This window comes from Scyliorhinus canicula, chromosome 8 (assembly GCF_902713615.1).
Source record: "Scyliorhinus canicula chromosome 8, sScyCan1.1, whole genome shotgun sequence".
Classification (NCBI taxonomy): Eukaryota; Metazoa; Chordata; class Chondrichthyes; order Carcharhiniformes; family Scyliorhinidae; genus Scyliorhinus; species Scyliorhinus canicula.
The window spans coordinates 119,736,221-119,808,309 of NC_052153.1; the positions used below are offsets into that span (position 1 = coordinate 119,736,221).

Consider the following 72,089-nt stretch of genomic DNA (forward strand, 5'->3'; position numbering starts at 1 on the left):
TCAAAATGCGAACTAACTTCAATCTTTCCTAGGCTTACTAAAATATTTGGGAAGGTTTGTCCCTAATCTGGCTACTATTCTGAAACCCTTACCAAATTTACAGTGTCAAAATAAAAAATGGCCATGGTTGGAGCAATGTGTGAGAGCATTCGTTCAAGCCAAAGAGGCGTTACTCAGATGGAACCTCCCAACTACCCTTACCAAGTAGTTCATTGATGAGCAGTTTGTGTGGAAATATTTTCTACTTTGAGCAAGTGGATGACACTCCTGTTATCATAGGACAAGTTAAGAAGAATACCAAAAATGATCCAGAGGTTATGGAAGTGGTGCTATGAGGAAAGACTTCAGGACCTCAAGTTAAAGCCAAATGCCACTCAAAAACCTGAATGATCCATACAGGTAGGCTTACTCCTGTGGGGAATGAGACAAATCATTCCATGATTACTAAGAACACGTGAATTAAATCAATTATACAAAGGCATCTATGGTATTGTAAGGATGAAGGAAATAGCCCTTGGGCGGGATTCTCCAATGGCTGATGCCTAAAATCACGAAACGCAATCGGGTGGAGAGTCGGTTCCGATGCCAAAATTATGGAGGGCGCCGATTTGAATTCTCTATCACCTCAACATGCGTACCAGAAAGCACATACAGTAAACACCATTTGCATATCATTAGCGGGCCTGACCCGATATTCTCTGGGGCCTCTGCGATTCTCCTCTTCCGATGGGCTGAGTTCCCAACAGCGCGTTTCACTTGTGCTTTTAAAAATCGTGTAACTGGCGTCATGGCTGATGAATGAGAGAGAGGAGGTAGGACTCAGGGAGCAGCAACTGTGCGCTGCCGGGCCGGACCCTGGCCAAGCTGGCTGGTGTGGGGGGAGCCTTGCAGGGCCAGGGGAGGGAGGGGTGACAGGGGAAACAGGCCTACCATTACCAGGACCACCATTACCGCGGCCATCTTGCTGTGCACCCAGAATCCACCCACCCTGGTTCCTGGTTCTGCAGAGTGACACTGGTCGTATGGATGCTCCCACACCTCCACCACTGCATCCCAGCCTTCACCACCCCCCCAACCACCCAGATGCCACCTACAAGTGGTCCACCCAGGGAAATACCCACAGTAGCCCCTATGGGGGCCACAGAGCGTACCGCTGGTGAGGGCAGTGCCAGCCAACAGTACCCCTGGCATCAGGGATGGGCATCAGGGCCGGAGGCCCCCACGGTCCTGGTCACAAACAGAACCACGGGTGTGGGGTTGGAGGTGGGGGGGGGGGGGGGGTGGGAGACAAGTGGGCAGAGCCTGCAGTGCCAACCGAGACCACCATGTAGCCCAGTGGACCTGGTTGGGCACGGGAATATGCACCATGCTAACATGTTGGCCTTTCACCCCCTGCAGTTCGTGGATATTGGAATTCAACAGCAATGGTGGCCTTACTGCCAATTGCCACAGCCCTGGAAGATGCCCTGTGGTTGTATGAACTGGGGTTGTTCAAGGAGGAGGAGGAAGTTAAAGCAGCAGAACGTGCAGCAGCAGAGTGTGCCATACAGGAACAGGTGGCAGCCGCCCAGGATGGAGAGCGAGCCGCCAACAGGCCGAAGGGGAGGAGGTGCCAAGGAGACGTTGTGTTGTACCGACACCACTTGTCATTCGAGGACCTGCTGTCAAAAACTCTGGCTAAGCAGAGAGACAGTGAGACATATCTGCCAGATTATGGCATACCTGGGATGGGGACGGCGGGGCGGGGGAGGGGGGGGGGGTGGGGGTGATTACGTACCAGGCCATGTCCTAAGTGAAAGGGCAAGTATGAGGCCCTCTCTAGCCCTCTGGGTTTTCCGGACCCTCGCCGCTGTCGCCTATCATTCTAGCTTCGGGCTGGTGCTCTGGTTCATCCCCAGGGTCCTGCTGGTTTGGCACTTCATCATCACCCTCGTCCTCCTCCAACTCGGACTGGGCACATGTTCCTCATTGCCCATCTCCAGCACATTGCCCCGCTGCTATGCCAGGTTGTGGAGGATACAGCAGGCCATCACAAAGCGAGTGACCCTCTTGGAGTGTACTGCAGGGCACCACTGGAGCAGTCGAGGCATCGGAGCTGCATTTTGAGCAGTTTGATACCCCACTCAATGACAGCACGGATGGCCACATGGGTGTCGTGGAACCGAGTCTCTGCTTTGGTCTCCGGTCTCCGTACCGGCTTCATTAGCCAGGTCCGCAGCATATACCCCTTATCCCCCAAGAGCCAGCCATCCTGGGGCGGTCCTTGAAGAGGCCATGGATGTCTGACTGTCCCAGGATGTAGCTGTTGTGCACACTCCCTGGGAAGCGGGCACACATGTGCATGGTTTTCATGTGGTGGTCACACTCGAGCTGTATGTTCAAAATTGGAATCCTTTCCTGTTAATGTAGGGCATTCCCAGATGGCCTGCTGAGCGCAATGTGTGAGGCCTATCAGCTCCTGGGCATCCCAGCGATGGTGGAGAATCCTGCTGCCTGGGCATCTTGTTGGACTTGGTCCATGTCAACATTTATATAGTTTTCGCCCCGGGCAAACAGAGCATCTGTGACCTATTGGAAGCACCTATTGGCTGTGGCCTGCGAGATGGCATACAGGTCCCCGTTTCAGCCCTGGAATAATCCCGAGGTGTAAAGGTTCAGGGCTGCAGAGACCTTGATGGCCACAGAGAGTGGAAGTCATCCTCTTCCATGTGGTGCCAAATCTGCAAAGACATGGTACAGATTCCGCACTGCCTCCTTGTTGAAATGGAGCCTCCTGCGGCATGCGCTGTCCATCATTTATTCAGAGGACCAGCAATACCTGTACAACTTGTACCATCGCGAGACTTCCCCTCTGGTTCTCACCCTGGCTTAATAGGCGGCCAGGTCCTCAGGGGGTGGCATGGGTCGCCCGGGACATGGGCCGCCACCTCAATCATCTGCTGACAGTGCTGCTGTCGCTGTCTCCGGCGTCTGGCCACCCGGACTACCAGCAGCACCACTATGACAAGTTCTGCAGGGTCCGAAATACTTCCATAGTGTTCAATATCTGTAAAGCATTATGAAATGAAATGAAAATCGCTTATTGTCACGAGTAGGCTTCAATGAAGTTACTGTGAAAAGCCCCTAGTCGCCACATTCCGACGCCTGTTCGGGGAGGCTGTTACGGGAATCGAACTGTGCTGCTGGCCTGCCTTGGTCTGCTTTAAAAGCCAGCGATTTAGCACAGTGCTAAACAGCCCCTGCTTAGGAGAGGGTGTCAGACTGACAAACAGCAGTGGCTCCCACCCCGGGACCCTCCATTGCCCTATTAATAACCCCCTCCCCCACACCCGGTATAACCTGCCCACACAGTCCCGGCCCCAATGGGTCCCCCTCAACAGACCCAAGATTTGGACCCCAGAAACTCGCATATAACTTCACCCAGACCGGGTGATGGTCCCCCCCCTATAGCACTCACCCACCCTCCGGCCATTGACATGTCCCCAGAGCTGTGTGCCACCCCCTGAATGTTCAGATGTTGGCTGCTGCATGTGTAGTATTGCCTCCCGCGGTGTTCAGGCATTGTCTCCAGGCATCAGGGTGTGAGTGGAATGCTAGGCAATGACTCCCACATGCTACATGGCCTGCTCACCCACGATTGCCAATTCAGCATTAACCCTCAGCCACATGGCAAGAGGCCTCATCAGTCGATGGGGGTTATGGGTGGTCGGTGGGCCAGACGGGCAGTGACAAGGGTTGCCCTCGGAACAGGTACATGCGATCCAGGGGTTGGCATGGCAGAGCCGCACGTGGTTGCCCCCCAAGCGGATCCCCTTCCCTTCTCCCTTGGCCATCCCCCCCAGCCGTGGGTTGTGTGGAAATAGGGCTTAAGTAGTGATAATTGGTTTATTGCTATCCTACAGCGAGATCCAGATTTCACCTGTAGAGCAGGCCAGTTGCATTGCAAACTGTTTGGTGCCTGGCACGGTTCTCATTTTCGGCCTCTCCCGCTACTCACCGGCCTCATTTTGCTCGCATGAGAGTGTAATGAGGCCGGAGAATCGCGTCCTAAGAGACTGCTCACATTTGGCATCATTGGCCGATTGCGAGGGCAAACGGGCAGTAACATAGCAGCCTGGAGTGTTAACATCTCCTGATTAAAGCTCTTTTTTTGTTTGAACCTCTGAGGCCTGCAGATTTAATGTTAAACCCACCGACAGCCAGCTGACAGAGGAGATTTTCACTGTGTTAGTCTGGGATAAATTTGAGACAATTTGCAGAGGCAAATGGCCTCTATCAAACTCACTGCACTTGCTAGTCCCCGGTACAGATTTAGCATTTATTTTTTGTGGTTTGGATGCCATCAGGCTGACATATCATTTTCACTTAGTGTTGATTTGGGTTTAATCCCACTGACACATTCTTGTCATTTTGACTGGGCTACATGTCCTGTGCGAAGTATAACGGCACCATCCATGTGGCACATTGCCTGGTAGGTACAGGTGAAAGGCTGTGCAGGTGATAAATAGATCACACTGTGGATTTTCAGGATTGCAGATGCTCTTGATTTGATTTTGTTTCAAATAAATTGTGGGTTGACTCCTGGGTGGGCTTTTGTTTGCGGCCCTGGAGAGTATTGTAAGTATTTCAATCCATTGCCATCACCTACCGTCACTTTGGTTTAAATTGCGTTATTCATGCCACCTCATAAGTCAAAATGCAGTATCAGATTTATCCAGTGTGTTGATTAATAACTGCTGTGGATGTGCTCCCAGGTGATCTGTTTCATAACCAAAGATGTGCGGGTTAGGTGGATTGGCCATGCTAAAATTGCCCGTAGTGTCCTAATAAAAGTAAGGTTAAGGGGGGGGGGTTGTTGGGTTGCGGGTATGGGGTGGATACGTGGGTTTGAGTAGGGTGATCATGGCTCGGCGCAACATTGAGGGCCGAAGGGCCTGTTCTGTGCTGTACTGTTCTATGTTCTATGTTCTATAACAATGTTCCCCTCTGTTGATAAATGTGCTGCTTTGTCTTTCTGCCTCATTTTAAAATCCTCCTCATTTGATTTTGGACAATAATCATTTGTTGTTTTTTTCCCAAATGTAATTCATAATGAAGGTGTTGTAAATTATCCATGTTGTGTATCAGGTGATACTTTCAGTATGGCCCTTGAACAGCAATGGCCTACCCTCTGCATCTTCGTATTTTCTGGCACGACAATAAATTTAATCAAGATGTTATTTATTCATTAGATGGTATTGATTCTGCCACGCTGTTCCGTTACAGCATGGCTGATGCAAACTGCTGAGGTAACATTCTCATTTGGAGCTTTTGCATGGTTTTGGATGAGTTACATCTTCATCCACAAAAAAGAAAAAGTGGTCTTCTGTCTCTGACGCTGGTGCAGCTGAGGCAGCAATGGGAATGACCAAACAGGAGTAGATTCACCACAATATTGTTTACCCTGAAAGATTCTGGTTATATTTTTCTGTACTACCTATGTGTTGCGAAGGTATGGAACAGATTTATTTTTGATAAAAGTTTTTATTGCTATTACATGATAACATGAGGTTTACATGGTTAAATATTATTTTAATAAATTTAGAGTACCCTATTATTTATTTTTCCAATTAAGGAGCAATTTAGCGTGGCCAATCCACCGAACTTGCACATCATAGAGTATTATAGAGTATCATAGAATTTACAGTGCAGAAGGAGGCCATTCGGCCCATCGAGTCTGCACCGGCTCTTGGAAAGAGCACCCTACCCAAGGTCAACACCTCCACCCTATCCCCATAATCCAGTAACTCCACCCAACACTAAGGGCAATTTTGGACACTAGGGGCAATTTATCATGGCCAATCCACCTAACCTGCACATCTTTGGACTGTGGGAGGAAACCGGAGCATCCGGACGAAACCCACGCACACACGGGGAGGATGTGCAGACTCCGCACAGACAGTGACCCAAGCCGGAATCGAACCTAGGACCCTGGAGTTGTGAAGCAATTGTGCTATCCACAATGCTACCGTGCTGCCCTATAGATGAGTGAAGTGGTGGGCCTGGGGGCTATGGTAGCGAATGGAACAGTGTGTAAGGCCAGTGTTTCATTTGTAAGGATGTGGCATTTGAAGATGAATTCAGTGATCCAGAGCACTCGAGTTAGGTTATTACATTTTTTTCTGTGCTGCATCCAAAGTTGGACTATTTACATTGGTACTGATGATTATCTGATCTCCAAGCCGAGTTATTGACTGTCTGTAAGGTCTCCTGAATCCATGTGGATAGGAGAACTCTTTCCTCCTATCCAGTAGCTCTACCAAGACCTTCAGTGTTTCATTAATGGGGCATGCTGTCTGCCATTTTCACTCCTCTTGCTGCTCCAGGGCTTTTCCAAAAACAGCTGCACTTACTGCAGCTGGAATCTACATTGTCATTAAAAGGTGCAGACTACCTTTGAATGGTGCTGACCTCACACAAAGTTGGGCTCCCTGCTGAAGTTGCAGCCATCCTGCATCATAAGTGGTTCGGGGCTGCTTATTTGAAGAAACAGGCAGCATAGAAACAACCAGGCACTGGTTAATCACACGTCATGATCAATGTGTTCTTTTTCAGGCTGTACCTAATTTTTCACCCTGTGTCTCCTCACCTAATTATACTGGGAGCTGACGGACTTCATTATTATTGATCTCTGTCTATGTTGGGTGGCTCACCGTGTGAATTTCATAGTGCAGATGATGCTGTTTTCACCTAACATTTATGCACTTTCCAGCAGTGAGTACATACTGATCAGATGTCACTTTATTTATTGGTCCGATAGTTCCCCCAGGTAAGATCAGGTAACACAGCACAGGCCAGGGATCAAATCCTATCTGCAATATTTTACTTCCTGTTTTGTGCCTCCACTTTTGCTGCAACCAACATCAGCTAACTCAGCGTGAAGCTGAGATCAAATCTGGGACGTTTCTGACCCGTATTCAACCACACATTGTTTGTCCTCACCGAGCCATCGGAGAAACATCATGGTATATATTTTTATAAGTGTCCATTTTTGTAATGATGCCTCCTGTTTCTGGCATCATTAAAGTCTTGTCGTGCTGATGTTCTTGACGTCAAAGCCTACAACAATACATAAAAACCCATGTAGACCTGCAGCTGACCATCACAAAACAGCAGAATTCTTCCTGCTGCATCAAAAGAAAACAAATCAGTTTCTTACACTAGCCTGACACCTTGTAGATTTAGATTTAATAGCAGCCATTCTACTTCAGAAGGAGCACTGTGGTAAGTTCTCCACATTTATCTCAACACTTTAGAGTTCCTTCCTGAACCATGAACAATATTGTAGATCGCATACCATTTACGCTGCTAGCCATTTTTCATGGCTCCATAATATTAAAATTCAATTCGATATTCATCTGCTACAACAAAGGCATTCCTAGTATAAAGATAATCTTTCAAAGTTTATGTTTGACTGCACACTCAAAATAAAGCCAAAGTAGTCTTTTATGTGCCTTTCTAAGTGGAAGTGGTCAAAGAAAAATTGAATGTATGCTTTGTGTGTCTGCAATTGGAACTAGAAACAATAATGCTGACATTCTGTAGGCAGTGAACGAGTCAATTGAAAGATTTTATCTCACAAATTTTGAGGCTTGAAATCACAATTATTATGGTAATAGCCCGATTGAGTTTTAATACCTTTATTGCAGTTTTATTTAAAAGCACAGATTAATAACAAGCAAGATCATTGCCTCCATGTGATTTCATTTCCCTCATTTATCTTTAACTTTGTATTATCTACCTATAATGAATTCTGAACTTTTATTTTAAACTCTTTTAAACTTACCTTTTTTAATTAAAAGCTATCTGTTTTCCTTCATCTCCTTCAATCCCTCACAGTTTTAGATTCAAGATAATTTTATGAAAATTCCATATCTGATGACCCAAAAGACCATGGGCAGGATTCTCTGTTTGGGAGACAAATGGCACGTTTCAGAGGACAGAAAACAAAGTCCGTTTTCGGGTGCGTTTGGCAGGGTATTTGTCGGTGGCTGCAGCACCGATATTCACCCTGTTATTCACCAGCACTTTGCCAGCTTTTTGGGACTTGGGGAGTTTTTCCCTGCCGAGGTCACATTATTGTGATTTCCAGCACTGGTGAGCTTCTCACAATGCCCTTTATGTGTCTCCTAGGACAAGGCACATAACCGGAGAGAGTGCCAGAAAATTGGAGGGGGCATCCAAGACCTTCGAGTCCAAACCCTCACAGAGCAGAGGGTTATGGAGCTAGAGGGCGGGACTGAGGAAAGGGCTGTCTCGAAAGAGGAAGTCAGCATGTGGTAACCAAGTGAGATCCCAATGCAAAATGATGTCCCTATAGCAATTGAGTCACACCTCTCCCACAGACCACTCATTCCTAGGATCTCACCATGTCTTTTATATTTTGTCTTGCAAGACCTCCTTCAGACGAAGCCGGGCCACTGCCCCACAGCCACATCCCCAGCACACCCCTGAGAACCAGTCCGGGGAAGACACCGACTTCTCCTCACTGCATTCACCTGCACCCTCCATCATCGCCGAGACTATCAACTCGGTGGGGCATTTTAGTGAAGAGGCTCGGGTGCGTGCTTCATACATGCTGCAGCGTATCAGGTGGAGGCAGGGACTTCCGAAGGAGTGGGTAGTTAGAGGGATGCCTGATTTACCAGCAAGGGCTGGTTTAGCTCACTGAGCTAAATCGCTGGCTTTTAAAACAGACCAAGCAGGCCAGCAGCACGGTTCGATTCCCATCCCAGCCTCCCCGGACAGGTGCCGGAATGTGGCGACTAGGGGCTTTTCACAGTAACTTCATTGAAGCCTACTCGTGACAATAAGCGATTTTCATTTAAGGAAACACCTTTGGTACACAGCTGTCACGCTTCTAGAAGGTATGATCCCACTTCTAGAAGGTATGATCCCACTTCAAGAAGGTCTGATCCCACTATCACTGGTAGAGATACAGACTCAGAGCCAAGATTTACAGGAGGGGGTGTCAGCGACTTTCGAGCACCCGCAGGTAAAGCTGGAGGAATCCAATCACCTTCATGCACAGGAAGAGTGCTGACAATGTTTGGTACCGAGGCCAAACAGAATGGGTGGCGGTGCAGTGGAAGGCTTGGAGCAGGACATCAGAGCCATAGAATCATAAAACCATAGAATTCTTACAGTGCAGAAGAGGCCATTCAGCCCATCGAGTCTGCACCGACCCTCTGAAAGAGCATCCTATCTAGACCCATGTCCCCATCCCATCCCCATAACCTCACCTAACCTGCACATTTTTGAACTATGAAAGGAAACCGGAGCACCCGGAGGAAGCCTACACAGACACAGGGTGAAAATGCAAACTCCACACAGACAGTCACCCAAGGTTGGAATCGAACCTAGGTCCCTGGTGCTGTGGGGCAGCAGTGCTAACCACTGTCCCACAGTGCTGCCCAATCGTGCCACCATGGGTCATGGCATCGAAGTCTTGGGGAAATCTGTGCGGTCAGTGGCTGAGTCACAGGACAGGGGAGCCCAGTCACAAGCAGACATGTACTGGGCCCGCATGAAGGTTACTGTTGTGCCCCAGAGCTTGGCCCAGTCACAAAGGACCATGGTGGAGGGCATCGAGAACATTGGTCGAGCACTGACTGACCTTGGTCAGTCACAGAGGGATATATCAGAGGCCCAGAGGGACATGGCACAGTCTCAGATCGACATTGTACATTGTAGGGAACATGACCGAGGCAGTGAGGGAATGTCTCACTCATTGAGGGACGTGTCCCCGTCTCAGTGTTCCATGCTTGAGAGCATTGCGACCATGGTTCAGGCATGAGCTGGACTCCAGGACTGTCAGCGCCAGGTGATGATGCATTCTCTGATCCTCTGGCCTCACCTCCATGCCATTGAGTAGCCCGGGGTCCATCAAGAGGAGGAAGTGAAGGTGCCCATACTGGTGCCTCCTGTAGGGTAGGTGCTGGAACACCTCAGTGCTTCTGAACCCCCCCACGCATAGGTCCGAAGGTGAGACTAGCAGCAGGCTGCCTCCATGTCTGATATGCAGTCTGAGTAGGAGCGGTAGAGCATGGATAATCAGAAAGTTAGATACCACTTATGTTGGCATGGGTGTAGCAGCTAGGTGAATGTTAGAGGCCAGGGCACAACAATGTACATAGTCACCATTAAACACTTTTCCACCAACATTGCACCCTGCCTCTATCCTCTGAAGGATGTTTGGGATGGGCTGGGCTGACTATAGAAGCTGTACTGGGTGGGGGTTGTGGGAGGTTGAGGGGGATGTTGATTTGTGGGTGAGGGCTTTTGGGGGCTCGAGGATGGAACAGGGCAGGGCCCCCATGACACCTGGATGTCCCACCTGGGGTCACCCTCAGCGAGTGGTGACAAGGTACGGGACCTGAAGTGTGAGGCCGACTTGCATGGCAGCTTACCTCAGAGTGAGCCCTAACCGCTCACCATCTCCTGAATTTTCCCCATCCCCACCATTTCCCCAAAGGACATATGGGCCCGTGAGATGGAGTGGCCAGCACATATGCAGGGATCAATGTGGAATCATAGAATTATAGAATTTACAATGGAGGCTGTCTTGTTATGCTCTTGGCGTAGCACACGCTGCTTCCTTGATGTGCATTCTGACAAAGGAAGGTTCAGACGTGGAGATAACTTCAACACGTTTATTAAACTATTAACAATTTTCCTACTCGGATTCGCCTCTCCTGTTAATCCTTCTATAGCTACTCAGACTGACGAACCAGTCTGCTACAATCCAGTTGATGGGTGTGATGTTGAATCAATCCTGTGTTTGTACTCACTGAGTGTCTCCACTGGAAAGAGGAAGATCATGTGTGCTGTGCCCTTTATATATGGGTTGGTGTAATGCCCCCCTGTGGTAGTGTCACCTCTGTGTGTATCGTGAATGCCCATTGGTCGTGCCCTATCTTACTGACCTATTGGTTGAGTGTCTGTGTGTGATGTCTCTGGTGCTCCCTCTAGTGTCTAGCTAGTATACATGTACTTACATTAACCCATTATGTGTCTACAGTGATGCATATCACCACATTCCCCCTTTTTTCGTGATACATATTTTCTGTACACTTAAAGAAAATTGAACAAAAAAAAAGGTCGATAAGCGATGTTCTGTACAAGTTATGAGAACAGTGATCACTAAACAATAAGTCCAAATCATATGTGTGAGTCCAAAACCCATCAATTATCATGGTCGAATGTCTTTCTTGTTGGGTTGGTGAGTTGGTGATTTTGACGGTGGCATGTCCTTGTGAACGCCAACAGTGACCCTGTGCATAAGGAACCAAGAAGTGGTCAAAGCACTTTTTTGTCTGATTTGGAGTCTTTTTTTCTTCCGATGCTTGTGATAGCGATGTTGGATGGCATCTGTCCTGAAAGCAAGGTTGACTGTTGGTAGTGCAGCACACATGAATTGGGAAGGTGCATTGTCCTGCCATGGGATGTACTGAGCCGAGCAGTAACAGTGTCCCTCATGGGCAGAGTCGTACCAGTCATAGTTCCATTGGTCCAGTCTTTGTCGTGCTTGCTGTCGACGATGTTGTCTTTGGTACGCATTGTGTCATTGTCTTTGATATGGTTTTCATAGGTTGTGATCTTGTGTTGGTCGATTTTGTTGCCGTGTTTGCTGCGCTTAAGGACCACACTCTGTGGATAAAACAAGTCCTTCACACAGTTACTTGTGTCAGTGTGCTTTGTGGCATCTGCTGTCACCCTGAGCGTGCCGTCACTGAGTTCGTGGCGCTCCCCATCTGGAGTCATGTCCGGCTTACTTGAATCAGCTTTGGCATTTGGTTGCTCCCCATCTGGAGTCTGGTCTGTTTCACCTGAGTCAGTGTTGGTTTGTCGATTCTCCCCCTCTGGAGTCATTTCAGGTTCACTTGAGTCAGCTGAGGCCTCTTGATGCTCCATGTCTGGAATCAAAACATTCAGGAATGCATTTGCTTGTGGAGAGGCTCGAGCGAATGAGGTTTGAAGTAACGTGGTGTCACCGGAGTCACCAGTAGTCTCACTGTGATTGTCGAGTGCTTCTGTACACACTAGCTGAGGTCTATCACATTGCACATCTTGCATGGGAAGTGGGATGCTGTCGTCACTTGTCTCACATACAGTGGATAGATCCTCAGTAGCTTCTTGTTGTTCACTTGGGCTGGGTAGACTGCCAGAGTCTTCTTCTTGTTTATGCAAGGACTGCGGTGTGGAGTCTTGCGATTCTTCTATCGTGGAGTTTGTCCACGAGCTCGCTGTTGAGTATTTCATCGCTTCCTGTGTAGAGGCTGGGACCCTTTGTGGTTTGTGGACCACTCTCTGTGTGGCAGCAGGCCGCTCTCTGTGGGCTTGTACCGCTCTCTGCCTCTTGGTGTCAGGCCACAGCATAATCCTGCACTCACGAGTCGTGATGTCGTATATGCCGGGCTGAAGATCCTCAAATCCGAAGAACGGGGTCTTGAATGCACAACACGTCTAGTTGTGGTTCGGATTTGGTACCGGGGTAGCTATCTCCCAAGGTGAAAGCTTTGTCTGAGTCGTTGTCTTCTTGGACCATATCATCATGTTTTGTGTCGGAGCTTGCATTGGGCTCGCGATGTCCAAAGAAGAATTCAAGGTCTGAGTCATAGTCTTCAAGGACTGCATCACCTCTTTGGGTGGTGCTAACTGCTTGTTGCAGGGTTCTACGGAGGTTACTTTCAGCTACTGGTCAAATGTCAGGCATTGTGCTGTCATTCCAGGTGAAAGAATCTTGTTTTACGGCTTTAAGATGTTTTTTCATGTTTTGGGACATTTCCCCTTTAAGTTGTCGTGGTCCGGGGCCTCTGACGTCACGAAGCATGTGACGTCGGTCGCAGGAAGCGATTGTGCATGCGCATATCGCTGATCCTTTACGGGGGCCTTTTTCGCAATTGCGCATACGCAGCTTCATGCGCATGCGCAAACGGATCTTCCCGTTCTGTGAGCTTCTCACGCAACTGCACATGTACAGTACCTTTACTAAGATAGCCGCTGATCAGCATTGTCGTTCTCTGCTCCGGGATCTCGGCCTCGTGGTAAGTACTGGCGCCTCTCTTACCGTTTTCTGCTGGTTTTCCTCGCAGTATTTACTGAATTTGACCAGGACTGCCTGGAAGTCGCTCCTGTTTTGCCCTTTGGAGAACTTGAATGTTTTAAAGATTTCTTCTGCATTGGCACCGGCGATGGTGAGCAGAAGCTCTGTCTTTTCGGCATCGGCCACATCTTGTAGGTCAGCTGCTACCAGAAAGATCGCAAACCTTTGCCTGAATGCACGCCAGTTTTGAGGAGATTGCCGTGGCACTTGAGCCACTGTGGAACCGGAATCTCGATCATCTTGCCTTGCTGTTGTTGCTGGTTGTCACTGTTTGCTGAGTTGTAACTACATGGATTGAAACAGTCACTCACTGGTACCATGTCTTGTTATGCTCTTGGCGTAGCATAAGCTGCTTCCTTGATGTACACTCTGACAAAGGAAGGTTCAGACATGGCGATAACATCAACACGTTTATTAAACTATTAACAAGTCTCTGACTCAGATTCGCCTCTACTGTTAATCCTTCTATAGCTACTCAGACTGATGAACCAGTCTGCTACAATCCATGTGGTGGGTGTGATGTCGAATCAACCCTGTGTCTGTACTCACTGAGTGTCTCCACTGGAAAGAGGAAGATCATGTGTGCTGTGTCCTTTATATATGGGTTGGTATAATGCCCCCCTGTGGTAGTGTCACCTCTGTGTGTATAGTGAATGCCCATTGGTCGTATCCTATCTTACTGACCTATTGGTTGAGTGTCTGTGTGTCATGTCTCTGGTGCTCCCTCTAGTGTCTAGTGTGTTTACGTGTACTTACATTAACCCCTTGTGTGTCGACAGTGATGCATCTCACCACAGAGACCATTCGGCCCATCAAGTCTGAAGTGGAGTAGTTATCCGATGAGATAAAAGCAAAAGTCAAGGTGGAGGAAGATAAACCAGATGAAGAAATGGAGGAGCCAAAATTAATTCCAGAGTTCTGGTTGACAGTTTTCAAAAATATGGATTTGCTCAGTGACATAGTACAGGAGCATGATGAGCCTGTCTTAAAGCATTTACAATATTTACAGGTGCAATTTTCAGGTGCTGGACTGCCAATGAGTTTTACTCGAGTTGATGTTTGAGCCAAATGAGTATTTCACAAATGAAGAAGTGACAAAAATATACCAGATGGAGTCGCAGCCTGATGAGTCATCCTTTTTCTTCTTTGATGAACCAGAAATGATAGGATGCACAGGATGCACGGGTATAGGGTGGATACGTGGGTTTGAGTAGGGTGATCATTGCTCGGCACAACATCGAAGGCCGAAGGGCCTGTTCTGTGCTGTACTGTTCTATGTTCTATGTTCTATGTCAGATCGACTGAAAGAAAGGAAAAAATATCGCAATGAAGACCATTAAAATGAAGCAGGCGCATAAGGGTCGGCGTACTGGTAAAAAAGATACGAAAACTGTACTAAATGACTCTTCAATTCATTTTAGTCCTCCTGCAGTTTCAGAGGATGGGAAACTGGATGAAGGTTCTCCTGCAAGACTCACTGCTGACTTTGAAATTGGTCACTTCTTGCATGAACACGTAATTCCACGAGCAGTGTAATACTTCACAGGAGAAGTTATTGCAGATGATGATGATGATTACGATGATGATGATTATGATGAGGAAAGTGAAGAGTCAGATGATGAGCTGAAAGAGGAAGACTATGAAAATTTATTTAGTTTATTTGACAACAGTGAAGAGGTGATACCAAGAAGCATCCAATCTATGAAAGAGCATGATGAGTGTGAAAGCTCTAAGAAGAAATGTGCAGATGTTGAAAGTGCGATTGCAACAGCAGACAAATTCACTGAGAGCAAATCAACTGCAAGCAGCCAACTGGTGACTGAAGGAATAATCCCCATTTTGGAGAAACTGGCTCCAGAGAAGTACGATGATTTATCCAATCAAAGTTCCTGCAGTGGATTCACAAGTACTCAAGGCCAGTCCATCAAAACACTTGTAAAAGCAACTACTACAGCAAAAGATCCAGAAGGAGCCATTGCAGCTAAGGATCCAGAAACAGCTAATACCTTGGCCGAGACCAGTAGCAAGAATGATGCTCTAGGTGCATGGGCAGGTGTGAGTGTGAACCGCATCAACTTCACAGACAATGACACTAAAGCTAAGAAGAAAAGGAGAATGAAAGAGCTGATTATAAAGAAGAGAAGGAAGGGTAAGAGTAGAGTTGAGGACACAGTTGGTTGTCTGGGTAGCAGCCGTGACAGTGAAGCCTCAAGCATAGGCAATAAGGCTAACATACAAGAACGCACACAGAGTAGGGAACATCACTTCAAAAGGCTGAAAGAGTTGGTGACTCAAAGACCAGCCCGAAAACTGGTCTTTTGAAACATGAAACAAGGTCGCCTATTTGGTCAAGCTTCAGGAGACCAACAAGAAGATGTTGTTAACCTGAAAGACTGAACGTGTAATGAACTGTGTACATGGGACACGTTTGAAATTGTTATATATATCATGTTTTGTAAAGCACAGTTAGATTTGTATATGTGTCATGTTTGAAATTATTATGCATATCATATTTTGTAAAGCAGTTATATTTGTTAAACATTCACATTTCCAAAGGAAGAGGGATGTGGCGATGCACATATGCATAGCAATGTATATAGTTGGCTGTACGACCTTCGACTTGCAGGTGGGGATGGTGATCCACCATGTGACTCCACAGATCGGCAGTTGGTAGTAAGTCATACTAGAGAACAGTTGCATTAAAAGTCGCTCCAGGAGAATTCACTCATTCTTTACTGTTTGTATCATAGATCGTTAGTTATCTTTCCATGTGTTCAGTTTGTTAATAAACTATCTTACTAGTCAAAGAACTAGATATTCTGTGTGTATCATTACCACGGCCACAACACAGAACATAACACTGAGGAGTGCCAACACCTGGTGTGCCACTGATTGAACTTGGCCACATCCATCCGTTGATGGGCCAGCTGAACTCTGAGGGTTTCAAGAGAGGCGGCAGTGGGCTCACAGATAACCAGAGGCTCTCTGAACATTTACACAACTGTCAGCAACCAAGGGCCTGTAAGAATCACCAAAGGAGTGCATTTAAAACACATACTGCAGCAATGGTGGTCTGAGCCAGGTCATCCTGATCCCGAGAGGGACAACCTGATTCCAAAGACCTGGCACCAAGTTGGTCCCCCATAGTCCCCTGAACCTTGGTCCCAGGCAGGCCCAGCAAGATTGACAATTTTGGAGAGTTTTTAAAAGTTTTCTCAGCAGCCATGATGTCCGGGCCCCATTTCTAATTACTTGCAACAATTTGCGGCTCTATAATTCAGCATAAAAGACGCGGAGCAGCGCGGAAGGGGGGAGCACACCTGTCTAACCCACTAATGATATTTAAATCCATGTGATGGTGTTGCATGGGCCCACCGGTGGGGGCGTAAACTTTGATTTCGCCGCCCGTGAGGGACCGAAACATGGTGTCGGAATCGGCGCTGGGCGTTGTGGTGGTATGAATGTGAGCACTGCCATTGGTGCAGAGCATTGGTTTCCCATTGGCTCTGGCTGGTCATGTGCCTCTCGTCCGATTGGCTGGGGCTAGTCATGTGACTGCTCACCAATTGGTCGGGAGGCAATAAGTGCCCAGAGTTCCCGAGGTCGGCCTGTCTCTGTAGTCGATCACCGGGCTAACTACTAACTGATTAAAGCCACAGTTTGGATCTTCATTGTGTCTCGAGTCCAATTGATGGTACATCAATTTAATCAGCTAGAATTTTGGAATGGAGCTACGCATCAAGCCTGACTGCCTCCGCACCAGCCCGCATGCTTCAAATGCGTCTGCAATCTTTAAACACTGGCAGGCGTGTTTTAACAGTTACCTGACAACTGCAGCCAGCAAGCCCACGAAGGAGGAGAAACTCCACATCCTCCACTCATGCGTGGGCACAGCGATCTACTCTATGATAGAGGACGAAAACGATTATGATGCAGCCATGGAGATTCTCAAAAGACATTTTCTCCGGCCGGTCAACAAAGTATACGCACGGCATCTCCTGACGACTAAACAACAGTTCCCTGGTGAGTCACTCGACAAGTTTTACCAGGCCCTCACAGCTCTAGGGAGAATGTACGTCTGTGCGCCCCGCGGAGTCTGCACATCCACCCCGTGTGTGCGTGGGTTTCCTCCGGGTGCTCCGGTTTCCTCCCACAGTCCAAAGATGTGCAGGTTAGGTGGATTGGCCATGATAAATTGCCCTTAGTGTCCAAAATTGCCCTTAGTGTTGGGTGGGGTTGCTGGGTTATGGGGAAAGGGTGGAGGTGTTAACCTTGGGTAGGGTGCTCTTTCCAAGAGACGGTGCATAATCAATGGGCCGAATGGCCTCCTTCTGCACTGTACATTCAATGGTTCTATGGTTCTATGGTCTCCAAGTTTCGGTGACTGAGCACATGGAACTTTTAATTAGAGACGCTTACGTTGCTGGCATGCAATCCCCCTCTATCCACCAATGATTGCTGGAGAAGAACGCCCTCAGCCTAGCTGAGGCACGGACCCTTGCAACCTCCCTGGGGGTCACTGACCTGAATGCCCGCACATACGCCTCCGGCCGCGCAGCAACCCCCTGGACTTCATGGCATGCGCCACCCCGTCCTCCGTGGATCCTGACCCCCTGCCCCCCAGGCCTGCGCTGCGGGTCGCTCTGACAAACGAGCGGGGCCCCGCTGCTATTTTTGTGGCGTCTCGAAGCACCCCCGCCCGCGCTGCCCGGCCCGCTCCGCTCTGTGTATGAGCTGCGGGAAGAAGGGCCACTACGCGGCGGTCTGCCAGACCAAGTCGGTCGCTGCTGTTCCGCACAGCGACCGTGGATCGCCCCCCCCCGGGCCCCCCTAGGGCACAGCACCGTGCACCGACCTCTCCGGCCCACCTCCCGGCCCCCGCAACTGCCCCATGGTCCTCCCGACCCTCGCTCCCGGCTGCCCTGACCGGCCCACACACGCCGCTGACACTGCCCCCAGCCGCCACGAGGTTCTCACAGGCGCCGCAATCTTGGGCCCCGGACGCCATGTGCGGGCCATGGGTGCCACCACCTTGGGGCCCCGGCTCCACGTGCGGGTCCTGTGCGCCGCCATCTTGGGGCCCCGGCTCCACGTGTGGGTCCAGGGCGCCGCCATATTGGGACCCCGATTCCACGTGCGGGTCCTGGGCGCCGCCATCTTGGGCCAACACGGAAGGCCCTGCCAGCGATTACTCTACCACCGAGGATGACCTGGAACTCTCGCCTCGACTTGCTTCCATCATACTCGACCAGTCACGACCACGCACGCCCGCCAAGGCTACGACAACGATCCAGCTCAACGGACACAAAACGAGATGCCTGCTGGACTCCGGGAGCACGGAAAGTTTCGTCCACCCCGACACGGTAAGACGCTGCGTGCTCCCCATCCATCCAGTTAAGCATAAGATTGAATTGGCCTTGGGTTCGCACTCCGTCCAAATCACCGGGTGCTGCATAGCGGACCTCACGGTCCAGGGGAGGATTTTCAAAAACTTCAAACTCCTCATTCTCCCTCGTCTATGCGCTCCGGCACTCTTGGGCCTAGATTTCCCCAACCTGCAGAGCTTGACCTTCCAATTCGGCGGCCCTATTCCCCCCCTTACTGTTTGCAGCTTCGCGTCCCTCAAAGTGGACCCCCCTTCCTTGTTTGCTAATCTCACCCCAGATTGTAAACCTGTCGCCACTCGGAGCAGACGATACAGTGCCCAGGACCGGACCTTCATCGGGTCCAAGGTCCAGAGGCTCCTTAAGGAAGGAGTTATCGAGGCCAGCAACAGTCCCTGGCGAGCCCAAGTGCTGGTAGTTCGGACTGGGGAGAAAAACCGGATGGTCATTGATGACAGTCAGACCATCAACAGGTTTACGCAGCTGGGCGCGTATCCTCTCCCCCGTATTTCCGACCTGGTTAACAGGATCGCTAAATACAAAGTCTTCTCCACGGTGGACCTTAAGTCCGCCTACCACCAGCTCCCCATCCGCGCGAGTGACCGAAAGTACATCGCGTTTGAGGCAGATGGGCGCCTCTACCACTTCCTCAGGGTTCCATTCGGTGTCACAAATGGAGTCTCGGTCTTCCAACGGGAGATGGACCGAATGGTCGACAAGCACGGTTTACGGGCCACCTTCCCGTATCTCGATAACGTCACCATCTGCGGCCATGACCAGCAGGACCACGACATCAACCTCCAAAAATTCCTCCGAACCGCAAAATTCCTTAATTTAACTTACAATAAGGATAAGTGTGTGTTTAGCACCGACCGTCTAGCCATCCTCGGCTACATAGTGCGTAACAGAGTGATAGGCCCCGATCCCGAACGCATGCGCCCCCTGATGGAACTTCCCCTCCCCAATTCCCTCAAATCCCTCAAACGCTGCCTTGGCTTCTTCTCATATTACGCCCAGTGGGTCCCCAATTACGCCGATAAAGCCCGCCCCCTCATCCAGTCCACCTCCTTTCGCCTGTCAATGGAGGCCCGCCAGGCCTTTAGCCGCATCAAAGCGGATATCGCAAAGGCCACGATGCATGCTATCGACGAGTCCCTCCCATTCCAGGTCAAGAGCGACGCGTCTGACGTAGCTCTGGCGGCCACCCTCAACCAAGCGGGCAGACCCGTGGCCTTCTTCTCACGAACCCTCCACGCTTCCGAAATCCGCTATTCCTCGGTGGAAAAGTAGGCACAGGTCATAGTCGAAGCTGTGCGATATTGGAGGCACTATCTGGCCGGCAGGAGGTTTACCTTCCTCACAGACCAACGGTCAGTAGCTTTCATGTTCGATAATGCACAGAGGGGCAAGATCAGGAACGTCAAGATCTTGCGGTGGCGGATCGAGTTGTCCACATACAACTACGATACCTTGTATCGTCCTGAGAAGCTCAATGAGCCTCCTGATGCCCTATCCCGTGGTCCCTGCGCCAGTGCGCAGATTGACCGCCTCCGCTCCCTCCACACGGACCTCTGCCATCCAGGGGTCAGCCGTTTTTACCATTTTATTAAGACCCGCAACCTGCCCTACTCCATTGAGGAGGTCAGGACCGTCACTAGGGACTGCCACGTCTGCGCCTAGTGCAAACCGCACTTCTACTACCCCGAACGAGCGCATCTGATCAAGGCATCCCGCCCCTTTGAACGTCTCAGTATAGACTTCAAGGGTCCCCTCCCTCCAACAACCGTAACACATATTTCTTGAGTGTGATCGACGAATACTCCCGCTTCCCTTTCGCCATTCCCTGTCCCGACATGACCACAACAACCGCCATCAAGGCCCTCCTCTCCATCTTCTCCCTGTTCGGTTACCCCGCGTACATCCACAGCGACCGGGGGTCCTCTTTTATGAGTGATGAACTGCGTCAATTCCTGCTGAGCAGGGGCATAGCCTCTAGCAGGATGACCAGTTACAACCCCCGGGTTAACGGTCAGGTCGAGCGGGAGAATGGCACCATCTGGAAGACCATCCTGCTGGCCCTACGGTCCAGAGATCTCCCTATCCCCTGTTGGCAAGAGGTCATCCCCGACGGCCTGCATTCAATCCGGTTGCTCCTCTGTACCACCACTAATCAAACACCTCATGAACGTCTTCTTGTTTTCCCCAGGGAGTCGTCCTCAGGATCCCCTCTCCCCACCTGGCTGGCCACCCCCGGGCCCATCTTGCTCCGGAAGCATGTACAGGTGCACAAGTCCGACCCATTGGTTGAGCGAGTCCAGTTACTCCACGCCAACCCGCAATATGCGTACGTGGAGTATCCCGACGGTCGGCAGGATACGGTCTCGCTTCAGGACCTGGCACCCGCCGGCGTGCGGCCTTCTCCCCCTACATCAACACCTCCCCCCCAACTCCAATTCCCCCCAGCACCCCCCGCGCCCCCACGTCCCAGCGCACATGCCCACTCTCCCCCGATTACAGCGTCTCCACCACCGGCCCGGGGTACGGAGACACATCTACGACCGATGCTCCTGGAGGGAAGGACGACCATCGGCCCGACGTCACCGGCTCCACTACGACGGTCCACCAGAACACCACGGGCACCCGACAGACTGATCATGTCCATCTGATGCGACCGTGAGACATTTGTTTTGGACTTTGTTGTTATTCTGCTGTACCTTAAGTAGTAGTAGTATTGATTTTTTGCCACGAGCCAGTGGGCAGCCTACCTTTCCCGATTTTCGCTTCTCATACCACCAATCCTCGGACCCCTCCCCCTCTCTCTCTTCCACTTACACACCCCCCCGCCTTCTTTCTCCACAAGGGGTGAATGTGGTGGTATGAATGTGAGCACTGCCATTGGTGCAGAGCATTGGTTTCCATATTGGCTCTGGCTGGTCATGTGCCTCTCGTCCAATTGGCTGGGGCTAGTCATGTGACTGCTCACCAATTGGTCGAGAGGCAAGTAGACCCCGCCTCCGAGGTGGGGTATAAGTACCCAGAGTTCCCGGCGGTCAGCCTTTCTCTGTAGTCGACCACCGGGCTAACAACTAGCTAATTAAAGCCACAGTTTGGATCTTCATCGTGTCTCGAATCCAATTGATGGTACATCAGGCGTAAACCTCAATTTGTCAATTTTGCCCGATTCTCCGCCTAATCGCAATACGCATTTCCGGCGTTGCGAAGCAGAGGATCCAGCCGCATTTCACACCTCAGGGGGTGAACTTTGATTTGGACAAGAAATACAACAGGTGATATCGCAATGGTTCTGAACCTCTACTCGATTCTATTGAAGTCAGTGGAACTGGACACCGGGTGGGCAGTTGTGTAACAATCACTTGATGTGATACCGTTTGTTGCATATTCCTTCCCCTCATCAAATTGCAATCTCTAATCTCTTGCTGCTCGGGCAGTTGGGGTTAATTTTGCTTTGTGCGATGATGTAAAAATCGGCAACCTCCTACACATCTGTCCTGAGATGGTAATGGAGATGTAAAAGGACCCTGCTGAGTCCAAAAATTGGAAAGGTAAAACATTCATTGGGATTTGTCAGTTTTTAGATGTGTGTGTACTTTTTTAAATCCATTATTGCAACAATTAGAACAAATTTCAAGACACATCAATATTATGGCACAATATTGGCAAGAGCATACCAAGCCCGCAGCACATAGTAAGTCGGACGGCATTGTTTCAGCCAACACGGGCCACATGATGTCCAAAGTTTGTTTAATATTCTACCAGACTGCAGGCCATGATGCAGTAACACGGGCCCCCAAGTGCCCAAAGCTACGCCATTGCCAATTGATTTCTGTCCCAGTTGCATCAGGCAGAGTGCAGATTGATTTTTTGTAATCGCAGGAGTTGCTGAGATACAAAAGGGACCACAGAATTTCTCCAAGGGCATGTCGAGTAGTTGAAGTGCTACAGCTGCTGTTGGGGGCTGGGTGGTGGGGACAAAAGGTAATTATTTATCAGCTTATGTTATCAACACGATGTCAGGGCAGGAACCGAAGTTCACATTTTTAACATCCAGTTTCCTGACAACATACTGATAGGTAATGAGGATTCAGAGCACCCTGTAGTTAGAGGCTGACTACTTACTTCTCACCTGTCTGTCTGTCCTTTTTATGAATGCCTTCATGACAATGAAAAATTGCCTATCATCAGCATGTAAAAATAAAACAAAATTGGCTTATTTCAAATGCATTTACTTTTGTTAGACTCATTCAATTCTGTATGTTTTCCAGCTAATCTTAATTGATTTTAACCATACACACTAGTTTAAACTGGTTTGTGAAAACTACTTCCCTCAATAGGTTTGAATGTGGAATACATGATCAGTGTACAGCTGGTTGAATTATCTTTTTGAAAGGTTTGATTATTGAAGCAATCTATGTTTTTCATAGGCAATGTACTCAAAATATTAATGAAGAAAAACAATTTATTGTTTCAGCCGTGCCAGTAGTCGAAGGAGTGGCAGAGGAATGCTCTTGTGCATGTAATTGGAATTGTAAATGCAGAATCCAAAACAGGATCTTAAAAATCTGGCAGATGTTCAACCCTGGCTGCCTTTATTTCCTGTCTGAAGCTGCTGAATTCAGTCAGGGGAACGCAGCTACAATATGGAGACAGGGAAATAAACATTGGTGTGGGCTAGCTTGTGGTTCAGCCCTTGGGAAGTTACACAATTCAATAGGCCTGAAAACGGGTGCATGGCTCACATGTGTGATTAAGCCATGTCCATTTTCTTCAATGCAGGTAGCATACTAAAGTCATGCTGTCTTCTTACTTACACATTTGCAGCATACAGCCAGCACCAAGCATGGTGGAGGGGGTGGGGGGGGGGGGGGGGGGGGGGGGGGGGTGGCGGGAGTGAAATTGTGAGAGGTTCGCCCAAGTCCAACGTAGCCTGTACTGCTTAAAGTCAGTGTGGACCTCTGACAGGAGATGTGCATCTTTACTGGAACACATGTTGGAAATCAGTTTAGGAATGAGTGTCCCCTGAGAAGGAGCTACGAATTCACAATATGGCAGAGAACAGGCTCCATGGTTCTCTGACACAGCACTTGAGGCCCTAATGCAGGAGATGTTCAGGTGGGGAGGTGCCCCCTATCCATAGGGGACCAGGAGACTCCAGAAGCTGTGAAGGCAATGGGAACAGGTAGCCATTGCTGTCAATGCCAGTAGTCTAGCGCTGAGAACCTAGATTCAGTGTTACAAGAAGCTCAATTATTTCACAGGAGCGGTCAAGGTCACTGAGCACATCTTCTAATGTCATAACTGAACCATCAATCTCATACATTGCTTCACACTACAGCCCTTCCCTCTCCCCATCTTGGCTTCATTAATAAAATTCTCTCTCAACCATACCTCACCTTCATAGATTCACCTCAACTCTCACATTTAGCATTGCTGCAAGCCTAGCAGGCACATCTCACACCGTGCACACACTGCCAGCTGTTCAACCATGACAGAACCCTCAAACATATTTCACCACAATCACTGGCGCTCCTCCTTCTGTATGGAAGGACATGTTGGTGCACAACTGCAGGCAGAAACACTAAACTGCCTGGGGACAGAAATGGCTGTGTGTCTTCACTCTGTTGTAGGGAACAATGCTCAGCATCATTGGAGTATCAACGACTAAGGCCATAGCCAGTAGGAGGATTGAAAACACCAAAGATGACAGCTAGCTCATACCTGGTCCTCCTTCCCACATCCAATTTCCCCCTTAACTGATAAACATTTCTGACCTGCATGATCCAACACCAATGTCCTAGTGCAGGAAGCTTGTAGCTCTTTGGTAATCAGCATGCCAGGGTGGATTGAATGATCTTCTGCATCATAAATCTTCTTGATTTCTAGGACCTGGTCAGGCAGAAGTGCAGAAGCAAGATATAGATGAGGAAGAAGAGACTGTTGAAGAAGAAACATGGTAACTCAATCTCAGCACGGTAGCATGGTGGTTAGCATAAATGCTTCACAGCTCCAGGGTCCCAGGTTCGATTCCCGGCTGGGTCACTGTCTGTTCTATGTTCTATGTTCTAAGTCAACTCTCATGCAGACACTGACACTATGCACACTTTAGTGATTAGCCTACATGTGGGACCTGCATGTGGTGAGATCCCAGGAATGAGTGGCCTGCAGCCAGGACAGGGACAAATGTAATGCAGTTACCAGAAACAATTTTTTATTGAGCTAGTTGTTGTCATCTGAAATGTACCACCTGAAAAGATGATCGAAAGATATCTGGTAAATACATTAAAAAAAATTGAATAACGATTTGTAGGGAAACAATGTATAGGGTTATGAGAAAGGAGCAAGGGAATAGACCAATTGGACAGCTCCACCAAAACGTTTACATTGGCACAATGGCCAATTGGCGGATTGCTCAGTCATTCTATAACTTTATGAATCTAAGCTGTATATTAGTAACCTCTCTATGGTTGGCTCCCTAAAACTGCCTGTAGTACTCCTGCTGCGGCTCGTCCATTGTCACATAGAAATTCTCATGGTGATGGACAGTTCCCAACCAATGCTTGACAATTGCCACGAGGGACAAAATATAACCTTATGTTACATTGATGTGGGGTTGCTGCAACAGCAAACCTGTCTGCTCAGTCAGATGCAAATAGGACTAATCCTCTGCAGTCAGGAATAATGTTGTTTACAATATTTTTTGAGAAGGATTCTGCTGCTCTCTTGATGAGGTTACAATGGAAGATTAGGATGAATGACCAGCACAAAAAACTCAGGGCCAACATATTAAGTCTTACTTAAATGGATGTAACATTTACTCCCTTCAAATTCCACTTAATGCAAACAAGGCTAGTCCTAAGAATAATAACCTTTGATATCCAAAGACCTGGACTTCTGCTCCAGCATTGGAATTCCCTCCCTAAATTGCTTTGCCTCTCTAATCCTCTTTAAAAACTACCACTTTGACCAAGCTTTTGGTCAATGACTCTCTTGATGACTCCTTATGTGGCTCGGTGTGAAATTTTGTTTGATAACACCCCTGTGAAATACTTTTGGATGGTTTAAGACATTAAAAGATCAATATCAGTGAAAGTTGTAGTAAATAGTCCGAGCATACGATTTTATCTGATTGAATTTGCCAGAAAATGTGAGATTGAAAAATTCTAACCCAGTAAATGTCCATCTTAACCTAATTAAATTTCATTCATAAAAAAGACTTCTAAAGTTTGATTTCTTAAAAGGTCACATCTCATCATCTCATAGGTGTTAGAAATTGCCGTGAGCCATGAGTCACTTCATTGTACATTGTAAGTGTTGCTAATAATGCACCTTAAAAATGAGACAACTAAGATAGCATCTACTTTCAATCAGATAATAGAACAAATAGAATGTGAAAGAAATACTTTAGATCTGAAATCTAGTCACAATAATGACCTTTATTTATGGTAAGACACAGTTAAAGGAAACTATCTAGAATTAGTTTGATGAATAATGCATAATTAAATGCATTATTTAAAAGGTCATAAAAGTGCATAATTTAAAAGGCCAATTGCCTTTTTATTTTTTATTTTAAGGTTTTAATGTTACCTGACACAAATTGATATGTAGCCTACTCCATGTATTTCAGCCTTTTTAAAAATACATCAGAAGTACCTCAGGTTAATAGGCTGTTATTGATTATTGTACAGTTCTGAGCACTGCACTGAAAATCCATTTTCTAAATAGCTGGAACTTGCAACATCGGTGGAGCGCATTATTTCTTGTGAAAGTTCACCAGATGTGCACTTGTGATCCCAGGACATACAAGGCTATGGGCCAAGTGCTGGAAAATAGGATTAGAATGGTTAGGTGATTGTTTCTGACTGGCGCAGTCGCGATGGGCCAAAGGGCCTTTTCTGTGCTTTATGATTCTATGACAAGCACCCTTACGGTGCTGTATGATTCTATGACAAGCTTTAAAGATTTCAATATCATGTTTTGACTGGCTGTAAAATAAAATCATAACACATTATTCCCAATTCATGATCAACGTTTCCTCTGCATTGTCTACATGAGGAGAAACTCACCCACTGCAAGTGAATACCAGAACATCACTTGTACAGAGCCCAATGATTTTCCAACAGGGGCGGCACAGTGGCACAGTGGATAGCACTGCTGCCTTACAGCGCCAGGGACCGGGTTCAATTCTGGCCTTGGGTAACTGTGTGCAGTTTGCACTTTCTCCCCGTGTCTGCGTGGGGTTTCTCCGGGTGCTCCGGTTTCCTCCCACAGTCTACAATGTATAGGTTAGATGGATTGGCCATGATAAATTGCCCATTAGTGTCCAAAAAAATGTTTCTGTAGGGTTGCTGGGTTACGGGGAAAGGGTGCCACGGCTTTTATGGGAGAGGAATTCTTGAGTTTCATGCAGACGAATGGCATCCACCACATTCGAACGGTCCCTTATCATCCGGCCTCGGATGGCCGGCAGAAAGAGGGGTATAAACTTTTAAATCTGCAATGTGAAAGCAACCAGATAGGCCATTGCACCTCAAATCAACTAATTTTCTCCTTTCGTACGATACCACCTCTCACGTTAGTACTGGGGTCACACCAGCGGAGCTAATAATTGTTATCACCTTTGTACTTGGTTAGACCTGGTATTCCCCAATTTGGCAGGGAGGGTGGAGGCAAGGCAAGGCTTCCAAATGAAGGATCACAATTCATTGAAAGGTATCAGATCGTTTAAAACTAGAACTTTGAATCTGATACATTGTGGGTATATGGTAAAGTTGTGGCAAAATCTGGTCCTGTCTCAGATCTGGTGGACTTACAAGGGAGACGGGTGCAGAATCATATAGTCCACATAAGGAGCAAAGAGGCTGCAACCCCAAAGACTGAATAAGAGCATCGGGTGGGCACTACCAACACCCTTTTGGTGGATCCTGAAGCACGAGGACAGCACAGTACCACAAGTGGCTAGCACTGTGGCTTCACAGTGCCAGAGTCCCAGGTTCGATTCCCCGCTGGGACACTCTCTGTGCGAGTCTGCACGTTCTCCCCATGCCTGCGTGGGTTTCCTCCAGGTGTTCTGATTTCCTCCCACAGTCCAAAGACGGGCAGGGGGCAGCACGGTGGAGCAGTGGTTAGCATTGCTGCCTCACAGCGCCGAGGACCCAGGTTCGCTCCCGGCTCTGGGTCACTGTCTGTGTGGAGTTCGCGCATTCTCCCCGTTTTTGCGTGGGTTTCACCCCCACAACCCAAGGATGTGCAGGGTAGGTGGATTGGCCATGCTAAATTGCCCCTTAATTGGAAAAAATATAAATTTAAAAAAAAAATAAAGATGTAGAGGTTAGGTGGATTGGCCATGCTAAATTGCCTTTTGTGTCCCAAAAAAAGGTTAGAAGGGGTTATTGGGTTACAGGGATAGGGTGGAAGTGAGGGCTTTAGTGGGTCGGTGCAGACTCGATGGGCCGAATGGCCTCCTTCTGCACTGTATGTTCTATGTTCTATGTTCAGAGCAGGTCCCTCGCACTACTCCTGAGGGGACTGGAGAGGGGTGCACCCCCACTCACCTGTCGAGACCTCAAAGGAACCTCTTTCTGCTGACAAAGACACTGCCTCACTGGTGGAGGAAACACTACAGAACTGAGGCGTTCCACCGGACCTAGGAAATCTCTTGATAGACTCACTTTGTGAAGGACAGTACAATACTATATATGTCAAGGAGCATAAGGGGGGAGGGATGTGGTAGCATGGCCCCTTTAAGGGGCGACCTTTCACCCCGCACGTGACCCACTCGGAGCTTATCGTTTTGGAGCGTGCGCATTCCGACCAATGGGGAAAAAGTGTGTGGCTCTGTGAGCAGGGGCCCGGGCAATCTGGACCTGGGAGTCAAGGAGTAAAGACCTTATAGCTCTTATGTCCCAGTATATAGTTGAACCTTATTGTTGTTTCCAAGAAACCTCTTTGTTATATAAGACTCCTCAGTGATACCTCACGCTATTACAGATTTAATTGATTACAAACTTCTGTTGCCTTTACAATAACAGCAGAACTAGCAAACAAATCAAATCTTCCTCCATATATAATATCACTAATGTACAGACATTAGAGAATATCTTACAATGCTGTGTTTTAATAGATTTTAATATGTGTTTCAATAAAGTTTCCAATGTAAACATTGTACAAGAGTGTCATTGATGTACATTGCACATATATCCTGTGTCTCCATGGAAACAGAATGTGGCATATTTTGCTATTGTTCTATAAAAATGAATGCATCCAAAAAAAGTTACATTTTTTGCATTTACAAATATAAATATTTCCTGTTGATCAATAAAGCAGGAGTAGTTCTTTTGTTCAATGTTATGCATGGGTGTTACATAATTTTCACATGAAATTGTAGAAACAATTAGGTAGAATGTTTCTTTTTATCACACAGCTTGAAATTTGTTGTAATTTTTCTTAATGTGTTTTTTCATATTTCAGTTCTGAGTGTGTTAAAACATAGAACACAGTGCAGAAGGAGGCCATTTGGCCCATCGAGTCTACACCGATCCACTTAAGCCCACACTTCTACCCTATCCTCGTAATCCAATAACCCCATCTAATCCTTTTGGTCACTAAGGGCAATTTACCATGGCCAATCAACCTAACCTGCACGTCTTTGGACTGTGGGAGGAAACCGAAGCACCCGGAGGAAACCCACGCAGACATGAGGAGAACGTGCAGACTCCACACTAACAGTGACCCAGCAGGGAATCGAACCTGGGGCCTTGGCGCTGTGAACCCACAGTGCTAATCACTTGTGCTACTGTGATGATCGGAATACCTTGCCCCTTTAAGAGGCTTGGCATTGCCCCTTTAAGAGGCTTGGAACCCTGGGGGACTCTGCCTCTGGCTACGCCCCCTGGGAAACAGTATTTAAGATGAGACTCCATTTTGCGAGCACACTTCTCTTGGATGCTGCCATTGTTCAATGCTTATTAAAGCCTTTGATTACTGACCTAACTTTCGTGTCGTAATTGAGAGTGCCTCAGCTACCATGCTGCCCAGTGAAGATATACTGTGTGAAAATATTCACACGAAGGTCTTTTGGATGAGTAAAGAAGCAATTTATTATATCAGAATTCTGGGAGAAAGGCCTGAGGCTCCGCAGCCTTTAGACAGCACTCTTTCTCACTTGAGCCAAGGTTCACACAGGTTAATATACAGATTTGAAAGCAAAATCAGTTTGTAATCTCATTTACATACAGCCAATCACCTTTATTCATGCCACAATTCATTACATGCAACTAATTAGTCCTCCATTATCTCAGTCCATGCCATAAATGGTTATTGGTTTGTAATCTACAGCCTTTTCCTGTTGTTGCTAAGTCTTCATCTTGTCGCTAGCCGGCAGAACAGGGATATCTGAAGGCATTCAGACCTTGGGCAAAGTTTGTTAATAGTCCATTGTCTCTGAGTACGCACCTGGCGATGAGTCATTTGTTTTGCACACAGGGCTGTTATTCCAGTAGCAGAACAGAAAGTACATTGAACTGCAGAGTTAGATACAATTTGCAACATAGTTAAGAATTAGTTATATATTGTAAAAAGCAGGATTTCCCACCAACATATCCCACAATCATATAATGTGAGAGACAGAATTTTCTCACCAACAAGTGTATTAGGACATCTACTTTATTATTGTTCTATAGAGGGTGGCACGGTGGCGCAGTGTTATCACTGCTGCCTCACGTCGTTGAGGACCTGAGTTCGTTCCCAGGCCCGGGTCACTGACCTTGTGGAGTTTGCACATTCTCCCCGTCTCTGCATGGGTCTCACCCCCACAACACAAGGGACTGGATTCTCAGCACCCCAACGGTGAAATCGTGCTCGGCGACGGGGTCCAGAACCCAGTTTTCCAGCATGAAATCGGGCCCGGCGCTGGTTCCGCGATTCTCCGAGCCCCCAAAAAGCATATGCCGCGCCATTGATCCACCACCTGAAGCCATTGTCTGAGTACCGCCCCGCTATTCTCCGTCCCCGACTGGCTGAATTCCCAACGCCGTGGACCACTCATGGTCCCACCGTTGTGATACCACCATGGTAGCTGCGGATTCAGTCCGGGGCCGCCACAGTCGCGGGAAGGCCGATCGGAGGGTGGGGGAGCCTCATTCGGGACTCGGGTTTTTTTGTGCGGGAGGTCGGGTTGGGCGAGAGGCCAATCGGGGGCACTATTTCCATGGTCCAGGTCCGCTGTCTGAGTCTGCCATGGAGCACGGCTGGAGGCCGCCGCCATGCGCATGCGCGGCCTCTGACCCGGATGTGTGGGGAGACTGTATCGGCAGCTGGGGCTGCGGGCTCTGCGGCAGCTGTCTGCTAGCCCCCTGCAAGGCTGTGAATCTGTGGCCTTTTGACGCCAGTTTTCCTGGCGTAAAATACCACAGTTTTCACGATGGCATGGGGACTTAGTCCCTGGAAAGGAGAATCCAGCCCAAGATGTGCAGAGTAGTTGGATTGCCCATGCTAAATTGCCCCTTAATTGGAAAAATAATTTTTGTAAAAAAAATTGTTCCATAGAATCAATAGAATCCCTACAATGCAGAAGAAGGCTATTCGGTACATCAAGTCTGCACTGACCCTCCAAAAGTACTGTACCTAGGGCCATTTCCTCACCCTAACTCCACGCATTGATCATGGCCAATCCAGCTAACCTGCACCTCTCGAGGTGCTATATGGGAGTTGGCTCATCAGGGGTGTGTGGAAACCCAGCTCATATTAACTGAATAACTGAAGGAGAACCCCAGAATGGAGCACTGACAATGTTTGGATCTTAGGACAGATGAGTGTGTGAAGGGAAATGGCTCAGTGTGCATGGGAGGCTTCTTGCACATGGTTCAAAGGGCCTCACAAACACCTTTGCCTCCCTGCACATGCATGATTAAGGAGGAGATAGGCACAGGGTGAGGAGCTTCTCAAAGTATGGTGGCCGGTGGGGCTGGGGTCATCGCAAATAAACCATATCAAACGTCATTAACAATCATATGATACCCGTGCAACCAAATGTGAAAACAAAACCTCTTATGCTTACACTCCCACTTCTTCCAGATTCTCCCCCAATATCTGAAGCAGGGATGGAGGCAGCTTTCTGACTACTTTGCCCTGTTGTCTTGAATGACCATTGTAGCCGTCCTCTGAAGACCCGAGGCCTGGAGAGCGCAGGCTTACGCTGGCTGTCCTGCTGTGAGGCAGCTGCTTCCACCGCAGTCACAGAGGACAAAGCTGAAGGGACCTCGGACAAGGGGAGTTTTGAAAGGCCGGGAAACCTCAAAGGGTCCTAAGTGGAGGTCTATGGGGTGTCCAACAGTCACTTCTCTCCCCTTTGGGTGTCTGAGGACAATTGTCTGACTCCTTGAGGGGAAGGCGTATCTCCCCTTCTGAATAGGCTCGTTCCACTCCCTCCCCTGTCAGGCTGGCCCCCTCACATCTCTCCATTCTCTCTTCTGTTGCATCATAACATTTCCTGTACAAAGAGAGAAGGGGTTGAGAGCTAGGTTTCAGGTATATTTCTCATGCTTCCAGTTTTACAGATAATAGACTGGATTGTGTGCCGTACGATTGCTGCACTGCAGGTTGTCCACATTGGTTCTGGGCAGCGCTCTCCAGAGCAGTGATGACATAAGGATAAACCTCAAAGACGCATTTCATAAATGGTGCTTGCTGTTACCTGAGTTCACCCTGGCCCCTGACTCCCCCCCACCCCCCCTGTTCATTCATGCATTTCCTGGACTGCTGGGCAGTCCTCTGGCAGAGGCCTTGGGAACTGACCGGCTTTGAGACTTCCTCCCATGCTGGGTCGGTCGGTTGGATCAGCCACCTCACCACATCCTCAGGGTAGATGACCCCCCCCCCCCCATCTAGCCTCCATTGTATTCAGCAGGACTTCCAGGGAGGTGTCATTGAACCTGGGGGCTTTAGCTCCCTGTGATCAGTGGCCATTTCCCACTGGAACACCAGATAGGTTGATGTCTGGGTGCTTTTTAAAGATGTCGCCCATATATGACGGTGGGGTGCATGCCATGCATATCTGTCATTAAAAGGTGAGGAACATCTCCCGACCCTGGATACTGTGTCCAGGGTTGTTATGCCAGCAATGAATGGGCATGGTCATTTTCAACATGCATAGCCTAAAAGGCCTAAAACTATGGTACAAATGAAAAAATATACCAGTGGTTGCTATTCGAATCAATTAATGGCATGCTTGCACAAATACCTTTGTCAATGCAAAGTATTTTGGCATTATGCTAAAGCCATACCATATTATATTTAACCTGACATTGGAGGCCTTGGAGCAGGCTTACTCATACTGCTTTGTTTTTCATGACATACAAACTTCAAATGCATGAAAGGTCTCCCGCAGGTCTCCTTGATATCTTTCACATTTTCCTGCAATTAATTGACTGTTTAAAGAATGGAGATGCTGTTCTCCAAGTGTGGGAACATTTAATTGTGCTGTTTTGGTCACCACATTACAGGATGGATATAATTGTTCTGGAATGAGTACAGAGGAGATTTGCAAGAATGTTACCAGGGCTTGAAAATTGCAGCTATGCAGATTGGATAGGCTGGGGTTGTATTCTGCAGAACAGAGGTAGCTAAGGGGTGACATAATAATAACCTTTTATTGTCACAAGTATGAAGTTACCGTGAAACGCCCTGAGTCACCACATTCCGGCAGCTGTTCGGGTAAGCTGGTATGGAAATTGAACCCACGCTGCTGGCCTTGTTCTGCATCACAAACCAGCTGTCTAGCCCACTGAGCTAAACCAGCTTTTAAGCGAATTGAAAGAACAAAATTATGAGGGTCCGTGGACAGGAAAAACTTGTTTCCCCCAGTTGAGGGGTCAATTACCAAGGGACTTAGATTCAAGGTGATTATGAGAAAGATTAGAGAGGATTTGAGGGGAAAATTTTTCTCACAGAGAATAGTGGGTGTCTGGATAGTGGGGGTCCACTGCCCAAATTGATGGTTGAGGCTGAAATACTCAACTCATTTAATAGATACCAGGATCTCTCCCTGAAGTGCTCTAATCTGCAAGTTTATGGACCAGGTGCTGGAAAGTGGGATTAAAATGAGCAGCTAGTTTCTTTTTTAGCTGACTGAGACACTATAAAGACCCAGGAGGCCTGAGAAGGGAAGTAAACAAAGATTTATTTAGTTCAAAGAATGCAGCTGCTATGACAGTGCACACACAATAAGTCCCTGTTGGGACAACTGGAATGCTGGTCCCAGTCCGGGCGGCTTTCACAGATCAAGGTAACGAGTCCCAGCTGGGCTGGGAAAGCTTGTATTCTATGAGTCCCATGGGGAGATTGACTAGTGGATTTCTGTGGGTCTTATAAGGGTTATTACAAATAGGATGGCTGAATGGCCTCTTTCTGTGTTGTCATTCTTCTATGGTTCTATGGTTCTAATTTGTAGCTCTGTGTGTGTTGATAACCTCACATTGTTAACTGTAGAGTAAATACAGAATTATAGGTACAATGTTTAATTCATGGGTTGGTAAGCAGCCTCGTGGATGGGAGGCCCTGACAATTTTAAAGACTAGCACTCATTATCAAGTTGTTGGCCAAATCCTCAATGGAAATGCCAGAAAGCTGGTGGTAAGCAGCTCCTCAGTCATTATAACTGGGTAACTCTGATGCTATTGGCTAGGCCCAAGATAAGTCGCCTCGGTTTTAGTCGGGAAGCACATTCCATTCTGAGCATTGTTTTGAGGTTGAAAAACCCAGAAGAATATTAGTGCACTTGTAAGTAATTTTCTGTTGTTTTCCAACCCACAGGTAGTGTGATTGAGGTCAGAGGCCAGCTAAAGGTTAAGCCTACAGAGCAAGGCCAGGAGCCTAAGAGAGCAGATATGTCAAATAGATGTGTGTGTGGGGGAGGTGGGAAAGTTTTGAGTGTTTGAGTAGCGTCCCACTCACAGAGGGAATCCTGATCATGGATGGAGTGGAGGCTTTATGATAGTCTAGATTCTAATGGAGTTTGGGGGTGTGTGGTTTGATTTCTGGGAGCAGCTGAAATGCTCCATGGTGACTGGGTTTGAATAGTGTGGGAGTCAGATAGTGTCAGTTATACAAGATAGTGGTTGGTGGGGTTGGAGGTGATAATTTAATAATTGTCAGTTTTGGGTCTAAGGATGGAGAGAGCAGACGGACAGTGGATGGGTAATGGAAAGGGTTTACTGTGTAGCTTATTAAAACTGGAGAAAATGCCCCTGCTCTTCCTGGCCCACAAGAGGTGCTGCAAAAGTGCTTATCACATGAATTAAAACCTTCTCGCCTAGCCACAGTAACTTCATTGCAGTGTCAATGTAAGCCTCCACGTGACAATATAGATTATTACTATTATATTATGAAGACAATGTTTGATCACTGAGTGTGGCTCATCACAGTTTGAGAGCTTGGGAATTTGGTGAACAAGGGAATTCAGTGCAGTGAAAGAGGACATGCTGTTCACTTCAGTAGCTAACTTAATTTGAGTTTGTAAGAGTGTGGAGAGTGGTAGACAAACTTTAAAGAACTAATGAGCTCAATCTGTGAATCGGTCACCTTCTGAGATATCACAGGGAGAAAGGAAAGTGATTATTTTACTTATTTATCTTTCAAAATGTGGGTTAATTAGCAGTAATTATAAGGATTAGTAGTAGGAGTAATGTTTAGATCGCAATAGAAAAACTTGTTAGGAGCAGTTGGGTTGAGGTCTCTAGTCTCCAGGTTTATGATAAATAGTCTGCAGAGTAAAATTAAGGTATGGCAGGACAACGTGGCTGCGTGTCTGCTCACACTAACATGTGGAAAGCCATGGATGCTTCCTGTGGCCGAGTCAACCACATGTGTGGGAAATGTCACCAGCTGCAGAAACCTGCTCTGGGTTTCAGAGCTCGAGTGACAGCTGGAGGAACAGTGGTGCATCCACGAAGCAGAGAACTACATAGATAGCACAGGTTAAGAAAGTACAGATAGAGAGGGAATGGGTGACTGCTGGACAGTCTAGGAGTAGAAGGCAGATAGTACAAGATCCCTTTGGGTCCATTTCACTCACTGACTGGTTTTCTGTTTTGGATACTTGTGAGGTGGATGGATTCCCAGACAAATACACTCAGAGTCAAATCCGTTGCACCACAGGAGGCTTTGCTGCACAAGAGGAGAGGAGCTGCATGGAGAGGACCCTACAGAACAGGAGCCTGCCCCAGAGGAGCAGGGGCTAGGTGGAGAGGCTGGAGTGCTGGTCGCCCAATAGGCTGAGGAGGAATTGGGAAGAAGGCGCGCATCTGGGCTTGTGTATACCGACTGTACCTGTCGTACGAGGGCATGCCGCACCCAGCGTGTCGCCAAAGGCTATGGGCGCGATTGTCCCAAAGGGAGACAAAGTCCCAACGTCGGAGTTAAAACCGGAGTGTTTCACTCCTGCGTCGGAGCCCACTTCCAGCCCCCTATTCTCCTGCCCCCGGGGTGCTAGGAGCGTCTTTTACGCGCGTTGGGCCTTGCGCCGCGTAAAAAGCGGCGCCGTGTAAATGGCACAGCCGCATCGCGTAAATGACGTCACCCGCGCATGCGGGGTTGGCCGGCGCCAACCCACGCATGCGCAGTTGCTGTCCTACCCGAGGCCGCCCCGCAAGAAGATGGATCTTGCGGGGTGGCGGAGGAAAGGAGGTCCTCCTTTAGAGAGGCTGGCCGGCCGATCGGTGGGCCCAGATCGCAGGCCAGACCCCATCGGAGCCCCCCCCCCCCCCCGGTGAAGGAACACCCCTCCCCCCAGATGTGGACGGCGCTGGCGGGAACCTGTCATGTCATAGCGGCCGCTCGGCCCATCCGGGCCAGAAAATCACTGCAAACGACGAGCGGCGATTCTCCGAGCGGCCCAGCGCGATTCCCGCAGCTCTGGTTTGGGGGGGGGGGGGTGGGAGAGTCACGTGCGTGTGTCGGGGTGGCGTGGCGTGACTCGCGCGGGGTGCCCGGCATTGGGGGGGGAGAATACCGCCCTATGTTTGAGCAGGTAGACCGTGCAACAACTCTGCTGGACAATAGCGCTCCTGGAGCAGTGGGGGTATGGGGACGGACACCCGCTCCCAGTGGCCATCAAGGTGATGGTTGCCCTGAACATTTACGCCACGGGGGCCTTCCAGGTTCCGTGATGCTGGGCCTCTGATGGGCCGAGATCCTGACAGCGCAGGCCATGTGTGGTTTCAACAATCGTGAGCTTGGCGGGGTGGCTGTGGCCAGAGAGAGGGGCATACAGACAGTGTCTGAAACAGCCATACTTCACCGACAGTCATGCCGCCTGCCGGGGGGGCTTCTGCCAGGACTGGGGGCAGTAGTGGGGGTGGCCAGGAGATGGGCTGTGGGCTCGGGTTGGAAGGGTACATGTCCAGCAGAACCGGCACCAGCTTTTTGGGCACGATCGCTGTGTGTGTGGGGGATGTAAGTGTACGTGCGCCTGTCAGCCCTGCACGTGCCCAGCATGGACCTGGCGATTCCCCCACCATTTTCGTGTGATCCGTGGGTGTTTCATGCGGTGCCAGGGCTAGCCGCTCACTGGTAGTGGAATCAGTGCGGGTGTGGCATGTTGTTTCTGTCATGGAACTACATGGATCCTGCGTTGGCAGTGGCACTTAGACGCAGGAACGGATAGCGCAAATGTCCTTACACAGGTGCAACTGCGCCATCACAGGTGCCCTATATGACCGGGCGGCACAATATATCAACTTCAATGTGGATCGAGCCCATCAGGTGGTCTGGGCCATGGAGTTCGCCACTATTCAGTCCCAGCATTAATAAGTTTCTCAAATGTAGAATTCCGCCCAAGGTGGTGAATCACTATCTGCATCAAATGCAATTATTTGATTTTGTATGCACCTATGTGCCAGCAGCTGTTTTACAATAAGACAAAGAAAATTAGTACAGCTGACCAAAAAGGTCGCAACTATTCATCCATTAACCTTGCTGTTCATTACACCACTTACTGTTCATTATGTTAAGATAAATTACAGAAATGTCTAGTATTGTTAGTTCAGCTCCACTGCTTTCTTTCGTGACACTAATCCAAGAAAGGCCATGCATAGACCCCTAACAATCACATGAAACCAGGAGACTCGCACATCAACATTTCACACCAGAACCTGAGAATCAGCGTGTTCGCGAAATATTCCCTGCGGCTGGGGGGCCATTGGCAGAGGCCCACCCCGCGATCCTCCGCTCCCAATCGTCCGAGTTCCCGACGGCGTGGGTCTAATCACCTATCGCCGGTCGGGATGCTCGCACGACTGCTGCGGACTCAGTCCACAGCCGCCCTGGTAGGTGGCAGGGGGGATTGGACACCGGGTGGTGGGGGCCTTATCAGCGGCTGGGGGACAGATCGGCATGGTCGGACCTTCATGCGCGTGGTCGATTGGTGGTTAGGGGGTTTCTACATTTTTAATCTGCCTCCGAGGTCCGAGCCTGCCATGGCGCTCAGCGTTGCCACTGGAGGCCGACGCCATGTCTCAAAACCGGAAGTGCAGGGGCCCGTATCCACAGCTAAACCTGCATGAAGTACTCTGGGTCCCTGCTCGCCCCCTGCAGGTCACTGAATTGGTTCCACTTCTTCACAGGAATCTTCAGAGTGAAATGGCAGCATTTTTACGCTGGCGTAGGGACATAGTCCCATTTTGGGAGAATCCAGCCCCTTATACTTCCAGAGCTGCGAAGAGACTCATATAACACATGGGAATCTCAAGGACCATTTTGAAAGGGAACGAAAGGATGTAATTTGCATATGTTATGATCCTTGGCCAAACTTCGGGATGTGGGGAGGCATTCTCCGTTGCCCCACGCTGAAATCAGGAACGGTGATTTCGTGAAGAATAGCTCCTGATGCCGGAATCACAGCAGGCACCAGTTTGGCGCTGAATCACAATGCTGCGAAGAATTCTGCGAGGCACATACAAGAAGAAAACGTAAAAGAGGCACCAAAACTCACCACGAGGTAGGCTTGCAGCAATGAACGGCAGTTTTAATTTGCAGCCATCTTGAAAAAGGAGCTGCACATGCGCAGTTGCGCGAAGAGCGCACAGAATGGAAAGGTCAGTTTGTGCATGCGCGAGAATCCGCACATGCGCAATTGTGAAAAAGGCCCCAAGTAAAGGAACAGCAATATGTGCATGCGCAATCGCTTCCTACGACCTATGTCACTTGCTTCATGATATCAGAGGCCCCGGACTACGCCCACTTAAAAGGGAAATGTCCCAAAACACGAAAACAGTTTTAAAGCCGTAAAACCTGATTCTTTCACCTGGAACGACAGCACAATGCCTGCAATTCGACCAGTAGCTGGAAGGAACCTCCGCAGAACCCTACAACACGCAGTTAGCACCACCCAGAGAGATGACACAGTCCTTGAAGACTATGACTCAGACCTTGAATTCTTCTTTGGACATCGCAAGCCCAATGCGAGCTCCGACACAAAACGTGATGATGTGGTCCTGGAAGACAACGACTCAGACAAACATTTCACCTTGGGAGATAGCTACCCCAGTACCAAATCCGAACCGCAACTAGAGGTGTTGTACATTGAAGACCCCGACGACGAGTTCTTCGGATTGGGGAATCCTCAGCCCAGCATATATCACATCCCGACTCGTGAGTGCAGGATTATGCTGCGGCCTGACGCCAAGAGACAGAGAGGTACAAGCCCACAGAGAGTGGTCTACGCACCACGAAGAGTCCCCGACTCCACACAGAGAGTGGTCTACGCACCACGAAGAGTCCCCGACTCCACACAGAGAGTGGTCTACGCACCACGAAGAGTCCCCGACTCCACACAGAGAGTGGTCTACGCACCACGAAGAGTCCCCGACTCCACACAGAGAGTGGTCCACGCACCATGAAGGGTCCCCGACTCCACACAGAGAGTGGTCCACGCACCACGAAGGGTCCCAGCCTCCACACAGAAAGCGATGAAACACGCCACAGCGAGACTAATGCACGATTCCACACAGGGAACGCTGCAAGTCCTTGCATGAGCAAGACCATGAGGGTCTAGCAACCTCCTCTGAGCAACTAGCAGCAGACAATGCAAGTCTGCCACACTCAAGTGAACATCAGAAGGACTATGACAGTCTGCCATGCTCAAGTGCACAGCAAGAAGACTATGACAGTCTACCATGCTTCAGTGAACAGCAAGATGACTATGACAGTCTACCACGCTCCAGTGAACAAGAAGAAGACTCTGACAGTCTACCCAGCTCAAGTGAACAACAAGACAACACTGAGGCTCTACCCACTGTATGTGCGTCAAGTGATGACTGCATCCCACTTCCCATACAAGATGTGCAATGTGACAGACCTCAGCTAGTGTGTACAGAGGCACTCGACAATCACAGTGAGACCACTGGTGATTCCAGTGACACCACCTTACTTCCAACCTCATTCGCTTGAGCATCTCCTCCATCAAATGCATTCCTGAATGTTTTGACTCCGGACGTGGAGTATCAAGAAACTTTAGAAGGTGCAAATGAACCTGAAATGACTCCGGACGGGGAGCATCAAGAAACCTCAGCTGACTCAAGTGAACCTGCAATGACTCCGGACGGGTAGTGTTAAGAAACCAAAGCTGATTTAGGTGAACCAGAAAGTGCTCCAGTTGGGGAGCATCAACAAGCCAAAACTGACTCAGGTGAAACAGACCAGGCTCCAGACGGGGAGCATCCACAAGCCAAAGCTGATTCAAGTAAGCCGGACATGACTTCAGACTGGAAGCACCACAAACTCAGTGACTGCACGCTCAAGGAAACAGCATATGCCACAAAGCACGCTGACACGAGTAACTGTGTGAAGGACTCGTATTATCCACAGAGTGTGGTCCTTGAGCACAGCAAACACGACAACAAAACCACCAAACACAACAACAACATCAAAGACAATAACAAGAAGCGTACCAGCGGCAACAACGTCGACAACAAGCACAACAAAAACAACACCAATTGAACAACGACTGGTACGACATGGTACAACTCTGCCCATGAGGGACACTGTTACTGCTCAGCTCAGTACAATGACATACCATGGCAGGACGACACAGATTGCATACATTGCTACCACAAGCATCGGAAGAAAAAAAGACTCCCAATCAGACAGCGAAGTGATTTGACTACTTCTTGGTTCCTTATGCACAGGGTCACTGATGGCGTTCACAAGGACATACCTCCATCAACATCACCAACTCACCAACCAAACAAGAAAGACACTCGACCATAATAATTAATGAATTTTGGACTCATGCATATGATTTGGACTTATTGTTTAATGATCACGGTTATCATGATTTGTACATATCATCACTTATCTACCGAGTTTGTTCAATTTTCTTGAGCACTGTACAGAAAATATATAACACAAAAAAGGGGGGGATGTGGTGATATGCATCACTGTAAATACACAAGGGGTTAATGTAAATACACATAGACTAGCTAGACACTAGAGGGAGCACCAGAGACATGACACATAGACACTCAACCAATAGGCCAGTAAGATAGGGCACGACCAATGGGCATTCAAGATACACACAGAGGTGACACTACCACATGGGGGCATTACACCAACCCATATATAAGGACACAGCACACATGATCTTCCTCTTTCCAGTGGAGACACTCAGTGAGTACACAGGGTTGATTTGAAACACATCACACCCACCACCTAGATTGTAGCAGACTGGTTTGTCAGTCTGAGTAGCTATAGCAGGATCAACAGGAGAGTCGAATCCAAGTCGGAGAATCGTTAACAGTTCAATAAATGTGTTAAAGCTATCTCCAAATCTGAACCTTCCTTTGTCAGAGTGCACATCAAGGAAGCAGCTTATGCTACGTCAAGAGCATAACAAAACAAAGAGGACCTGTTCATCACTGATATTCCAACTGATCTGGGGATCAAGAGAACACTCTAGGCAGAAACCAGTGGAACAAGCATTGGAACATCCTGTATCTTAATTGTTACAATCTCCATATGCTGCTTTAGCACACAGGAACATAATGAATTAAATTACTAACACATCTGATAAGTTCAACTTGCTAGAAGAGTCAATGGGTTTTGTGTGTGTGTGTGTGGTGGAGTAGGAAGTTCCAAACAATCCAACCTCAGGTTTTGAATGTGACATAAACTAACTTTTTTAGTTAATCATAATATGAGTTTGCCGTGGGTGTTTGGTAAATTGGATTACACAATCTGAAGGTTTGGGAACACACGCCATCACATACTTTAAAAATAATTCAAAACACGTTCTGCTTCCAGACAGGTGGTGAGAAGAAATCAATACAGTTTGCCTATCTCTCCCCTGTCTGCAAGACAAGGCATAACTTTTTCAAATGATTTAACAGCGAGAATAATGGAGTTCAAAGTGAAAGTTCACATCAAATTAGTGATTTCTGATTGATTTCCATCTGCAGGAACCTCAACCAAGCATCCTGTGGAGGAGCAAGTGATTTTTGATCGCAACTTCTAGATTTTGGTGTTAAACTGCACCATGAAGGCGGCAGACGTTGGTGTCAGTTTCACAGAATATCGACGATGAATGGCATCTTTACAACCAAAGAATCTGGGCTATTGAAATCAAACACTGAAAAACAATAAAATCTAAAAGAACATTAACTCTTAAAAGTCTGTTGTTTGTGCTAAGCACCCCACACACGTAAAAACAGAATCTGCCACATCTTTTGAATAAATTATAGTGTATCAAACAGACATTAGATTGTAGTAATGAATACAAACATTGAACCCCACATGGTGTCAGGAAGAGGCCCTCTCGAGACGGAAGGTGGACCAAACGTAATTGCACCTGCAGTGTCTCCCAGGCCATTGGAGACCCAGGGTGGTCGGGGACAGGGCAGTGTAGTACCCTGACACACCCCGTAGCACGTGGGCACATGATTGGCACTGCCAGGTTGCCCAGATTAAACTGCCAGACTGGCAGTGCCAGGGTGCCCAGGTGTCAGGTTGGCAATGCCAGGAATGGGGCCCATGGGGGGGGGAGGGGGCATTCCCGGGGGCTTCCCCAAGATTGTGGGGAGGGGGTGTGTGGTTGGGAGAAGATTGGATTACCCTTTTAAAATGGGAAATCCCTCTAAGTTCCGCCCCGGCGGAGTGAATCTTCCCCAGGCCAAATAAAATGACAAATGCAGTTGAATAGTGAGATGTTTCTCAGCCCTGATGCTGGCAATCCTGGCAAGCGTGTCCAAAACCAAGCATAGAAACCTTTTGGATGAATGGCATTCGTTACGAACCAATATCATTTAAGAAACATAAAGTTTGTTGTGCTTCATGTGAAAATAATTTCAGATTTTAAATTAATTTATTCTTACATTTCACACATTTTAAGCACTTGAGAAAAATTCCTACGTATGCTCTGTCACTACAGCCATGGAGCTGCTTATTAATGATTATTTTAAAACAGCACCCAGAGGGGTTCTGCTAGAGCACGTTAACCAGTGTGCTAAAAATGCCAGCTTGGCAGAAATTCGACCCATTTAGCTCTTTGATTCTGTGCACCACATGTCATAAACTATTATGAAGTTCTCTCCTTTCCCTGTTCATATTATATAGTGTTGCTAAAATTGTTGTGATAGCGTTACTAGCATGTAAATATTATTAAAAGATCAAATGTTACTACATCTTATCTTTACACTGGGAATTCAGGGGCTGGATTCTGCGTTTCGCGATGCCGGGATTTGTGATTGGGTGGAGCAGCGTGCATAATACAAATAGCAAGGTTTTTTGCTCGCCGCCGATTCTGGCTCCATGTTCTGGTCACTCGCTGGCTGTGAAATCGAAGATTGCACTGGGAGGGGCCCATACACAACTTATTTGCATGGATTTAAATCTGATTAGCAGGTTGGACACAGTAAGCTCCCAACCCTTCCACGATGCTCTGTTCGCTGGATTCTCCACCTGCGGATTTCCCGATAGCGTAGGGATTCCCACAATGGGAAGCCCCATTGGCCAGCTGGCGGGAAGGAGAATCCCGCTGCCGGGGGGGGGGGGGGGGGGGGGGGGGGGGGGGGGGGGGGGGGGGGGGGCACAGCGGTAAATGAGTGTGGGGGGGATGGAGAGTCCCGCCCCATGTCTTTTATAGAATCATAGAAAAGTTACAGCTCAGAAGGAAGCCATTTAGCCCATCTTGTCCATGCCAGCCTGAGGAAACCTCCCCCCCCCCGGCACACTGCCGCTCTCTGGGCAGAGGCCTCACCAGTGACACCATCAGCTACCCACCTGTCAGGACCACAAGCTGTCTTCAAGCGCTGCCTGTCCACTGTGCCCCTGCTCCCATCCATCTGGCCCCAGTCAGCTTGTCCCAACTTGCGTGTCATACTCACGACCTACATCACACTGCAGCTACGCTCCCAGAGTGCGCACATTTCCCTCGCTCACCCCCTTCTGTAGGACCTGATTGCTGGCACAGGATCACGTTCTCAACTGCACAACCAGGTGGCACCTGCTTGTGAGATAACACACAGTCCACCCAGTGAGACAACCCACAGTAGGCCCTACAGGGGCCACAGGACCTATCACTGACATGAGTTGTGACAGTCACTGGTGCCCCTGGTGACAGGGATGAGTGGTGAGGACAGAGGGATTCCACATCACAGACCCGGTGCCACCCACTGATAGGGACAGGGGTGCAGTGCAGATGGCAACATACTGGGGGGACCAGCTGAGGGGTGAGGTTAGGGGCGACATGTGGAAGGTGGCGCTGAAGTACAACTCAGGGTGGCTATGTAACCTGTTGCCTTTGGATGGGCAAGGGAATACTCATCTTGCTAACATGTCTTCTCTTTCCCCCACTGCAGAGAATTAATTTTGGAGTACAGCTAGGAATGCTTGCTATCTACCTGGCCCCAGCTGCTGTTGTGGAACAAGGCAAGGTCAGGGGAGACCCGTAACATGAGGAACATGCCCCAGAAGAGCAAGGGCCAGCTGGTGAGGCTCAAGGAGGAGGTGTGAAGGAGGCCCCACATCGGGGCATATGTATACTATTGCTACCTGTCCTTCGTGGGGCTGCCAGACCACCTGAGCCACCGAAGACTTCAGCTAACAAAGTGAGACCGCGCAACACCTGCGCCAGGTGGTGGCACACCTCGCACTGCGGGTGTTTGGAGGAGGACACCCTCTCCCGGTGGCTGTCAAGGTGAGAGTCACCCTGAGCTTTTACGCCTCTGAGTCTTTCTAGGGGTTAAGCAGGATCTTGTGGGATCTCACAGACATCCACACACAGGTGCATCCGTGATGTGATAGATGCCCTTCTACACCTGGGAAGTGGAAGATATAAACTTCAGTCTGGACAAGGCGCACCAGAATGCGGGGGCAGCCGGATTCCCCACCATCGCTGGCATGCCCCAGGTCCGAGGACTGATCGACGGCACTCATGTCCCCCTGGCAGCACCGGTTCATCAGGTGGGGCCCTTCATCAGTAGGAAGGCCTTCCACTCCCTGAATGTGCAGTTGGTGGGTGACACCAGCTGCAAAACATGCACATTTGCACCCAGGCAGCGCACGACGCATACACCCTGGCACACTATGAGGTACCCGGCACCTTTGAGGCACTCCCTCGGGTGAGATGTTGGCTCATGGGTGACAGAGGTTACCCGGGCTGGTAGGGCAGGCCACCCAATATGTGTTCCACGGCTGATGCCCATGGGACAACCTCATCAACCCCCAATGTGCCAACTAAGAGATTTAGTCACCGGCATCTCTGCCGCCCTACACCATCTCTGCATACCTCCAAGTGGTGCCCACTTTCCCATAGCCACTCACAACCTCCCCTGCCCTTCCTCCCTTCACTGCACCTTCCCTGTCCCTCCCCTCTTCACTGTCCCTTCCCTGTCCCTCCTCCCTTCACTGCACCTTCCCTGTCCCTCATCCCTTCACTGCACCTTCCCTGTCCATCCTCCCTTCACTGCACCTTCCCTGTCCATCCTCCCTTCACTGCACCTTCCCTGTCCCTCCTCCCTTCACTGCACCTTCCCTGTCCATCCTCCCTTCACTGCACCTTCCCTGTCCCTCATCCCTTCACTGCACCTTCCCTGTCCATCCTCCCTTCACTGCACCTTCCCTGTCCCTCCTCCCTTCACTGCACCTTCCCTGTCCATACTCCCTTCACTGCACCTTCCCTGTCCCTCCTCCCTTCACAGCACCTTCCCTGTCCCTCCTCCCTTCACTGCACCTTCCCTATCCCTCCTCCCTTCACTGCACCTTCCCTGCCCTTCCTCCCTTCACTGTCCCTTCCCTGTCCCTCCTCCCTTCACTGCACCTTCCCTGTCCCTCCTCCCTTCACTGTCCCTTCCCTGTCCCTCCTCCCTTCACTGCACCTTCCCTGTCCCTCCTCCCTTCACTGCACCTTCCCTGTCCCTCCTCCCTTCACTGCACCTTCCCTATCCCTCCTCCCTTCACTGCACCTTCCCTGTCCATCCTCCCTTCACTGCACCTTCCCTGTCCCTCCTCCCTTCACTGCACCTTCCCTATCCCTCCTCCCTTCACTGCACCTTCCCTGTCCATCCTCCCTTCACTGCACCTTCCCTGTCCGTCCTCCCTTCACTGCACCTTCCCTGTCCCTCCCCCCTTCACTGTCCCTTCCCTGTCCCTCCTCCCTTCACTGCCCCTTCCCCGTCCCTCCTCCCTTCACTGCACCTTCCCCATCCCTCCTCCCTTCACTGCACATTCCCCATTCCTCCTCCCTCCCCTTTCCCTCCTCCCTTCACTCCGCCTTCCCTGTCCCTCCTCCTTCATTCCACCATCCCTGTCCCTCCACCCTTCGCTGCACCTCCCCTATCCCTCCTCCCATCACTACGCCTTCCCTGTCTCTTCTCCTTCATTCCACCTTCCCTGTCCCTCCTCCCTTCACTGCACCTTCCCGGTCCCTCCTCCCTTCACTGCACCTTCCCTGTCCCTCCTCCCTTCACTCCACCTTCCCTGTCCCTCCTCCCTTCACTGCACCTTCCCCGTCCCTCCTCCCTTCACTCCACCTTCCCGGTCCCTCCTCCCTTCACTGCCCCTTCCCCGTCCCTCCTCCCTTCACTGCACCTTCCCTGTCCCTCCTCCCTTCACTGCACCTTCCCTGTCCCTCCTCCCTCCCCTGTCCCTCCTCCCTTCACTCCGCCTTCCCTGTCCCTCCTCCTTCATTCCGCCTTCCCTGTCCCTCCTCCCTTCACTCCACCTTCCCGGTCCCCCCTACCTTCACTCCAACTTCCCTGTCCCTCCACCCTTCACTCCACCTTCCCTGTCCCTCCTCCCTTCACTCCACCTTCCCGGTCCCTCCTCCCTTCACTCCACCTTCCCTGTCCCTCCTCCCTTCACTCCACCTTCCCTGTCCCTCCTCCCTTCACTGTCCCTTCCCCGTCCCTCCTCCCTTCACTCCGCCTTCCCCGTCCCTCCTCCCTTCACTCCACCTTCCCCGTCCCTCCTCCCTTCACTGTCCCTTCCCCATTCCTCCTCCTTCATTCCGCCTTCCCTGTCCCCTCCTCCCTTCACTGTCCCTTCCCCGTCCCTCCTCCCTTCACTCCACCTTCCCTGTCCCTCCTCCCTTCACTGTCCCTTCCCTGTCCCTCCTCCCTTCACTGTCCCTTCTCCGTCCCTCCTCCCTTCACTCCGCTTTCCCTGTCCCTCCTCCCTTCACTGCACCTTCCCTGTCCCTCCTCCCTTCACTGTCCCTTCCCCGTCCCTCCTCCCTTCACTCCACCTTCCCTGTCCCTCCTCCCTTCACTGCCCCTTCCCTTTCCCTCCTCCCTTCACTGTCCCTTACCCGTCCCTCCTCCCTTCACTCCACCTTCCCTGTCCCTCCTCCCTTCACTGCCCCTTCCCTTTCCCTCCTCCCTTCACTCCACCATCCCGGTCCGTCCTCCCTTCACTGTCCCTTCCCTGTCCCTTCCCTGTCCCTCCTCCCTTCACTGGCCCTTCCCTGTCCCTTCCCTGTCCCTCCTCCCTTCACTGACCCTTCCCCGTCCCTCCTCCCTTCACTGCACCTTCCCTGTCCCTCCTCCCTTCACTGTCTCTTCCCTGTCCGTCCTCCCTTCACTGTCCCTTCCCTGTCCCTCCTCCTTCATTCCACCTTCTCTGTCCCCCCTCTCTTCACTGTCCCTTCCTTGTCCCTCCTCCCTTCACTCCACCTCCTCTATCCCTCCTCCCTTCACTGCATCTTCCCCGTTCTTCCACCCTTCACTGCACCTTCCCCGTCCCTCCTCCCTTCACTGTCCCTTCCCCGTCCCTCCTCCCTTCACTCCACCTCCTCTATTCCTCCTCCCTTCACTGCACCGTCCTTCCACCCTTCACTGCACCTTCCCCGTCCCTCCTCCCTTCACTGCCCCTTCCCTGTCCCTCCTCCCTTCACTCCACCTTCCCTGTCCCTCCTCCCTTCACTGTCCCTTCCCTGTCCCTCCTCCCTTCATTCCACCTTCCCTGCCCCTCCTCCCTTCACTGTCCCTTCCCTGTCCCTCCTCCCTTCACTCCACCTTCCCTGTCCCTCCTCCCTTCATTCTGCCTTCCCTGTCCCTCCTCCCTTCACTCCACCTTCACTGTCCCTCCACCCTTCATTCCGCCTTCCATGTCCCTCCTCCCTTCACTCCACCTTCCCTGTCCCTCCACCCTTCACTCCATCTTCCCTGTCCCTCCTCCCTTCACTGTCCCTTCCCTGTCCCTCCTCCTTCATTCCTCCCTCCCTGTCCTTCCTCCCTTCACTGTCCCTTCCCTGTCCCTCCTCCTTCATTCCACCTTCCCTGTCCCTCCTCCCTTCACTGTCCCTTCCCCGTCCTCCTCCCTTCACTCCACCTTCCCTGTCCCTCCTCCCTTCACTGTCCCTTCCCCGTCCTCCTCCCTTCACTCCGCCTTCCCTGTCCCTCCTCCCTTCATTGTCCCTTCCCTGTCCCTCCTCCCTTCACTGTCCCTTCCGTGTCCCTCCTCTCTTCACTGTCCCTTCCCTGTCCCTCCTCCTTCACTGCACCTTCCCTGTCCCTCCTCCCTTCACTGTCCTTTCCCTGTCCCTCCTCCCTTCACTGTCCCTTCCTTGTCCCTCCTCCCTTCATTCCACCTTCCCTGCCCCTCCTCCCTTCACTGTCCCTTCCCTGTCCCTCCTCCCTTCATTCCACCTTCCCTGCCCCTCCTCCCTTCACTCCACCTTCCCTGTCCCTCCTCCTTCATTCTGCCTTCCCTGTCCCTCCTCCCTTCCCTCCACCTTCACTGTCCCTCCACCCTTCATTCCGCCTTCCATGTCCCTCCTCCCTTCACTCCACCTTCCCTGTCCCTCCACCCTTCACTCCATCTTCCCTGTCCCTCCTCCCTTCACTGTCCCTTCCCTGTCCCTCCTCCTTCATTCCTCCCTCCCTGTCCCTCCTCCCTTCACTGTCCCTTCCCTGTCCCTCCTCCTTCATTCCACCTTCCCTGTCCCTCCTCCCTTCATTGTCCCTTCCCCGTCCTCCTCCCTTCACTCCGCCTTCCCTGTCCCTCCTCCCTTCATTGTCCCTTCCCTGTCCCTCCTCCCTTCACTGTCCCTTCCCTGTCCCTCCTCCCTTCACTGTCCCTTCCCTGTCCCTCCTCCTTCATTCCACCTTCCCTGTCCCTCCTCCCTTCACTGTCCTTTCCCTGTCCCTCCTCCCTTCACTGTCCCTTCCTTGTCCCTCCTCCCTTCACTCCACCTCCTCTATTCCTCCTCCCTTCACTGCATCTTCCCCGTCCTTCCACCCTTCACTGCACCTTCCCTGTCCCTCCTCCCTTCACTGTCCCTTCCCTGTCCCTCCTCCCTTCACTCCACCTTCCCTGCCCCTGCTCCCTTCACTCCACCTTCCTTGTCCCTCCTCCCTTCATTCCGCCTTCCCTGTCCCTCCTCCCTTCATTCCACCTTCCCTGTCCCTCCTCCCTTCACTCCACCTTCCCTGTCCCTCCACCCTTCATTCCGCCTTCCCTGTCCCTCCTCCCTTCACTGCACCTTCCCTGTCCCTCCTCCTTCATTCCACCTTCCCTACCCCTCCTCCCTTCACTGCACCTTCCCTGTCCCTCCTCCCTTCACTCCACCTTCCCTGTCCTTCCTCCCTTCACGCCACTTTCCCTGTCCCTCCACCCTTCACTCCATCTTCCCTGTCCCTCCTCCTTTTACTGCACCTTCCCTGTCCTCCCACCCTTCACTTCACTGTCCCTGTCTTTCCTCCCGTTACTGTACCTTCCCGGTCTCTCCTCCCTTCACTGATACTCTTGTCCCTCATCCTTTCACCCCACCCAGCTCCCTCTCCCCCTCTTTCATAGAATTTCATAGAATTTACAGTGCAGAAGGAGGCCATTCGGCCCATCGAGTCTGCACTGGCTCTTGGAAAGAGCACCCTACCCAAGCCCCTACCCCCACCCTATCCCCATAACCCAGAAACCCCACCCAACACTAAGGGCAATTTTGGACACTAAGGACAATTTATCATGGCCAATCCACCTAACCTGCACATCTTTGGTTTGTGGGAGGAAACCGGAGCACCCGGAGGAAACCCACGCACACACGGGGAGAACGTGCAGACTCCACACAGACAGTGAACCAGCGGGGAATCGAACCTGGGACCCTGGCGCTGTGAAGCATTTGTGCTATCCACAAGGCTACCGTGCTGCCCACTCTTATCTCCAAGGGGCCCTACAAGCATCATTACAGGATGTTGGCCCTGGATTGGCAGTAACAGTGGGTCTTGTTCACAGGATGGTGGATGAACAAAGAACAAAGAAAAGAACAAAGAAAAGTACAGCACAGGAACAGGCCCTTAGGCCCTCCAAGCCTGTGCCGACAATTCTGCCCGTCTAAACTAAAATCTTCTGCACTTCTGGGGTCCCTATCCCTCTATTCCCATCCTGCTCATGTATTTGTCAAGATGCCCCTTAAATGTCACTATCGTCCCTTCTTCCACCACCCCCTCTGGCAGCGAGTTCCAGGCACCCACTAACCTCTGTGTAAAAAATTTGCCTCGTACATCTCCTCTAAACGTTGCACCTCGCACCTTTAACATATGCCCCCAAGTAATTGATCCCTCTACCCTGGGGAAAAGCCTCTGAATAACCACTCTGTCAATGCCCCTCATAATTTTGTAGACCTGTATCAGGTCACCCCTCGACCTCGGTCATTCCAGTGAGAACAAACCGACTTTATTAAACCTCTCCTCATAGCTAATGCTCTCGATACCAGGCAACATCCTGGTAAATCTCTTCTGCACCCTTTCTAAAGCCTCCACATCCTTCTGGTAGTGTGGCGACCAGAATTGAACACTATACTCCAAGTGTTGCCTAACTAAGGTTCTATGCAGCTGCAACACGACTTGTCAATTTTTATACTCAATGCCCCAGCCAATGAAGGCAAGCATGCCGTATGCCTTCTTGACTACCTTCCCCACCTGTACATTCCCTACCTACATTAGACATTCCAAAATGCATTACCTCACATTTGTCCGGATTAAACTCCATCTGCCATCTCTCCGCCCAAGTCTCCAAACGATCGAAATTCTGCTGTATCCTCTGACAATGCTCATCGCTATCCGCAATTCCACCAACCTTTGTGTCGTTCGCAAACTTACTAATCAGACCAGTTACATTTTCCTCCAAATCATTTATATATACTACGAACAGCAAAGGTTCCAGCACTAATCCCTGCGGAACATCACTAGTCACAGCCCTCCAATCAGAAAACCCATCCATTGCTACTCTCTGCCTTCTATGACCTAGCCAGTTCTGTATCCGTCTCGCCAGCCCACCTCTGATCCCATGCGACTTCACCTTTTATACCAGTCTGCCATGGGGGACCTCATCAAAGGCGTTACTGAAGTCCAGATTGACAACACCCACTGGCCTACCTGCATCAATCATTTTTGAGACCTCCTCGAAAAACTCTATCAAGACACGACGTCCCCTTCACAAAACCGTGCTGCCTCTCGCCAATACGTCCACTTGCTTCCAAATGGGAGTAGATCCTGTCTCGAATAATTCTCTCCAGTAATTTCCCTACCACTGACGTAAGGCTCACCGGCCTGTAGTTTTCTGGATTATCCTTGCTGCCCTTTTTAAACAAAGGAACAACATTGGCTATTCTCCAGTCCTCCGAGCCATCACCTGAAGATAGTAAGGATCCAAAGATTTCCGTCAAGGCATCCGCAATTTCCTCTCTTGCCTCCTTCACTATTCTGGGGTAGATCCTATCAGGCCCTAGAACATAGAACATAGAAAATTACAGCGCAGTACGGGCCCTTCAGCCCACGATGGTGCGCCGACCCGTGAAACCATCTGAAGCCTATCTGGCCTACACTATTCCATTTTCATCCATATGTCTATCCAGTGACCACTTAAATGCCCTTAAATTTGGCGAGTCTACTACTGTTGCAGGCAGGGCGTTCCACACCCCTACTACTCTCTGAGTAAAGAAACTGCCTCTGACATCTGTCCTATATCTACCACCCCTCAATTTAAAGCTATGTCCCCTCGTGTTGGTCATCACCATCCGAGGAAAAAGACTCTCACTGTCCACCCTATCTAACCCTCTGACTAACTTATATGTCTCTATTAAGTCACCTCTCAGCTTTCTCCTCTCTAATGAAAACAACCTCAAGTCCCTGAGCCTTTCCTCGTAAGACCTTCCCTCCATACCAGGCAACATCCTAGTAAATCTCCTCTGAACCCTTTCCAAAGCTTCCACATCCTTCCTATAATGTGGTGACCAGAACTGCACGCAATACTCCAAATGCAGCCACACCAGAGTTTTGTACAACTGCAACATGACCTCATGGCTCCGAAACTCAATTCCTCTACCAATAAAAGCTAACACACCGTACGCCTTCTTAACAACCCTCTCAACCTGGGTGGCAACTTTCAGGGATCTATGGACATGGACACCGAGATCTCTCTGCTCGTCCACACTACCAAGAATCTTACCATTAGCCCAGTACTCTGTCTTCCTGTTATTCCTTCCAAAATGAATCACCTCACATTTTTCTGCATTAAACTCCATTTGCCACCTCTCAGCCCAGCTCTGCAGCTTATCTATGTCCCTCTGTAACCTATAACATCCTTCAGCACTATCCACAACTCCACCGACCTTTGTGTCATCTGCAAATTTACTAACCCATCCTTCTACACCCTCTTCCAGGTCATTTATAAAAATGACAAACAGCAGTGGCCCCAAAACAGATCCTTGCGGTACACCACTAGTAACTGAACTCCAGGATGAACATTTGCCATCAACCACCACCCTCTGTCGTCTTTCAGCTAGCCAATTACTGATCCAAACCGCTAAGTCACCTTCAATCCCATACCTCCGTATTTTCTGCAATAGCCTACCGTGGGGAACCTTATCAAACGCCTTACTGAAATCCATATACACCACATCAACCGCTTTACCCTCATCCACCTGTTTGGTCACCTTCTCAAAAAACTCAATAAGGTTTGTGAGGCATGACCTACCCTTCACAAAACCGTGTTGAGTATCGCTAATCAACTTGTTCTTTTCAAGATGATTATAAACCTTATCTCTTATAACCTTTTCCAACATTTTACCCACAACCGAAGTAAGGCTCACAGGTCTATAACTACCAGGGTTGTCTCTACTCCCCTTCTTGAACAAGGGGACAACATTTGCTATCCTCCAGTCTTCCGGCACTATTCCTGTTGACAAAGATGACATAAAGATCAAGGACAAAGGCTCTGCAATCTCCTCCCTGGCTTCCCAGAGAATCCTAGGATAAATCCCATCTGGCCCAGGGGACTTATCTATTTTTACACTTTCCAAAATTGCTAACACCTCCTCCTTGTGAACCTCAATCCCATTTAGCCTGGTCGACTGTACCTGAGTATTCTCCTCGACAACATTGCCTTTCTCCAATGTAAACACTGACGAAAAATATCCATTTAACGCTTCCCCTATCTCCTCTGATTCCGCACACAACTTTCCACTACTATCCTTGATTGGCCCTTATCTTACTCTAGTCATTCTTTTGTTCCTGATATACCTATAGAAAGCCTCAGGGTTTTCCTTGATCCTATCCGCCAACGACTTTTCGTGTCCTCTCCTCGCTCTTCTTAACTCTCCCTTTAGGTCCTTCCTGGCTAACTTGTAACTCTCAAGTGCCCTAACTGAGCCTTCATGTCTCATCCTAACATAAGCCTTCTTCTTCCTCTTAACAAGTGCTTCAACTTCCTTAGTAAACCACGGTTCCCTTGCTCGACAACTTCCTCCCTGCCTGACAGGTATATACTTATCAAGGACACGCAGTAGCTGTTGCTTGAAAAAGCTCCACATTTCGATTCCCTCCCCTGTCCTTCAGTGGGCCAACCCTTTCCCTGGCTACCCTCTTGCTTTTTATGTAAGTGTAAAAAGCCTTGGGATTTTCCTTAACCCTATTTGCCAATGACCTTTCGTGACCCCATTTAGCCCTCCTGACTCCTTGCTTAAGTTCCTTCCTACTTTCCTTATATTCAACACAGGCTTCATCTGTACCCAGCCTTCTGAACCTGAAAAATGCCTCTTTTTTCTTTTTGACGAGGCCTACAATATCTCTCGTTATCCGAGGTCCTGAATTTGCCGTATTTATCCTTCTTCCTCACAGGAACATGCCGGTCCTGAATTCCTTTCAACTGAAATTTGAAAGCCTCCCACATGTCAGATGTTGATTTACCCTCAAACATCCGCTCCCAATCTAGGTTCTTCAGTTCCTGCCTAATATTGTTATAATTAGCCTTCCCCCAATTTAGCACTTTCATTCTAGGACCACTCTTATTCTTGTCCACCAGCACTTTAAAACTTACTGAATTGTGGTCACTGTTCCCGAAATGCTCCCCTACTGAAACTTCTACCCCCTGGCCGGGCTCATTCCCCAATACCAGTTCCAGTACAGCCCCTTCCCTAGTTGGACTCTCTACATATTGTTTTAAGAAGCCATCCTGGATGCTCCTTACAAACTCTGCCCTGTCCTAGCCCCGAGCACAAAGTGAGTCCCAGTCAATATTGGGGATGGTGACTCGTGAAATGAGCTCTGTGTGAAGTTCTTTGTGTTGCTTATTACATAGAATTACATAGAATTTACAGTGCAGAAGGAGGCCATTCGGCCCATCGAGTCTGCACAGGCTCTTGGAAAGAGCATCCTACCCAAGGTCAACACCTCCACCCTATCCCCATAACCCAGTAACCCCACCCAACACTAAGGGCAATTTTGAACACTAAGGGCAATTTATCATGGCCAATCCACCTAACCTGCACATCTTTGGACTGTGGGAGGAAACCGGAGTACCCGGAGGGAACCCACGCACACACGAGAAGGACGTGCAGACTCCGCACAGACAGTGACCCAAGCCGGAATCGAACCTGGGACCCTGGAGCTGTGAAGCGATTGTGCTATCCACAATGCTACCGTGCTGCCCGTATTTAGGATGGACCGCATAGTGTTCCACAAAGACCACAGGATAGCTTTTATTTAAACAAAGCTATGATTTTATTGACACTACTAAACTGGGTTTTGACTCTCAGTCGTTATTAGAATATATAATTTATCAATAACATCTAACTACACTCACCTACTGCTAATCTCACTCACTGGTGTAACTTTAATCTAACCTCCTCACACTAACTGTTCAGATGACCTTGCTCTAGCTGTCTCCTGCTTACCCATGCTCTAAGGTCCAGCAGCACTTCTGTATCTCCTGTGATTTTGGATTTGTTCTCAACACTTTGCACACTTTGGATCCTTCTGCCATCTCTATAATGCTATTTAAATTTGGTTACTGTAACAGATGGTTCTAAACGACACTGTGCTGCAAAGTGATTCAGTCTACCGCAATTGGAACAATGTTTCCCTCTCGCCGGTCAATTGCTTTTACTGTGGGCGTGTCCATAGTGTGCGCACGTCATCATGCTCATGATGTCACAATCAAAATGGCCACCGGTCAGTTTTCTTTGCTGTGACATAGCATTAATGGCGTCAGCCATGTTTATCGATTTCGCGCTTTTTCTTTTGCCACGAATTCGGCATATTTGCTGGATGCCTGCTCACTGGCTTTACACATATTTATAGTGTCTTCAATCAACAACACTGGTTTTCTCAACATTTTCTCGGGCAGCCATTCATCGTTAATTCCAAACACAACATGGTCCCGCAGCATGGGCTCGGAGACGGAGGCAAAATTACTATGCTCGGAGCTTGAGAGTTGTGACAAAGGAATCCAGTGACTCTCCCCATAGCTGCAGCCTTTTCTGAAACATGTAGCGCTCATAATTCTCATTCACCTGTTTCTTACATTGATTGCCAAACTTCTGGAGCACCATGCTGTATTTATTTTTGTCTTCATTTGCACTAAATTCAAACAAATTGAATAATTGCTTGCGGTGCAGACAAATTTAGTAGGAGAGCTATCTTACGCTGGTCTGATGCATTTTCTAGTGCGGAGGCTGAAACAAAGACTTTGAACTGTTGCTTAAAGAAAGCCCAGTTCTGGTTTGGTTTACCGTGTGTCTTGAAGTGGTCAGGCTTCTTGAGATGTTCCATTTTCTGATCAGTCATTACCTTAGATTTTTCTGAGATGTAGCTTCTAGATTGCTTTCTTCAATTTACAATGTTATTCTACACTAATCTAATTACTGTTTCTTTCAAGGAAAACATTCCTGGTACGATGTGGTATACTTTTTGTTGCTTATCTAGGATGGATCGCATCGTGTTCCTCAAAGACCACAGTATAGTTTTTACTTAAACAAAGCCATGATTTTGTTTACACTACTAAACTGGGTTTCAACAGGGTTATTACAATACAGAATTAATCAATAATATTTAACTACATTCACCTACTGCTAATCTCACTCACTGGTATATCTATAATCTAACCTTCTCATACTAACTGCTCGAATGACCTATCTCTAGCTGTCTCCTGCTTACTCCTCCCGTAAGGTCCAGCATCACTGCTTTATATAGCAGTATCTGCAGCTCCCTCTAGTGACTATTCATGGTACTACATTAACCCTTGTAATGCTGATATATGATGATCATACCGCACTCTGATGCTCCACATCGTTTGACAAAGTCTGACTCCTGCCTTCAGGATCACATTCTCCTGTCTGCGCGAGTGATTCCTGCATGAGTGATGGCCATTCCATCTCACGGGCCCATATGTTTTTTGCGTGCAGTGAGAGGTGTATTTGGAGATGGTGCGCAGTGACGGATCACTTACTGGGTAAGCTGGCGACCTCACACTTCTGGCCCCATTTCCTTCCATCTGAGGGTGACCCCACGTGGAATGTTCAAGTTTCCTGGGTCCCTGCCCTTGCCATCCTTCAACCGCATCTACCTTTCCCATAACCCCTCACCCCCATCCTCACACACTCCCTACTTGGCACACCATCCACACACAGCCCCAGCCCATCTCTACCGCCTTCCAGTCAGAGGATAGATGCAGGTTAGAATGTTGGCGAAAAGGTGTTTACTGGTGACTCGATACATTGTCGTGCCCTGATTCCTAACTCTCACATATGTGCTGTACCTATGTCAACTTAAATGGTGTCTAACTTTCTAATCTTACGTGTTCTAATGCTCCTTCTAGGTTTGACACCAGACAGCACATCAGACATGGAAGGCGCCTGCTATGTTTCTCATCCTCTGACCTGATATGCCTTTGGCAGCCGTCCTCTGAAGGGCCTGGATCTGGATTGACCTGGCCGACCTTTGGGTGTCACACATTGCGACCTGCCACCCTGCTCTGCCTGCTGCGCCAGTGTCTGGTGGGTGGGATTCGGAAGCGCTGAGGTGCTCCAAAACCTCCCCTGTGGGAGGCAAGGGCATGGGCCCCTTCATCTCCTCCTCCCTCAGGGGGATCAATGGCCTCCGGACATCTCCATGGGGTGGAGGTGAGGCCAGAGTAAGCTCCGGAGGCGCCACCATCCCTGACTCTGCCAGTCCTGGAAACCCACTCTCATCTGAGCCATGGTCTCAATGCCCTCACAGAGCATGGAGACTGGGACACATCCTTCAGAGAGTGAGACATGTCCCTCCCTGCCTCAGTCATGTCCCTCACTGCCTTGGTCATGACCCTCTGGCATTGTGCCATGTCCCTCTGTGACTTGTCAATGCTCTCGATGCCCTCAGCCTTGACTCAGTGTGACTGGGTCAGGTTATGGAGCGCCGCAGTAATGTCCATGTAGTTCCTGGACATGTTTACCTATGACTGGGCTCCCCTGTCCTGAACCTCAGCCATCAACCACACAGTGTGCCCCAAGCCTTGGACATCCTGATCCACAGTTCTGACATCTTGTCCTAGGCCTTCCAGCATAGATGGCAGCCGTTCAATGTTGGTCCCGGGAAGCTTGCATTGTTGGCACCATCTCCTGCACCTGAAGGTGATTGGACTCCTCCACCTGCTCCTGTAGGTGCTGGAAAATTGCTGACGCTCCCTCCCGTAAATTCTGGCTCGGTGTCTGCATCTCCACTAGTGATAGGATTATACTTTCCAGAAGCACGGCACCTGACCAGACTACAGCTGTCTCCTGGGTTCAGGCAGCCCTCCGAATGTCTGCTCCCTTGGGTGTCCCTACCTCCACCCGATGTGCGGCAACATGTGCGAACTGTGCATCAGAAGGTGACACAGGAGCCTCTTCACTGAAATGCTTCACCAACATGATAGTCTCTGCAGGTGGCAATAGCAGCAAAAAGCCAGTGCTCCGGGGTGTGCTGGGGTTCTCACTGGGGGTAGGGTAGCCCTGATGGCCTGGTCTCGTCTGACAGTGATCCTGCAAGACAAAAGAGAAGAGAAATGGTGAGATCTTGGGAAGTAGTGGCCTGTGGGAGAGGTGTGATTCACTTGCTGAAGGGACATCATTTTGCATTGGGAGCTCACATAGTTGCTGCATGGCAACCTCCACTTCTGAGACTGCCCTCTCATCTGCCTCGCCCCGCTAACTCCATCGTTTTCTGCTCCGCAGGAGTTTGGTCTGGTGTGTCGGTGTTGGCATGTGTGTGAAAGATACCTGGTCAAAGAGGTGTTGCGGTTTGATAGAGGGTTGGTAGTAAGGGAGGTGAAGGCAGGTGGGGTGTAGTTGGCCTCTAGGGGATTGGGGGTGAGGTGAAGAGTGAGGGATAGGAGTGATGCCAGTGGCACAGAGGTGTGACTCACCCAAGCTGTCCTAAGAACGTTGGTCATCTTTTTCAGAACTGGGTGACAGTCTCCTGGTGAGGGTGGCAGCACTGACTGCCTCTGCCATCTCCTCCCAGACCCCTGTTAATGATGGCAGGCTTTAGTCTCTTGCCCATCCGGGGAAGATGGTGTCTGCTCCTTCTCTCCTCCACCCACCGTGTCTAGCATTCTCTCAAGCTCCGTCTCCAGGACCTCAGTGCTGGTCTCTTTGAAGCCATCTTCTTGGCTGGAATGAGAGTGAGTGGAGAGTGGAGTGCTTATAAGCAGCTCCAGGTTTTCGGGCTCTCCAGCACCAATTCCGGCCCCAGCGAATCAGATGCTGTCGGGAATGGGAGTTTCTCTACTTTCGCGTGGATAGAGTGCTGGCTCATTTGCATGTCCTGACTCACTTCCTGAATTGCGCCTTCTACAGAAATGCAAACCAATTCAATCCCGACGGCAACACATAACCTCTCAGACAGAGATTCCTGACCCTAGTCTCTGAACCAGAGAATGTGCCCAATTAGGTCAGATCGCTAACAGCTTGGTCAAAGCTGTGGGTAACAAGGATTGTCTCAAAGGAGGAAAAAGAGGTGTAGGGAGGAAATTGCAGAGCTGAATGCACGGCTATCAATGGTGCAGCCCTTAAAATCTGGGATGCGCAAGAGGCCAGGATGAGATGGGCACAGCTATCTCAAAGGGTTGTGCTGCTGGAAGGAAACATTGAGATAGTGAAGGATAAAGCCACGGAAAGGATTTCAAAACAAGGGTGAGAATTTTAAATTCAACACATTGCTTTACTGGGAGCCAGTATCGTTCACTGAGCAAAGGGTGAGAGGTGAATGGGGCTTGAAGCACATTCGGCAGCAAAGTTTTTGATGACCTCAACATTACAGAGGATAGAATATGGGAGACCAACCCGGAGTGCATCATGTCCAGAGGTAACACAGGCATGAATGGGTTTCGGCAGCAGATAAACTGAGGCAAAGCCACGTAATGTTATGGAGGTGGAAATAGGCAATCTTGGTGACGGTGTAGCTCACCTTGGGGTCAAATATGGCACAAATATGGACAGTCTGCGTTAGTCTCAGCAAGTTACGAAGATAGGTGGTGGTGAGGTAGGGCTGAGTTTTATTGGGGAACAGGTGAAAACGAATGCTGAGCTTTCAGATGATGTCGCTGAGAGCAGAAGGCAGATGAGGAATAGGAGGAGAACAAGGATAGATTCATGTGGGACACCAGAGTGAGCGGAGTGGGAAGAGAGATAATTACAAGTGATACTGTGGACCCAGTTACTTAGTAAAGAATAGAACCAGGGAGTGCAATCTCACCCAGTTGGATGACAATGGAGAGGTGTTGGAGGAGAATGCTGTGGTCAACCATGTCAATGGTTGCAGGCAGTTCGAGAAGAGTGAGGGAGGAAATTCCTCCTTTGTCATAGCCACATGTGTTATTTGTGACTTTGATAGGAGGCACCCTGGTCGGGGTTTTTATATTCAAAGGTTCCCCCTTGTTAAGGGGAAAACTCGCCTCCAATTACCAGGAGAGTTCCTAGCCTCAGGTAAAGGCGGGAAATCTTATAGAGCATAGACCTTGGCCCCCCGAGGGGGTTGTAACAGTCGTGATATGTGTTGAGATAAATGAATAAAAAAATCGCTAGTTTGTCATTCAATGACAACTGACGTTTCTTCCAATTTGTATCTAGCATTGTTTAACAAGAGCAAACTTAAGAATTTGTACTGTGCGCTCTGCTGCTCCATTTGAAACATGATGGATACAGTGGAATTCTAGTATGTTTACCCCATTCATTCTTAGAAATATTATAAGCTTGTCTGAAGAAAACCGAGGTCTGTTTTCTGACATAATTTGCTATGGGCAAACAAACTATGCAAAATTTCTTGAGTTTGTTAGTTGTTTGATTCATTGGGAACCCTTCAACCCACTTCAAACAGCCATATATCTCAATGAGCAGCTGCTGCCCTTCAAATTCTGCAAAATCTATGTGCAGCCTCTGCCACACTCTAATTGTCCGTTTCCATGGTTGCACAGGTACCGATGGAAGCCTCTTTTGTACTGCCTGACATACTCAATACAGCTTCATTGTGTCTTCTATGTCCTTATCTAACCCTGGCTATCAAAGATAGGTTCGACCTCATTCCTAAATGTTGATCATGAAGATTGCAGAGAAAATGCGATCAGCACCTTTCAGGAATTACCACGCTGCCCTACATAACACAACCTTCATCAACTGACAACTCATTCTTACACAAACAAAATTGGCCTCCTTTCTAAATCCAGTATATGTGTTGCCACCCATTTGCGATATAATTGAATTATCCTTTCCAATACAGGGTCCCTGAGAGATGTTCGACCAAGGTCATCTGCTGTGACTGACAACTTATCTATTTCCGTAAGAAAAATACATCTTTCCTGTTGGTCTTTAGCTCTGATGAGGATTGTTTAACTAGATATTGCATCGGCATTGCAATTGTTGATTGCCTTTCTTAATTTTGTATTGAAAAGAGGCGAGATTGAGCTTCAGCCAAAGTGGGTATTGGAGACTTTGGATTCAATAAAATATATCCATCAGTGGCATACAAACAGTTTTGATTGTGAAACTATGAACATTAAAGTACTTCTGAATATCGTCTTACTCCAAAAATCAACCAAGAATGCTGCATGTTCGTTCCGAGCATAATTCAGCTCACCTGCACTGATGGTGTGTGGAGCTAATGCAATTGGTCATCGCCCATGACTGAGAGTTCACAGTACCTACTCTGTATGGAGAGGCATCATATGCTAGCTTAATCTTTTTGGACACATCGTAATGGACAAGCATGTACCATCTACCAGCTGACTTACACAACGTGAATGGTTTGTCACACTCCCTAGTCCAATCCACGCAACACCCTTCCTCAAGAGTTCATTTGATGGTCGCAATAAGGTTGCCAAATTTGGTATGAATTTACGATCGTAATATATCGGAGCTTAGAGATATTTGAGGGTGTGGCATATTTCTTATTGCTTGAACCTTACCCTTGGTGGGATGTAATCCATCTTTATCTACCCAGTGACCCCAGTACTCTGCAGAGTTTTGAAATGCCCTCACCCGAACTCTATGCTTTTCCAAACACAGGAGCACCTTTTTCAGTCTGCCTTCAGGGGTCTGTCTGTTTAGAGCTGAAATAAGGATGTTGTGCAAATACCCTCTGAATTCCTGACAAACTTTGGTTCATTAATCCTTGAAAAATCCCAAGGTTGAAGAAACACCAAATGGCAGCTTATGAAACAGAAATAGACCCATCTGTGTATTAACAGTCAAATATGCCTTCGACTCATCATTTAACTCAAGCTGCTGATAGGCATTTGTCAGATCGAACTTTGAAAGAATCTGGTATACAGGCAATATTGTGAACAAATGCTCCACGTTTGACAAATGGAGTATATTTCAGCACCTGATTTAGAGTTAACTTCTGATCCACACATTCTTACACTACCACAATGGGAGTAGCCCAATAACTTTCTTCTATCTTAAAGATAGTGGGCTGGATTCTCTGGTCGCCGACTCCAAAATCGCATTTGTGACCTGCCAGAGAATCCGAGCTTCCGACCAAATCGGGGGCGCTGCCACTGTTGCGATGCTCCGCCCCCTCGCCATTGCCTGAGGCCCGCCCCCGATGCTCCTCCCCTGACCGGCCGAGTTCCCGATGGCGTGGGACACGTGTGGTCTCACCCGTCGGGAATGCGGCGTGCGGATTCAGTCCAGCGCCGCCACAGTCAGGGGAGGGCCAATCCGTGGGAGGGGGTGACATTATTCCGGGCTTGGGGCACGATGGGGGGGGTGGTCCGGGACACTCGGGCTGGCCGAAGGGAGGGACTATTTCGTGGGCCCGGTCCGCGGGCAGCCACCGCCTTGAAACAGCGCTGCCGCTGCAGGCAGCCGCCCTGCACATGCGCGGCCACAGAACCGGCTATTCTCTAGGGTGTATCGGCAGCTAGAGCCGGGTGCTCTATGCTGCCATCCTGCTAGCCTCCAGCAAAACGGGGAATCGGTGGCCATTTTGCGCCAGTTTTTCTGGTGTAAATACCACCGTTCCCACGCCGGCGTGGGGACAGAGCCCCAGAATCGGAGAATCCAGCCTTTTGTCTCAGTTATTGCTGTACTTTCTCCCTTTGAGTATTGAATACTGGACGATGCCTGCAATAAACTGACCTTACATTCCTCTGAACACGTACATTAGCATTCTATCCTTGAATCAGTATGCCGGTTTCACAAAACACCTGATGGCATCTGCTGATCATATTGTCTTGCAATGTGAATTTCAGTTAAATATGAGAAAGTTCCTTCCAATTTAACTGAAGTGCTGCTGGCCAGTTTCTTCCTAACAAAGCTGTCTTTCATCCGACACAACAATAATGGGAAATTTTGCACATTGGTTATTAGAGATAGTATTAGATTCAAACAAGAGGCGTACAATTTAGCAAGAAGAAACAATGGAACTGAGGATTGGGAGCAGTTTAAAATTCAGTGAAGGCAGATCTAGGACAGGATTCTCTGGCCTCGTTGCACTATCGCTCAAGCAAAACGAGGCCGTTGAATAGCGGGAGAGGGTAAAAACGAGAACCGCGCCAGGTGCCAAACAGTTTGCGATGCAATTGGCTCGCTCCCGTAGTGTGGTGAGAAACCAATTATCACCACTTAAGCCCCATTTCCATACAATTAATGAGAGCGACCCCAATTCCAATGGCCTCCCATCATTCAGCAGCCTCCTCAGCAAGTGCTCACGCTGGCGCTGATTAGTACTCCTTTTGAAAAACGTGAACCTGGCGGAAGGGCTTCTGTGAGAGCCGAGGAGGTGAGAAGCCATCTGTGCTCACAGGCAAAGAGCCCGGTGTTGCTCGGCTTGCCACCCCAGTGCTCGCCGGGGGGTTGGGGGTCCTCGGCTGGGAGTCCCTCTGTTGGGGTGGACTGCCATGGGCGGGTGGAGGAATGCGCTGGGGGGGCAACTGGGGAGCAACCGCCCGTGGCACCACCATGACAACCCCTGGATCATTTTTACCCATTCCTGGGGCAATCCTTGTCCCTGCCCGTCTGCCCCACTGGCCACCCATAACTCCCATCAACTGCCGAGGCCTCTGGCCGTGCGGCTAAAGGCTATCGCTAATAGGGAATTGGCAATTGTGGTTAATTGAGCACTTCACACAACGCAAGTGGTTTCCCGTGGGTGGGCGTACCATGTAGCATGTGGGAATCATTGCCTAGCATCCAAATCACACGTTGATGTCTAGATATTGTGCCTGAACACTGCAGGAGGCAACACCACACACGCAACAGCCAACATTTGAAAACCCAGGGGATGGGACAGAGCTTTATTGTGTTGACAATTCGGCAGCCGATGGTGCTGTCCCCTCCGCACCTCCATCTCCAGCCCCCTCATCCCCCACCTACCCCCCACCCTCTATCCCCTCCCGCAGTGCCCTTAGTGATCCTCAAAGTGCTTTGCCCTACTAGCTCTACCACTATGTCTCGGCGTGTCCCCAGGATGTACATCAAAAGTTGGGGCAGCCAGCTGCTTACCTCGTCCCATGGCCATTGATGCCCCTAGCGGGTGCCCTCTGAGGGCTCTGGGGATAGAGGGCCCCGGCTCACTTGCCCTGTCCCGTGTGCTGACTGCGAGACATGGCCTCCTCAGAATGGGGGAAATTGGGGGAGCTGATGGGCACCACCCCCACTCCATGGGACGGTGCGTGTTGGCAGTCAGCGCCCGCGCCTCCCGGTTGTTGCTCATAGGGCCCTGCGGTCCAACTTGGGATGGAAGGCAGCTGGTTCGTGCCCCATTCCTATCTGAATGAGATTCCTATCTGAGAGCGGGACATGTCCTGCAGAACCTCATCAAGGTCAGCTTGGTACTGGGTCACATCCCCCAGCAAGTCAGACATTCTGTCGAGATCCTCAGCCATGGCCGTCCCCGACTGCGCGATGCCTTGTACACCTTCACTGATGGTGCCTGTTGTGTTTGGTGTTCGATGTCTTACAAGGAATCTGCCAAACACCTTGACTTGTCCAAACCAGGATCTTTATTGAATCACATCTGGTAAGATAGCGATCTGTTACAGAGCAAGTTAGCATGTAGTTTCTTTGTACTCCTCTGGAATTACACCTTGCCCGACTGTTCATCTGTGTGTCTTACAACCATCTCCTACAACTATCTGATGATGGCAGGATGTGCCCCCACTTATATTGGAGTTTCTTGTCACATGACTACTGCCTTAAGACCACATAGTGTGTCTGCACCGCCACGTACTAGTTGGAGGCAACACACCATCCAGCTATGATATTGCTCACAGGCATATCACCACTCTGCCAACTCTCAGGCTCTCATTGCGGTCACCAGCCTAGCAGTGTTGGACTCAGTGCCTAGCTTTTCTGGTGACATCTCCTGCAGCTGTTGCCTCTGGGACCCCTCCAATGGATCTGCTGGAATGTTGCTGAAATCTCCCTCTGAATGTCCCAGCTGCTCCACAATGTCTCCATCAGTTCTGGGTAACTTTGTACCACTGTCTCAGCATCAGGCTGAGATCCTGGGATTCAGCAGACCTCCGATTGCTGTCTCGCCTGGGGGTTCCTGCTTCCACCTGATGTACCTCAGCATCAGTGTGATGCTCACCAGATTGTGCCACAGAAGCCTGACCACTAATATGTCCCGCTAAGATGTGTGTATCTGCACAGGTGGAGGGTGGAGAGTGGAGATGACAGCTGTGACGCGACTATTACGGTCGCATCCTCGGATCTCTTCTCCGAAGTGGTTTCCTGGGAGGCTGGAGAGGGTGCGCCCGGGATGGGCTGGCGCTGTCAGCTGGAGGACCTGCAGGAGAATAGACATGTGGTCAGTGGGAAGGATGGAAATAAGCAATAACAATTCACGTTTGACAGGTCCTTCGGGTGAGGTCCATTTGTTCCTCACCTCAACCACTCTGTAGTGATCACTCTGTCCTTGGCCACCACAGTCACCTTCAGGGCATGCTCCTCGAAGGTGGTGTGGATTCTTATGCCCGGCACACTAGTGCCAGTCTGGGCCCTCTCCCGGAGATTGTGGAAGAGCTTTTCCTGAGGAGACAAAGAGAGGGCATCGTTAGCCCACACGTAGTTCACAGTGTGTGAATGAGGGTTGGGGGGTTTGAAGGGAGAGGGGGTGGAGGAAAGGTTGGGGGGTTGATGGGGAAGGGGAATAGATACTCCCGTGGGGGCGGAAAGGTCTCGGGAGGGGGGACATTGGTGTCTACTCACTCATACTGCCCTGTTTAGGTCATTGATCTTCTTCCGACACTGGAGGCCAGTCCTCATGATCACATTCCCTGAGCTCACTGCCGCTGCCACCTTGACCCAGTCAGCACTGGCTGCCCTATGGCTAACCCTCCTGGACCCGTGGGGGAACATGCCAACCCTCCTGACCTCCACTGCGTCTAGCAGCCTCCCAAGGTCAGCATCCCCGAATCATGGGGCCAGTCTACTTTGCACCATTGTTGTGAGCTGGCTGGGTTGGTTGAGAAAGTGCTGTGTAAGTGCTGCTCAACCTTGTTCGCAGGGGGCTAGCGCGCACGGTGCTGTCGAGCCCTCATTTACGGCGAGAAGCCCATGAGAAATCATTAAGTGGACCAATTTATGTTGAATAGTGTTGCTGGCCTTTATGGGCCGAGCGCTGGAAAGCTTGCGGCAATTCCTGCTCGCTACAACACTAAGAAATCTTTACGGAGAATCATGCCCCAAGGGATTGATGAAGAAGGGAAAATATAATATTAAACTAAACTAGTGGGAAAAATAAAAACTGACTGTAAAAGTTTCTATAGATATGAAAAGAGAAAGGGCCGGATTCTCCCTTCTGGGGACTAAGTCCCCACGCTGGCGGGAAAACCTGTGCCAACCACTCCAGCATCAACAGCCCCCGAAAGTGAGGAATTCTCCAAATTTTTGGGGGCTAAGTTGACGCCGGAGTGGTTGGTGCCGCTCCAGCTGGCTCAGAACGGCTGGCGCACATTCGCGCATGTGCGGAATGGCCGGGGTGATCTCACGCATGCGCAGACCGGCCGGCGTATTTCCGAGCATGTGCGAGGGTTCTCTTCTCCATGCCGGCCCCCGGGCAATATGGCAGAGCCCTACAGGGGCGTGGCGTGGAGGAAAGAAGACCCCCACAGAAACAACCCGCCCACAGGATCAGTAGGCCCCGATTGCGGGCCAGGCCACCGTGCCCCCCCCCCGGGGGTCGGATCCCCCCACGCCCCCACTCCCAGGACCAGCCCCCCCCCCCCCCCCCCCCCCCCCCCCCACACTGAACTGGCAGGTCTCGCTGTGCGTGAGGTGAGTTTATTCACGTCGGCGAGACTGGTTAAAACTGGTTGCTGCGGCAGGGCAGGATGGTACCTCCCCCACGGGGATTCTCCGACCTGGTGGGGGATCGGAGAACCCCGGCCAAAAGGTTTGATTTAAATGAATGTAGGCCCCTGACAGTCAGAAATTGGGGAATTTATAACTGGGAACAAAGAAAAGGCTGAGGAACTAAATTCAAACTTTGCTTCTACCATCACAAAGTAAGACAAGAATAATGTACCAGATGTACAAGTTTTAGTGAGGATCTGAAGGAAATTGGTATTCGTAGAGAAATGAGACAGGATTCTCCGTGAACCGGTGGGGCAGGCCACTCTGGCGCCGAGGAGTGGCGTGAACCACTCCGGCGTCGGGCCGCCCCAAAGGGCCTCCACTGGCCGGCGCGAGTTGGCATATGCGTGGGAGCACCAGCTGCCAAGACCCTCGGGACACACCGGCTCGGAGTCGCTGATCAGTGCTGCATTTGTCCGATGGGTTACGCAGCTTCCCTCTCGACAGGGAATCAGGTACCGGGTTCAACTACGAAATACGGTGCAACCGGCTCGCGCCATCCAAGCATCATCCCAGCGCATGCGCAAGGGGGCTCTTCTCCGCACCGGCCATGGCAGAGGTTGACAGCGGCTGGTGCGGAGGAAACGAGTGCCCCCACGGCACAGGCCCGCCCCGGGGCCAGATCCCCCATGCCTCCCCGAGGACTCTGCAGGCTGCCGTGGAGCCAGGTCCCGCCGGTAAGGACCTGTTGTGATTTACGCTGGCGGGACCCGCCGAAAACGGGCGGCCACTCAGCCCATCGCGGGCCGGAGAATCGCCGGAGGGGCCGCTGCCAGCAGCCGCTGGCGGGGGGTCGGAGAATCCTGCCCAGGCTTTTCGGGAAATGAATGGGATTGAGGTGGATAAAAATCCAGGGCCTGATAATTTTCATCCCTGAGTACTATTAAGTAGCCTGCAAAATAGTTGATCCATTGGCCGTCATTTCCAAAATTCTTTGGACTCTGGAATGGTTCCTACAGATTGGAGAGTAGCTAATATAACCCTTCTATTCAAAAAGGGAGGTAGACAGAAAACAGGGAACTATTGACCAGTGGGAGTAATGTCAGTAGTCGGGAAGTCCATTATCAAGGATTTCATAGCACAGAATTTGGAAAGCAGTGCTCAGCATGAATCTATGAAAGGAAAATCATGCTTGACATGTTGATTGGAATTCTTTGAAGATGTAACTGGTAGAGTTGACTAGGGACTAGAGTTGACTAGACTTGCGGAAGGTTTTCGATAAGGTGTCATATGACAGATTATTATGTAAAGTTAAAGCTCATGGGATTGCGGGTAATGTCTTGAGATGGATAGAAAGCAGGTTAGCAAACAGGAAGCAAAAAGTTGGCAGGCAGTGACCAGTAGGGTACCGCAGAGATCTGTGCTAGGACCCCAACTGTTCACATTATATATTAATGATTTGGACGAGGGAACTAAATGTAGTATTTCAAAATTTGCAGATGGTACAAAGTTAGGTGGGAGGGTGAACTGTGAGGAGGATGCAGAGATGCTGCAGCAGGGTTTGGACAGGCTGAGTGAGTGGGCATGTGCATGGCAGATGCAGTATGAAGTGGATAAATGTGAGATTATCCACTTTGGTCACTAAAATTGGAAGGCAGATTATTTTGTGCTTTTCACAGTAACTTCATTGAAACCTACTTGTGACAATAAGCGATTATTATTATTATTTGAATGGGTGCAAATTGAGTGAGGTGGCTACTCAGCAAGCCCTCGGTGTCCTCATGCATCATTCACTGAAAGTAAGCGCACAGGTACAGCAGACAATGAAGAAGGCAAAAGGTATATTGGCATTCATAGTGAGAGGATTTGAGTATGAGAATAGGGATGTTTTACTACAATTGTACAGGGCATTGGTGAGGCCACACGTGGGGTATTGTGTTCAGTTTTGGTGTCCTATCTGAGGGCAGATGTTCTTGCTATGGAAGGAGTACAGCAAAGGTTTACCAGGCTGATACCTGGGAAGGCGGGACTGTCCATTTAAGGATAGACTGATGTCTTCTCCACTACAACTTGGACTGACGGTTGTCTATTAATTAACTCTAACTTTTCCCGGTCACATTCTGCCATGTTTATGGACAGTGCTGCTGAGCAAGCTATGCTGCAATTATGTTTACTTCATAAACTGCACACAAATCTGTGCACCAGTGTTCTCTTCTGAAATTCCTGAAATGACAATGAGTGGACAGCTTTTTCAATGCCATGATAAACTTTCCAATGTCATAACTGGGCAATTGATTCCTTGCTACAAACCAATAGCTTTCTGTAATCTCCAATGGTTTGGGATTATAATGCTGTTCAGTCTTGCACAGCATGCCTGTCAGTATCTTTTGGCTTAGCAGGGTTGAGCAAATTCTTCAGAGTTTCATACAGTTTTCGCCTGCTTCCATTAAAAATATCACCCTTTCGCTTTTTTCCATTGTTTAAATAACAAGGGGATTATCAGGATGATTGGGGATATTATTTTCAGTGAAAAACATCTCTAGTAAACGTAAATTCTCAATCATTGCTGTACGCTCCCAGTTGCCCAATAATACCTGTTGATGCAGCCCTCTTCAAAGCTCTGTCCACCCACTTGTACAAACAGCCCTTTCTCTAAAACTGAATTTTTAAGCCTATTTATCAGCAAAAGATAACTGAGAGTTCCTCTCGTGGCATACTGGAAGATTCTCCAAGCCAAGTAATCGGGAAATCCACAATCCCATTCCTATCGTCAGACTGTGATTTCTTTGCAGGACAAAAACACTGGTACGAATGCACAGAGCTTTAGTACCCAACGAGACTGGTATATTCTGATTTTGATTTATATGCACACATATAAAAATGGCCACATGAAAGTGCTATTACAGTGAAAAATGAAATGTAATGAAAATCGCTTATTGTCACGAGTAGGCTTCAAATGAAGTTACTGTGAAAAGCCCCTAGTCGCCACATTCCAGCACCTGTTCGGGGAGGCTGTTACGGGAATCGAACCGTGCTGCTGGCCTGCTTGGTCTGCTTTCAAAGCCAGCAATTTAGCCCTGTGAGCTAAACAGCCCCAGGGTGAGATGCTTTCTGAAACCTCTGCAGTCTATCTGATGTAAATCCATTGACAGTGCCGTTAGGAAGGAAGCTCCAGATTTTTGACCAAGCGACAGTTACGGTATGATGATTTAGATTCTCATCAGCATGGTGTGTGAGGTTCTTGGGACTGCAAAGAGCCAGAGACAACCATAATTAAAACTGCATGAATAATATGGCTTCCTCTATTAAACAGTACCTTCAGCCTCTCTGCTTCTGTTTCTCGACTCCCTCTGCAGGTATAATACTGCCTGCTGGCTTCAAGGGAACAATATGTGTATTGCACTTTTCAAAACTAAACACTATGGGGCAGATTCTCCGTTTGGGAGATTATGGGCTGGATTCTCCGATTTTGAGGCTATGTCTGGAGGAAGTGTCTAGTTGTACGACGAACATATCGGCGAGAGCCCAGCACCGACCCTCCAACTAGTGAGGGGCTAGCAGCCGCACCACGTAAAACACACAGCCTTCACAAAATAAGCTGCTGGGTCCGTAGCCGTGCGTATAACAGTCCCCACAGCACTCACCGAAGCCCCCCCCCGGCCAGTGGCACGGTTCCCCCCCTGACTGTGGCGGTGCTGGACACAGTCCGCAGCTGCCACGCCGGGTTCTCGAAAATGGAGAGCACTAGTGAACTCATCGGGAACGCAGCCCATTGGGGGTGGAGCATCGGAGAAGGGCCTTCAGGCCGAGCATCCAGAAACAGACAGGAATAGTGCCGGAAGACTGGAGGATAGCAAATGTTGTCCCCTTGTTCAAGAAGGGGAGTAGAGACAACCCTGGTAATTATAGACCTGTGAGCCTTACTTCGGTTGTGGGTAAAATGTTGGAAAAGGTTATAAGAGATAGGGTTTATAATCATCTTGAAAAGAACAAGTTGATTAGCGATACTCAACACGGTTTTGTGAAGTGTAGGTCATGTCTCACAAACCTTATTGAGTTTTTTGAGAAGGTGACCAAACAGGTGGATCAGGGTAAAGCTGTTGATGTGGTGTATATGGATTTCAGTAAGGCGTTTGATAAGGTTCCCCACGGTAGGCTATTGCAGAAAATAAGGAAGTATGGAATTGAAGGTGATTTAGCGGTTTGGATCAGTAATTGGCTAGCTGAAAGAAGACAGAGGGTGGTGGTTGATGGCAAATGTTCATCCTGGAGTTCAGTTACTAGTGGTGTACCGCAAGGATCTGTTTTGGGGCCACTGCTGTTTGTCATTTTTATAAATGACCTGGAAGAGGGTGTAGAAGGATGGGTTAGTAAATTTGCAGATGACACGAAGGTCGGTGGAGTTGTGGATAGTGCTGAAGGATGTTATAGGATACAGAGGGACATAGATAAGCTGCAGAGCTGGGCTGAGAGGTGGCAGATGGAGTTTAATGCGGAAAAGTGTGAGGTGGTTCACTTTGGAAGGAGTAACAGGAATGCAGAGTACTGGGCTAATGGCAAGATTCTTGGTAGTGTAGATGAACAGAGAGATCTCGGCATCCAGGTACATAAATCCCTGAAAGTTGCCACCCAGGTTAATAGGGCTGTAAATAAGGCATATGGTGTGCTAGCCTTTATAAGCAGGGGGATTGAGTTTCGGAACCACAAGGTCATGCTGCAGCTGTACATAACTCTGGTGCGGCCGCACCTGGAGTACTGCGTGCCACATTATAGGAAGGATGTGGAAGCTTTGGAAAGGGTTCAGAGGAGATTTACTAGGATGTTGCCTGGTATGGAGGGAAGGTCTTACGAGGAAAGGCTCAGGGAATTGAGGTTGTTTTCGTTAGAGAGGAGAAGGCTGAGAGGTGACTTAATAGAGACATATAAGATAGTCAGAGGGTTAGATAGGGTGGACAGTGAGAGTCTTTTTCCTCGGATGGTGATGACCAACACGAGGGGACATAGCTTTAAATTGAGGGGTGATAGATAT

General features: G+C 49.4%; 1 pseudogene; it reads left to right on the forward strand.

The window, feature by feature from the left end:
• The first annotated feature begins 9,466 nt into the window (after window positions 1-9,466).
• Window positions 9,467-29,035, forward strand: LOC119969913 (annotated as a pseudogene).
• The last annotated feature ends 43,054 nt before the right edge of the window (window positions 29,036-72,089 follow it).